The sequence below is a fragment of the Arvicanthis niloticus genome, chromosome 1 (assembly GCF_011762505.2).
Source record: "Arvicanthis niloticus isolate mArvNil1 chromosome 1, mArvNil1.pat.X, whole genome shotgun sequence".
NCBI classification, from domain to species: domain Eukaryota; kingdom Metazoa; phylum Chordata; class Mammalia; order Rodentia; family Muridae; genus Arvicanthis; species Arvicanthis niloticus.
Genome location: NC_047658.1, coordinates 74,115,082 through 74,187,170, shown reverse-complemented (window position 1 = coordinate 74,187,170; position 72,089 = coordinate 74,115,082). Strand labels below are relative to the sequence as shown.

The 72,089-nt window shown below is 39.2% G+C and overlaps 4 protein-coding genes across 6 annotated transcripts; 2 read left to right on the top strand and 2 right to left on the bottom strand.

Annotated features, from left to right (window-relative positions):
• Positions 1–13,451: 13,451 nt before the first annotated feature.
• On the bottom strand, positions 13,452–19,028 carry Or56b4 (olfactory receptor family 56 subfamily B member 4). 3 transcript variants are annotated; one of them, XM_076939852.1, is made up of 4 exons: positions 18,896–19,028; positions 17,498–17,606; positions 14,649–15,621; positions 13,452–14,519 (listed from the first exon to the last, which is right to left on the bottom strand). In XM_076939852.1, exons 3-4 carry the CDS (start codon positions 15,589–15,591, stop codon positions 14,488–14,490), a joined length of 975 nt encoding a protein of 324 aa, XP_076795967.1. In that variant the 5' UTR covers positions 15,592–15,621; positions 17,498–17,606; positions 18,896–19,028; the 3' UTR covers positions 13,452–14,487. The 3 variants fall into 3 exon arrangements, with proteins under 3 accessions (XP_076795967.1, XP_076795968.1, XP_034340924.2); XM_076939853.1 differs by having other exon boundaries at positions 13,452–15,621; XM_034485033.2 differs by lacking the exon at positions 17,498–17,606 and having other exon boundaries at positions 18,896–19,025.
• A 6,851-nt stretch (positions 19,029–25,879) lies between these two features.
• Positions 25,880–30,913, bottom strand: LOC117724374 (olfactory receptor 56B34). The gene is made up of 2 exons (XM_034524132.2): positions 30,766–30,913; positions 25,880–28,221 (listed from the first exon to the last, which is right to left on the bottom strand). Exon 2 carries the CDS (start codon positions 28,189–28,191, stop codon positions 27,229–27,231), a length of 963 nt encoding a protein of 320 aa, XP_034380023.1. The 5' UTR covers positions 28,192–28,221; positions 30,766–30,913; the 3' UTR covers positions 25,880–27,228.
• A 12,840-nt stretch (positions 30,914–43,753) lies between these two features.
• On the top strand, positions 43,754–48,564 carry LOC117705297 (olfactory receptor 52K1-like). Its single transcript, XM_034497827.2, has 2 exons — positions 43,754–43,873; positions 46,359–48,564. The coding sequence occupies exon 2, from the start codon at positions 46,391–46,393 to the stop codon at positions 47,342–47,344; it is 954 nt and encodes a 317-aa protein (XP_034353718.1). The 5' UTR covers positions 43,754–43,873; positions 46,359–46,390; the 3' UTR covers positions 47,345–48,564.
• Positions 48,565–59,884: 11,320 nt separating this feature from the next.
• Positions 59,885–67,255, top strand: LOC117694444 (olfactory receptor 52L1-like). Its single transcript, XM_076916390.1, has 2 exons — positions 59,885–59,988; positions 64,343–67,255. The coding sequence occupies exon 2, from the start codon at positions 64,419–64,421 to the stop codon at positions 65,412–65,414; it is 996 nt and encodes a 331-aa protein (XP_076772505.1). The 5' UTR covers positions 59,885–59,988; positions 64,343–64,418; the 3' UTR covers positions 65,415–67,255.
• Positions 67,256–72,089: the final 4,834 nt, after the last annotated feature.

Here is a 72,089-nt window from a genome sequence, read left to right as displayed (position 1 = left end):
GATAACCCAGTCACCAGAGAAAACACATAGTATGTTCTCACTGATAAGTGGATATTAGGAAAAAAGCTTGGAATACCCACTATGCAACTTGCAGACCATATTAATCTTAAGAAGAAGGAAAACCAAAGTATAGATGTTTCAGTCCTACTTGGAAGGTGGAACAAAATAACCACAGAAAGTAGAGAGTGGGAAGGACTTGGAAGGAAGAGAGGAGGCAGAGGGAAAATGGGGGGGGCAGGATCAGGTATGGGGGGAGCAGGATCAGGTATGGGAGGAGATGGGGGAGATGTACAGAGGGTCTGGAAATTGAGCAGAGGTGTGTAGCAATGGGGGATGTGGAAATGGAATAGCCACCAGAAAGTCCCAGATGCCAGGGAAGCAAGACGCTCCCAGGACCCAGTGAGGATGACATGAGCTGAAATACCCAATAAAGGGGAGAGAGAACCTGTAGCAACCATATTCAGAGGCACAGTCCCTGGTTGAGGGATGGAGCCATCCACCCATCTCAAAAATATCAACACAGAATTGCTCCTGTCTAAAGGAAACACAGGAACAAAGAGTGTAGCAGAGACCGAAGGAAAGGCCATCCAAAGACTGCCCACCTGGGGATCTAGCCCATATGCAGCCACCAAACCCAGACACTATTGTTAATGCCAAGAAGTGCTTGCTGAAAGGAGCCTGCTATAGCTGTCTCCTGAGAGGCTCTGCCAGAGCCTGACCAATACAGATGCGGATACACACAGTTAAACATCAGAATGAGCTTGGGACCTCAGTGAAGGAGTTAGGGGAAAGACTGAAGGAACTGAAGGGGCTTGAGACTTTAGTCATGCACCCCACACTTTCACTTATCTAACACCATTTTATGGAAACATTTACCATAGCATCTCAGTTTTGTTATGGTTCTGTGTGTCTGACTTAGTTTCCTCTGGTCTTTGTGTAGGTTTTGACACCAGTCTTATCTGCATGTTTTGTTGAGTTTCAGTGCTATTTTGTTACCTAGCCCCTTTCCTGATGTCTCAGAGTTATCAAAGCCTCATCTGTCTTCAGCTCACTGTTACCAAATGTCAGTTATTGGAAAACAGGACATTTACTTTAGGTTCATAATCTTGCCTTTACCTGAAATGAGATCTGATATAGCTTCTCATTTCCTCAGGAACTGAGCAGTGTTCTAAGAACAAGACTCTAGTATATAGATTATCAGATTCTTGGCAGTGTCCATACTTGACCAATCTTCTTTCTTATGTAGGCTGTGTTGACCTCTGTCTTTCCAATAACGAATTATCAATCTTATTTTTAAATGAATATATTTTATTTTCTCTTTCTCCTTCCTTCCCTTCTTCTTTCTCTAGTGCCTGTGCTATTGGTCTTTGGTTCAGGAAGTTATCTCCTGAGCCAATGTGTTCAAAAGTGAGGCATACTTCACTTTTCCTTATTAAGTTCAGCATATCTGGCTTTATATTAAAGACTTAGTACACTTGGACTTGAGTTTTGTGCAGGCCAGTAGATACTTTTAGTCTTCTACATGCAGAGATTCAGTTATATCAGCACAATTTGTTGAAGATACTTTCTTTTTTCCATTGTATAATTTTGGCTTCTCTGTCAAAAAAACCAATGGCCACAGACAGGTGTGTGGATTTATATTTGGGTCTTCAATTTGATTCCATTGGTCAATGTGTCTGTTTCATGCCAATACTATATGTTTTTATTATTACACCTCTGTGTACAGTGTGAAATCAGAAATGGGGATACCTCTAGAAGTTCTCCTATTATATAGAATATTTTTAGCTATCTTGTTTTTCTTTTTTTTTTTTTTTACCTGAGAAGTTGTGTGTTGTTATCTTAAGGTATGTAAATAATTCTATTGGAATTTTGATGAGAATTGTGTTGCATGTGTAGACTGATTTTGGTAGGATGGCTAGTTTTACTTTTCTATTCTACTATTTCATGAGAATGGGAGATTGGTCTATCTTCTGATAACGCTTTAATTTCTTTCTTTTTTTTTTATAGACTTGAAGTTTGTGTCATACAAGTCTTTCACTTGCTTGGCTAGAGTTACTCCAAGCTATTTTATTATTTGTGATTTTATGAAGGGTGGTGTTTCTTTTATTTTATTCTAAATTCATTTGCCATTTGTATATAAGAGGGCTTTGATTTTTTTTTCAGTTAATCTTGTATGTAGCCACATTGCTGAAGGTGTTTATCAGCAATAAAAGTTCCAAGGTAGAAATTTTGGGGTCAGTTATGTATATTATTATATGAAAATCAATATTACAGTTCCTTAGAAAAGTGGGAATCAGTGTACCTAAGGACTCAGCTATGCCACTCATAGGTATATACTCAAAGGATGTTCCATCCTACCACAATGGTATTTCCTCAGCCATCTTTTACTGTTGCTTTATTCATAAGAGCCTGAAAACAGCAGAGATAGGTATCCATCAACAGAGAATAGATAAAGAAAATTTACGCAATGGAATATTACTCAGCTGGTAGAAAAAATGACATAATGAAACGTGTAGACAAATGAATGGAACTAGAAAAAAAATCATCCCGAGTGAGGTAAATCTAGACCCAGAGAGATAAACATGATATGTCCTTACTTATAAGTGGATATTGACTGCTGAGTAAAGGATAATCACACTCTACTCCACAGACCTAAAGAGGCTAAGAAGTGCTCTGGGTGGGACATATGGATGTCCCTGGGAAGGGAAATGATATAGATTTTGTCGGTGGACTGGGGAGACAGTGGGTATGAGAACCATATGGATCAGGTGAGGAATAGATGACTGGGATAGGGGGACTCTTAGAGGGTAATGTAGAAACCTACTACAGTGGAACCTTCTTATAACCTATGAGGTTACCCTGGTCGGGCTCCTAGTAAGGGAAGATACAAAGCCTTAACTTGCCATCTTCTGTAACCAGGAAAGACTCTCAGAAGTGAAACTGGGACACCAACTTAGCCACTAAACCTTTGAACCAGAACCAGTTCTGACTGGGACAATGATGGTGCAGAGCCTGTGGGAGTAGCTAACCAATGACTGGCCTCACTTGAGGCCCAAGCCAGGAAAATAACCCTTATTCCCAACACTGTCTGGATGGCCAGGAACTGGAATTTGGGCGCCCCAGAGACCTAAGATAGAACCAAACATGACTGATAAAAAGATAAATGAAATGATTCCTAATGATATTCTGATATATGCCATTGATAAGCCCAATCATCAGAGAGGCTTCCTCCAGTAGCTGATTGGAGCAGATTCAGAGACCTACAGGAAACATTAGCCAGAATGAAGAGAACACTGTGGCAGAAGAGGAAGAAGGAGTAGGAGTCTTAGGGGTCTAGGTCACTTTTGGAACATGGCTCATTGGGGCTCACAGAGACTGAACCTGTAATCATGGAGATTGTGTGGTCTTCCTTGGGTCCTCTCAATACATGCTGTTGTTGTTTAGCTTGGGATTTTCTTGGGACTCCTAACAATGGGATTGGGGTAGCTCTGACTCCTTTGCCTACTTGTGGCACACTTTTTCTCCTACTGGGTTGTCTCACCTAGCCCTGATCTGAGAGTTTGTTACTAGTTTTATTATATTTTGTTATGTCCTGCTTGGTTGATAGCCCTGGGAGGACTACCATTTTCTGAAGAAAACAGAGGGGATGTGAATCTGGGAGACAGGGGTGTTGTGGGGGTTGGGAAACTGGTAAAAGTTGAGGGAGGGTATGTGTGGTTGGGGTGTATTCTATGAGAGACTAAAATAATAAAAAATAATTTCTCCTCTCAGACCAGTGGTTCATCATAGGGACATAGTTACAAAATCAGACAGCAAGTAAAATAAACAAAATAAGTGGGGTGTGTGTGTGTGTGTGTGTGTGTGTGTGTGTGTGTGTAGTATATTTCTCTTCATCTCACCTTCACCTTGACAGCTTTTTGCCATTTAACAAATTAGATATAAAGCTATAATGGTCCAGGCTCTACCACCGGCCTCTACCATACCAAAGCAGAATGGAGTCACTTGCGCTAAGTCTCATAAAATTCACCTGAACTTTACATCATCCCAAATTTTCTCTTATACAATAGGTCCTAGGAAGCTTGAGTCATTACAAAAAAGAAGTTCCTTTAATTTTAACCCTTTAGGGAAAGTAACAGAAACAGCCAATTTACTTTTGCTGTTTCTTTTTCCTTCTCTTTCTCTTTTCCCAATAACCATCTCTGCTCAGTTCAAGGAACTGTATGTTATCTTGTACTGTAAAGTGAGGTGGTGCTCAATGCTAGAATGATAGGTAAAATTCAATTTAACCTGTAAACCAAGTTTATTGTAATTTTTCCTTTTAATGCAGAATCCAGTAAGTATTTCTAGTGAGTACAGTTGCTCTTATGGAAATTTAGTTAGGGTCAAATTGTTTTGTAAAATATTGATAATTTTTGAACATATTTATGTTTAAAATAAGAAGTGATTGAATCATCTATTTTCTATCTGAAAAGTTTTTCCTTCCTTCCTTCCTTCCTTCCTTCCTTCCTTCCTTCCTTCCTTCTTCCCTTCCTGTCTTTCCTGGCATTTCTTAAAACAATGCTTTTTTTCTAGGCCTAGTCCAAAAAGAACGCCCCGCCTTCTGGAGAATGTAGAAGGTCTCCCAAAGACGGGCAGTGGACTAATGAATGCAGATCAATAAGGGACAAACAAGGCAAATATTTGTCAAGAAATATCCCATGGGTCCTCCTGAAGGCCTTAGTATCAAATTCCAATCGGTTATTTTAGGTCAGCAGCAGAGAAACTCTTTCACAGAAAGATTAAACATATCTGCTCTCTATATAGCCATTGATACTCCAGATATCAGTCAGAGCAACTTCAATAGATAAAACAGAAAAGCCAGGAAGGACCAGAAAACAAGCATTCTGGCAAATAGCAATAAATTATTTGAGGCCAAAACTAAAAGTATTTATATTTATATTAAAATTGAAGATTTGGTAGACACAAGCAGATGTAACAATAAATTTGACACCATATTGGCTTCCAGATTGGCCTCTTCAGAAGGTAGATATTCACTTTTTAGGGTTTAGAACTTCATCTTAGGTAAAACAAAGTGTGAGACAGCTTAAGTGTATAGGACCTGAAGGTCAAATGAAAAACCAATGTCATATGTGGCTAATATAGCTATGAATTAATAGGGATGTGATATGTTGCACCAGTGGAGCACACTAATTCATATTCCTTCAGTTGCAGAGATAAATCATAAAATAAAAAAATACTCCTGAGAAAAGTATTGAAAAGTGTTATACAGAACAGTCACAGACTACTTAGGTTGTCCATGATCAGGACAGGAAAAGTGACAGCTGTGAATAATCCCGCACATGGAGACATCTAGGAAGGTTGATTGAGGAAGGAGAAGCCATGCTTCATCATACTGAGAGGCCTTTAAATGCTGCAAAAATGTTTCTACCTCTGTTGTTAGTGATAACTACACAGAGTAAAAATGATGATCCTATATCAACAAAATAGAAACAGAAGTTGCAAAGTTCACAGTCAAGGACACAGACAAGGACCCTTGCTGACCTTGCTGCCTTGAGAAATGCAGACCAGGTTTTATTAGTAATTGCATAACTACTTAAATAGAATGGACACATTTTTTGTGCGCAGTATTATTGAAACATAGAATTTTTAAAGGAAGGTTTTAATTCTATTCACAATATCTCAATTTAGCTCAAAATATCTCAAAATATCTCGAATTTGTTGTTTTCTAAATTAAAAAGTTATAGTGATTTGGAACTGAGGTAATAAATTTGATTGAGCACTGTAGTGGTAACACAGGTCTTTAATCCCAGGACTCAGGAGGAGGTAGAGATAAGCAGATCTCTGAATTAGAGACTATCCTGGTCTACATAATAGAGACAGGGTGGGACCCCTGCAGAGAAGAAAAAGCTGCTTGCAAACAAATGTTTAAAACTTGAAATGATACATCTCTTTTCATTAAAGGTAGTCTGTAGGTTTTTTGCTTAATAATAAATAGTAGTGTCCTTAATGACTTAAAAGACAAATATACATCAATCTTAAATTTATATAAAGAGAAAGGGGAACATTATTGTTACAATCTTTATTAATAATTAACTCTATAGTTCTTAATATGACCTGGCCACCCCCTCCCCAATAACGGAGACTGAATCCTAATGAATTATTTAATGAACTAAGTATAATTACTGGGTGATTATCTCCAGTATTTCTATATGCTAGCCTAGTTAATTTCCAGTTGTGCTCCCCAAGTTACTTGTTGTTTGAGTGTCGCCATGTGGTCTTTTTGTTCAGCAGCCTGTCCTCAGGATGTACTTCTCCTGGCCATATGCAAGTAGTCCATCTCCTCTCCTGGTAGCCTCTTCCTCTTACCATCACCCTTATTTCTTTCCCTTCTTCTGCTCTCCTTCTTCTGTCATTCTTTCTCTCATGATTCCTCACTGTGACTCCCAGCTCCATAATTTTTTATTGGATATTTTATTTATCTACATTTCAGATGCTATCCCTTTTCCCCATTTCCCCTTTCTAGAAACCACCATCCCATCCCCTCTCCTCCTTTGTGCTTTCATACCATTTTAATTACATGCAAGTATAAAGTCAGTTCTAGGTTGAGGAACCAGCAATACAATAGATGCAAATAGTCAAGGAGTATGTAAGACAATAAACATAAATAGTCAAAGAACAAGAAATGCAATAAATAAAGTTCTGTAAACATTCTCATGATCACTGTTTCTAAGGGCTTATCAGGATAACCAAAATAGCTGAGCCTACTTCTCTGTCCTAGCCCAAAGTCATTTTCATGTCTGAAGCCTACTTCCTTGTTCTAGCCTAAGATTTAGATTTCTGCCTGAAATTACTTCCTTGTTCTAGCCTAATATTTAGATTCCTGCCTGAAATTACTTCTTTGTTCTAACATGTCAGATTCTTGCCTGAAGCCCATTTCCTTGCCCTTGGCCAATGTCAGATTCTTGTCAAGCAGCCCCAAAAGCTTTTAGCCTCTCCTCCCTTTTTATTTCATAAACAAGACTGAGCCTGTTTTAGGTTATTCTGACAAGAATGCCTTTCATACGCATCATGGAATATGCATTATCAAAAGCAATGCACTTCTATTTTAGGTTGGTAAGACTCTGTGCAGAATCTTACCCGTCCTTGGCTTGCCAGCCTGTTAAATTTATGTCTGTCTGGGGGTTCATTTTCTGTTTCAAGCCATGTACTTTGGCTGCCAACGTGTTGATATTGTTAAAGACAAGTTTTAACATGATGGGCAGGAATAAAGGTATTCCCAGAACAAAAAGGGTTAGCATGATCAAGATATATATGCCATTCTTGAAGCTTGACCAAAATAGAAATACTGACCTCAGGCCATGGGTAATTTTATCAGCAGTATCTGCAGCATCAACGCTCAGCAGAGCAGCATTCTTTACATTCATAATCTCACTATGCAAAGTTAAAACATCCAGAGAGGTGTTAGAATTATGCCAAATACCCTGCAAGTGTCTTTAAACTTTTTCCTAATTATAATGACTATCATTGTACATGTTAGATGTAACTCAAATCCTATGGTATTTGGCATGACACTCAAGATGGCTCCTTACTCTTAAACTTTCAACCTCCTTTCAATAATTTGAAAAATTAAATAAAGGATAAAGAACATCAATCCATTGTTCCAAATGCCTATCTAAATCCTCTTGTATATTCAACACATTAGTAACAATTTTTTTTTTTTTTTTGCTAAATGATTAACAAAATTAGCTCTCTTAACTTCTTGTGTCATAGCAATTGCAGAAGTGGTGGTACTAGCAATTAATGCAATTAAAGCTTCTATACTAGCAATAATCAAGCCCACTATCCTCTTGCTTCCGCTTAAAGCCTGACTCATTTCTTCCAGTACTTGCAAGCTATTTTTAGAATAGCAAGGTTCTGTGATACTCAGGGCAATAAAATAAAAGCTGGTTGATAGACCCTCATAACAGACATGCCAGGTTTCAACACACTAACACAATTAGAAAGTGTACAATCAATGCAACTTACATTAAATACTGTAGAAGAAACATAAGTATTTTTAACTTGACAATTAAAAGAGCCTTAACACATGTGCTAACATTTGTTTGAAATACAGACCCTGTCCCAACTTTATCTCTTGCTAATGTAACATCATAGAGAACTTTAGCTAACTTCCGCTATGTCTCTGAAAATGTCCAGAACCAACCTTCAAAATGAAGACTGTAATTTCCAATATTGAATTGATTTCTAGACCAGTCAATGATTGAGTCCAAATAACTGGTCACATTAAAAAAAAAAAAATACAAGAGTCATTATAACTTCTCTTTTTGATTCTCTCTTGCACAGGGTCTAAAAACTTGAGGCATGCAGCTTGTCCCACCTGGGATATAGGCAAGCCAAGGTGGGTTGGAAACATATGTCCAATATAGCTTTCCAGTCACCATTGTCAGGGCACTCAGCAAGCTCACAGGTTAGCATCATTCTTTTTCCAGCATCAGCATGTCTCACCAGTCATTCTGGCAGTCACCATGCTTCTTCAGCATCCTGCAGAAAAAACCACAAACATTCCCTCTTCCCCATATTAAATACCTGATTGGGATCATGCCATATTCCAGTAAGTGGATCCTTCCCTTTCACCTATGCATAAGCATGCCTAGTTGTAGGGTGTCATAGACACTCAGCAGAAAGTTCCTTGGCATCCAAATTTTTTTTTTTAATTTTAAATAAAAAGAACATGATTTAAATAAATTTGTGATGTATGGGGATATACCTCCCACTTTTTTATTTTGTGAATATATTGTTTTAAAGTTCCTTGGGCCCCTTCCACAGCCCGTTGTCCTTGAGGATTATAAGGAATCCAAGTAATATGGGTAACCTTAAATTGTTGACAAAAAGTGTCGAATTCTTGACTGCAATAGCCAGTTTCATTATCTGTTTTTTTATTATTATTGGATAATTTTTTATCTACATTTCAGATGTTATCCCTTTTCCTATTTGTACAATTGCATAACTTCATACATGTGCTAATGCTGAAATATTTCTCTATGATACTTTTAAATTTTGTGTTTTCAGAGAAAAGCAAGTATTCCAGATGATGGAGAGATCAAGACAAACTTAACAAGACACTCCTGCAAAAGGGCTGAGACAAACATTTACTGAAAAGGATGCTTGTTGAAAGGCTATGGAGGTTATCACATTGGGTGATGTTTCAAGGCTATGGTGTGCTTGCAGACAGGAGCCTAGCATGGCTATCCTCTGAGAGGCCCAAAAAGCAGCAGACTGAGACAGATACAGATACAACACCTAACCATTAGACTGAAGTTGGGGACCCTTGTGGTTGAATTAGGGAAAGGTTGGAAGAAGTTGAGGGGGAGGGTAACCTGATAGGAAGACCAGAACTCCCAGCTAACCTGGACCCTTGAGATCTCTCAGACACTAAGCTACCAACCAGGCAGCATATGTGAGTTGGTCCAAGGCCGCCCTGTCATGTTTACAGCAGAAGACTGCCTGGTCTGGCCTCAGTGAAAGAAGATATGCTTAACCCTTGAGAGACTGTAGGGCCCAGGGAGTAGAGAGGCCTGGTGTGGGGGTTGGGGAGCATCTTCTTAAAGACAGCAGGGAGGAGAAATGGATGAGGACCTGTGGGAGGGCAGACCAGGAGAGAGGCAAGGATTGGACTGTAAAAAATAAAAGTAATTTAAAAAAACCTTAAAGACTGATACAAGCATGTTGGGTATTGTTAAAACTTGTTAGATTTTCTTGTATGTATTAGCAACCCTTATGATTGTTTTTATTGTAAAAAGTTTTACTGTGTTTTAGAGATGAACTCTTCAAAAAAAAAAATTAAAAACCAAAAGAGGGAGATGTTACATGTTATTTGATTATTGTACAGCATAGGACAGAAAGTTCTCTCATATGCAGAACTAGTCCAAGAGAGATGCCCTGTAGACTATATCCAGGAAAACTGGGTGAATGGGGTCACTCAGTCCTTTGGAGTTACAGCACAGAACCATGTACTCTTGATGATAGACATGGAGTTTGGCCTTGACCTTTTACTTGCTTGGTTTTGGTCTTGTCATGTACCTTCCTTTGAGAATGAGAGTGTTTGTACCATATCATTGCATTTTGGAAGAGTGTAACTTTTTTTTCTGTTTTTTTGGGGGAGGCTTACAGCAAGATTCTGCCTTTCTCTTAAGGGGGACTTGGAACTTTGAGGAATGTTGAAATATTGAGACTTCAGGGACTCATGAAGGTCTGTGCATTTTGCATTAGGAGATAGATATGCGTTTTGCATTATGAAATGGACATGGGTTTTTGGTGGTAAGGCATAAAATGTTATATGTAATATATGAATACTCTTCTGAAAAGGCTTATGTGATGAAGGCATGGTCCCTAGCTCATGGCAATTATTGAGAGGCAATTGGACTATAAAATTACTAACATCACCAACACATTAATCTATTGATAAGTTCATAGGCACTTGAACTCTTAGGAAGTGGTACCTGGTTAAAGGATGTAGGAAACTAGAAGCGTGGACCTGAAGGGTCTTGTCCATAACCCTCTCCTACTCACTCTGTTATTACACATGCCTTTCTACTCTGATACCTCTGCCTAACCACAGACATAAAAGCAATAGAGCCAGCTGAGCAATGATTGGGCATCACTAACATAGTCTTAATATGATTAAAGAACGTTAAATAAACTCACAGGGTCAAGTTTTGCCTTATTCACAGAGGATGCTTATGCCACCTAACTGACTCTTCAAAAAAAAAAAAAAAAAAAAAAGAGGATCCAACTGCCCGAGAGTCAATAGTCTAATTTTGGCTTCCAAATTACTGGCACAGTTATTCTTTTCTCAGAGTCTATCATAAGGTCATGGTATTGTGTCAGAAAATTTACTGTACACACACTGTCCTGAGCTAGAATTTCATCTTTGTTACTCCTTTCTTGGACATTTACATAGGCAGCAAACAAATTTAGTCTATTAAATCTCTGTTCTAGCCAAGCACCACTTTTCTTGCTTCTTTATAGCAAATTATCAGATTCCATAGAACTTTTGTATTTTACTAGAAAAATTCAAGTCCAGTTGAATGTTTTATTTATTTTAATTCTTTGCTTTCTTCTTTATAGAGCTCCAGGGCAAATTAATTCAAGAGCTTGTGAACTGAAAAAATAAGCCCTGTCCAACTGTTCATTTGTATGGAGTGAGTCCTTGCAGAGGATTTCAGAGTTCTACAGTTTACAGTGCTGGAGAATTGCTCCTGGTTTCTTTGTTTTCCTTATGAATCGAAGAATCTGTATCTGGGACCTATGTCCAGATTTTTTCATTTCTATAAGTTATTCTATTTTTGTTATATAAGGTTATGTTTGGCAGATGACATTGTAGAAATTGAATCATTTATTCTTCTCAAAGAATTTAATCTCAAAAAGAGAAAAGTCAGTTTTCACAGGGATGTTTTTCTATTTTAAATGGGAACAATGACCAAAACTTATGTATTTTACTCTTTTCTGAAGGGAAATGGAGTTGCAGTGGATCTGGGTTGTGTGGAGGTAGGAAGGACAGGAAAGAGTTAAGGGAGGGAAGGGTGAGGTAAGGATATATTATTGTACAAGAGAAGGAAAAGATAGAAAAAAACAGGAAAATTCTTCTGGTTTCTCTACATTATAGACTAGCATTGCAGAATATCTTATTATTTTCTTGCCAATGACTGGCATTGGCATCCATGTGGTGGGTAAACTGAGGCAGGCAGCCCTTGGTAGTCAGTGCTTAGAGCAGCTGACTGGGGTGGATTAAGATATGTATAGGATCTGCTGCCAAAGGCAGACAGCGATTAGAGAAATTACTACTCAGCAGATTTTTTTTTTTTTTTCCTGAGGGAGCAAAGCTTAATTTACTGGGGCTGGCATTCTCTGTGGCCAACAGAAACCTATGAACTCAATTCCTTGGTGCTGGCAAAAAAGAGAAGGAAAGAGAGAAAATTCACACACACACACACACACACACACACACACACACACTGATTAGATCAAACAGAAGGAAGATTCCAATAACTTCATACATACAAACATACATGCATACACAATACACTAATACATACTACATACTTGCATATAGACCTTCAGACAGATATATACACATTCATGCATAGAATGATTAGAGAGAAGCTTCTGTAAGTGTGCTCCAAACATTTCACACATACATACACAAATACACATGATGTTGAATGGAGCAAGCTCCAACACACACCCAGGCAGGCTTTACATAATACATACATACATACGTACATACACACACATAGTTAATGGATGAAAGGAATAATGTTCCAACCCTGATTCACACAAACCTTACACATATACATACATATACATGGTTTATGGATGGAAGGAAGAATGCTCCAGCCTTCCATTCACACAAACCTTACACATACACATGGTTGAGGGATGCTCCAACCCTCATACTTTATTCTTTCTTCCATAGCTTATATATACCAGCAAAGTCTTTCAAGCAGTATGAAATTACAATGTGATTACATTTTACTTTTCTTCTAGTGAATGGTTGTGAAAAAACAATGTGTTTTTAATACTATTATAAGAAATAACATTATGTAGTACAAGTTAAGAAAACAAATTATTCCCTCAAACCCATATACCATATAAGCAACTTGTTATAGATTAACAAAGTGAAGGCAAGTAAGGTAGTTTTCCCAGTCAGCTTTTCTTGCTGGTAGGCAGCAATTTGTGGTTACAAAGAAAGAATTGATTATTTTATTATTTATCTTAAAAAATAATCTTGTAAGAATCTTAGAAGAAACGCAGATCTAAACTTTTATATAAAAATTAGTCATATCTAATTTAAATCCTCAAAATGCATATCTACTTATCAGCAATTCTTAATAAATCATAGCAGGAAGTGAAGGTAAAAATGGATATAAGAAATCAATTATTACCAGTCCAGCCTCATTGAGTCATTGAGAGTCACTTCAGCCTGTGCTGCCATTGTTCTTGTTCCCTGACCACAACATGTCCCTAGCTTAACTAATAAGGGGGTATCATTCTTAAGTTTTTTTTTTCCATCAGAGCCAGTAGTAAAGCATCTCAACTTACCTTCACTAACAGTTTTACTTTTCCAAATGTTTTCTAAGGGTGGTGATCATTACTCACAATCTATGTCTCTAAGTTCTTTTTTAGGGTGGTGATTGAATCACTAATCTGCCCCACCAGCAGTGCCTGAGAGTATTCATATTATTCTTAAATTAAGAGGGATGTGAGAGCAGCAAGCAGAGCAGAACTCCATAACAGCATAAAGTTCTCAGGACATATAGTTCTTGGGGCCTAGACTCACCCATGTGGCTGTGGTAACCCACAGGCAGCATTCCATGAGGTCTAAAGCCATTCATTGTTCCTGTTGCATGGCCCTGGGTTGGCATTTTGGATTTTGCTTCCTGTGTTTAGTAATTCACACACACACACACACACACACACACACACACACACACACACACACACACAGAGAGAGAGAGAGAGAGAGAGAGAGAGAGAGAGAGAGAGAGAGAGAGAGAGAGAGAGAGGATAAAACAGAAGGCAGAATCCAATAACTGCATACACACAAACATACATGCATACATACATGCATGCATACATACAGTATGGAGAGTGATAATATCCTTGCTATTTTATTTTACTCTTTGGAAGGGTGTCATGGTTCCAGTGTTTGTCATGTGGTTAAAGATGGCTGCTGCATACTGTTCAAATACTTTCCCCATAGTATCTCTGAGTGCATGTAATTATACCTGAGTCATATGACCTGTATATTCATACTCCTGATCATCTGGACTTGATCTACTTCTGTTCCTCAATCAAGTTGTGGTCATGAATATCTTCTTCTTTTTTCAGATATATTACAAAGATTAATTTATTTTACTATATTGTATATATGAGTGTTCTGTCTGTAAATGCTTCTGGGTACCCGGTACATGCTTGAGGATCCCAGAAGAGAGCATCAGATTCCCTGGGACTGAAATTAAACAGAGCTGTGAACCACTATGTGGGTGCTGGGAATCAAATCCTGGTCCTCTACAAGAGTAACAAGTGCTTTTAACCACTGAGCAATCTCTCTAGCTCCCATCTTCCTCTTCTTGATAGTTGTAGAATGGATTATTCCATTGCTGCCATTCACCTTTACTGCCATGCTCTAAAGGGAATTTTACTAAAAACGAGTCTATAAATGTTAACTTCTTTTACTATCTTAACTTACTATTGAAATCTAAAAATGAGGTGAATGGAGAGGAAGGGTTAAGAACTGAGACTCTGGACACTATCTTAGTTCAAATCTCAGGTTTTAACTTCCAAGTCAACTTTGGGAAAGTTTCCCACTTCATTTTTCCTGTCTGCAGAACTTACAAAGAACAGTCCTTGCATCATAGGCTATCACAAGAAGTGAGAAGACTCATTTATGAAAAGCTTAGAGACATAATTTACATATGGAATGCGCTATTCCAAGTAGATGAACTTGAGTAGAAGCCCTGTAAATGAAGAAAGATCAAATTTTAGCAATGGATTTTTGGGTTAAAGTCTATACTCCCTTTTTCCTGCAATACTACATCCAGTGTTATTTCACATACAGTCAGTTTATTTCCTAGAAACATACTCACCCAGGCCAAACAACTTCCGGAAGCCCACCTTCAGCTCCTGTGTCCTAAGGGCATATACCATGGGGTTAAGGGATGGAGGGATGACAATATGCAACACATTGAGGAGAACAGGGATGAGGGGAACCCTTTTTCCTGCTAGGTGAGTGACAGATAATATAACAATAGCTGTGTAGTAAAACATAATGAGGATGAGGTGGGAACTACAGGTACTGAGGGCCTTAGATATTGCCTCAGTGGAATTTAGCCTCAGCACTGAGCGAATAATCAAAGCATAGGAAGCACAAACCAGAATCATGTCACTTCCAGTCATAAGCCAGGCTAATGCCAGCTGGTAGAACCTGTTAACAGTGATATCATCACAGGCCAGACTAATGACTCCCAAGTTAGAGCAAAGGCAGTGATCTATTTCATTCCTGGAGCAGTACTGTCTCTGGGCAGCTAGTACAGGCACTGGGATGGCTAACAGGCCATTCCTGAGCAGCATAGACAGTGTGGCTTTGATTACAAAAGCTTCAGTGACTATGGAAGGATACTGAAGGGGATAACAAATAGCTACATATCTATCTATTGCCATGCATAGGAAGATGCCTGACTCCATGCCCATAAAAGCATGAATAGCATAGATCTGAGCAAAACACTCAGGGAGGCTGATGGTCTTGGCATCAAACCACAAGATGGCCAGCATCTTGGGCATGCTGGTGGTAGCCAAGCCAATATCTACTATAGCCAAGTTACCAAGAAACTGATACATTGGCTGATGTAGGCTAGCCTCACAGTAGATGGTGATCAAGATAAGGAGATTAGCACCAAGAGCTACAAAGTAAAGCAGAGCCATAGGCAAAGAGATCCAGTGCTGGAACTCATGAATGCCTGGGAATCCCAGCAGAATGAACTCAGACACTTGGAATGTTGAGCTGTTCATTTCATGCGCGGATGTACCCATTTCATGGAGTGTCTTGTTCTCAGCATCTGCCTGTAGATTGAGGGGTAACAGAAAAAATTCATTGTCAGGAAATTGAATGGAGTTGTGTACCAGTGGGGATGAGGAACTAGTGGTAGCCACTAGAGAGTCCCAGGTGCCAGGAAAGCAAGAGGCTCCCAGGACACAATAAAGATGACCTTAGCTAAAATACCTCACAAAGTGGAGAGAGAACCTGTAGAGTCCATATCCAGAGGTTAGGCAAGGCTCCCAGTTGTGGGATGGGGCCACCCACTCATTTTAAAAATATTAACTCATAATTGTTTCTGTATAAAGGAAATGCAGGGATAAAAAGTGTAGCAGAGACTAGAGGAAAGGCCACCCAGAGACTGCCCCACTTAGGGATGCATCTCATCTGCAGACACCAAATCCAGACACTATTGTTGATGCCAAGAAGAGCTTGCTAACAGGAGCCTGGTATAGCTGTACCCTGAGAGGCTCTACCAGAGTCTGACCAATACAGATGAAGATTCTTGCAGCCATCCACCTGACTGAGCACTGGGACTCAATTGAAGAAGTCAGGGGAAGGACTAAAGGAGCTGAAGGTGTTTGCAACCCCATAGGTAGAGCAACAGTATGAACCAACCAGATCACCCAGAGCTCCCAGGGACTAAACCACCAACCTAAGAGTACACATGGCTCCAGCTGCATATGTTGCAGAGGATGGCCTTATCTGGCATCAATGGGAGGGGAGCCCCTTGATCCTGTTTAGGCTCAATGCCCTAGTGTAGGAGAATGCTAGGGCAGTGAAGTTGGAGTTTGTGGGTGGGTAGGGGAGTACCCTCATAGAATCAAGGGGTAGGGGGATGACATAGGGGATTTGCAGAGGGGAAACTGGGAAGGGGGAATAACATTTGAAATGTAAATAAATAAAATAACCAATAAAAAGCACATATAATACAAAAAAATCATTGTCTTCTAGGTTAAGGTAGTGATATAAGTCTCACCAATAATGTTAAAGTCTGTTTAACATGCTGAATTCTCAATAAGAGTTTTAGAAAAAATCCAGATAGGATGAAAAAAGTCAAAAACATTGATTAGTTTGTTATCTTTTTTTCCAATTTCTTTTTGTGTTTTTTAATAGGATGTGAAATATCTACTTAATCATATGTATGTTAAACTTGTATATTGTGTTATTGAAACAAGTAACATGAATAGAATATTATTCTTTCATCAAGACATTTTTATCAGTATTCATTTCTGAATGGCTCTTAATGATTTTTATTCATTTATTTATTTATTTATTTATTTATTTATTTTCTTATTAATTCATTTTTTTGGCTCTTAATTCTTAATGATTGAGTTTTGGGTTTATAGCACAAGTAGTTTACATGGAACTACTTGTGTTTTCTATTAATGAGAGGTATATAACCAAATTTATTTTAAATAATGAGGCATAGGTTTTGTTTTCTCTTCAAATGATTATTATTCTTCTTTTATCATTCAGTGAAGACACATGTAGACACACGTGTGCACACAGATGGACACACAGCATATTTTCATTCTGTGAATATACTGTGTCTATTTCAGATTAATTTTGTATAAATATCAGTAAGTTTAGTAAATATCAAATTTCATTTCTTTCACTTTTCAATTTTAATTTTCATTCATGTACTCATTTTTAGACAAACTTCAGAAATTCTATGTCTACTCATAAAATAGCAGTGTTTTGTTTGCAGTTACATGTGGATGAATTTTGGAAAAGACACTTTTGCATCAAATCTTTCATTGACAAACATGGACCATTTGTTCTTTTATTTACATCTTTTAACATTCACATTAAAAATTTGCATTGGGTGGCTGGTGAGTCATCTCTGTGGGCAAGGGTGCTTGCTGTTCTTCAGGACTGTAATAATTTTTCAGTACTCACTCATGTCAGGAGGCTCACGAAGATCTGTAATTCTAGCTCCAGCGGACTTGACTTCTTATCTGGCCTCTTAGAACACGTCCACACATATGAGTACAAATATATTCTCACACTTGCACATAAGTAATAAAAAAATGAAGCTTTAGAATGTGTGTTATGATGTTCTTATAATTATTAGTATCTTGAGTTCTTTTAAGCAAATATGATTATTTCTCTATATTATAAACTTGAACATGTATTTTCTAGCATACGATTGTCTGTTGAGCTGATCTTTATTCTCATTTTTGTAATTTCCTTTTGTATACATTTACTTTAAAAAAGTGTTGCTGCTTCTAATTTCTATTTATTTGTTTACTTTTTGAGTTAGAGTCTCACATAATCCAAGCTGGACTCAAACTGACTCTGTATCTGGAGATGACTTCAAATGCCTGATCCTCCTGCTTCTTCATTACAAGGGCTGGGTTACAGGGTCTACAATGTGTAAATCACCTTATGCTCCCTTTAAAAGCTCTGTGACTTTCTTCATTTTGTACTGTATCAAATAAACAATTACTGATAGCTAAAAATACCTTATGTTTTTAAATTTTATTTCATTTTTTTCTTTTATATCATCCATTTTTTCTAAAGTAAAATTAATTTCTGCAATTTCTCATTGGTACTGTTTTTAAAATATTTCTTTTTAGAGGAAACAAAAGTTGCATAAAACCAGTATTTTTCCTCTTCCCAAATATTTATATCCTGTTATTCTTGTTTTCTGTTTCAAAGAAGTGGTTACAAGTTCATGGACAGTATATTAGTGTAAAACAATGCCATCATGAGCACGTGTAAATTATGTTGTTAATTTATGTTAATTGGAATTTAGTAGGATTTACATTTAATACAAATTAAAAAATTGTCTTTTTTATTATGTATACTTTATCAAATATAAAACAATAGTATTTGAAATTTATTTTTATTTTTCTTGAGAAACTGGATATAGACTTTACTGTAAGTCACCTTGTCTGTCACTCACTGCTCAGTCTAGACTTGAGCCTTATTTCTCTCTTGCTTCCTGATTACAGTTCCCAGCCCTTATCTAAGTAAAGAGCTGAATAAAAGCAAGTATTGAAGACAATAAAGTCTAAAAACAAAACAAAAAAAAAAAAAAAAAAAGGAAAGAAAGGAAAGAAAAGAAAAAAGAAAAGGAAACAACAACAAGAAGCACCACCACCACCACCACCACCACCACCACCACCACCACCAGTTGTGGAAGCCAGAGATGAGATCTGTAGTCAGAGACTAGGATTGCACTAGATGATAGGGACTCTGTTGCCTCACCTCTCAGAGAGCAGGACTGAATTAGAAGGCAGGGATTCTGTCATTTCCCCTCTGAACTTGCAGGCCCTTCCCTGGCTTACTTACCCCTTCAGGAGGGTGTGAAGAGGCTCCCTGTTACAGAATCCTGCAGCAGCTTCTGCTTTCCATGTTACAGTGACTTGTGTTCAGCCTACCATCCTGAACACATCTCTTATTCCTCACACCTGGAGTCTTGGGGTTTAGTATATAACTCCCCAAGTTGCCTGCTTCTGAGATGATGATTCTTGGGCCCTCCTTACTCCAATCTCAAGAGCCCAGTGCTTCACATTTACCTTGGGAATATGACTCAAGAGATTTTGGCAAGTAACCCTGGTCCTAGGAACAGCCTAAGAGACTCTAACACTCAAGGTTCTTCAGGCATTAACTCACTCCAGTCTCATCAATCACCCCCTAATTGTGGCAAGGTTTTGAATGATATGATCGCTATCTTTAGTCAATATCTCTTCTAAAAGCTACAGTCTATTTTACTTCCTCTTTTGCCCTCTGAGGTCTTTTAAATCTTACCACCCTTCCTCTTGTCTTAACCCATGTATTGTTCTAAATAAAGGCCTCAAAATGCTGAAGACCATTTCCTCTCTTTTATGAAAAAATTTGAACTTTAATTTAGAATAAAGAACAACGAGATTATTTTCCTGACAGATGCATTAATTTGTTTGGGTCAAGGCTGCTCTTTGTGATAATTTTCACCAACCAATCTGTTTTGAAAAGAAGTGAATTTACTCAATGGTGGTTGGTATTGGGGCACTGCACAGCTGACTCAGTGTTTAAGAGCAATGATTGCTTTTCTAAAGGACTTGGGTTTAATTCCCCACAGCCACATGTTGGCTAACCACTGTCTCTAACTCCAGTTGCATGCGATGTTGTTCACAGGCACCAGACATATACCTAAGTGTTGTATAGGCAAACCCATCATAAACAAATGAAAATAAATAGATCTTTAAAATGTCATCAATTTCGTTATGGTATAAGTGGAATTAAGTGACAAGAGTGTAATGTGATGGTCTTAGACATATGCTTGGGTCAAAGGTGATGCTGTGTGAAATGAATGTTTAATGACAGAATAGCAAAATGAACCCAGTAGGTCAGGGTTTATTATAACAAGTGTGTATGACCTAGGGGAGGTTCTTCTTGATGCTCATCGGAATACTGCTAAATTCAGAGGTTTGCTGGAGTCAACAAGTTAATGCTTTAGCCTACTTTCCTGAAGGAGTCTTCTAGGGTTTCTGAGATGAGTAGTCAGAAAGCGGGTCTAGTGATGCTTGATGGGAAGTATAGGTAGACAGATGGAATCCTCTAATCCAAAGTTGATGTGATGATTAGCAGTGACAACGAGAGATGTTCGCTACTGTAGCCATCTGTCCAGACTACAGTGGAGCTAGCTAAAGGGTTATATGGTACCCCAGCAGGTACCAATATTTTCTGGTTAGGATAGGTACATATTCTGGTTTTCAATGAGTATTTATGCCAATAAAAAATGAAAATATCAATAGAGGCCTAGAATGTGTCTCTCTCTCTCTCTCTGTGTGTGTGTGTGTGTGTGTCTGTCTGTCTGTCTCTGTCTCTGTCTCTGTCTCTGTCTCTCTCTCTCTCTCTCTCGCTCTCTCTCTCTCTGTGTGTGTGTGTGTGTGTGTCTGTCTGTCTGTCTCTGTCTCTGTCTCTGTCTCTGTCTCTGTCTCTGTCTCTCTCTCTCTCTCTCTCTCTCTCTCTTTTTCTCGGTGTTTCTGGAGTGATTTTTCTTTACTGAGATAAAGATACAGCTCTGAAATTGTTTTCTTTCTTTTTAATAAAATTTTTTATTTATTTAAATCCCAAATATTACCTCCCTCTTTGTTCCCCCTAGCAAAGTTCTTCCCCTTCACTCCCTCCCTTTACCTCTGAAAAGGCAGCCTCCCCAATCCCCCAGTATCTCCCCACCCTGGGACATCAAGTCTCTTTAGGATTAGGCACATTCTTTCCCACTGAGGCCAGACAAGGCAGTTCTTTTCTGCATATTTTCTGTGGTCTTGACCTGCTTGTTTATGCTTTTGGTAGGTGGCTCAATCTCTGGGAGCTCCCAGGGATCCAGGTTAGTTGATGGTGTTGGTTTTCCTATGGGCTTGCAATTCCCTTCAGTTCCTTCAATTCCTTTTCATAAGTATTGTATAGGGGTTGGTCACCTCCATCCCATGTTTGGGTTTAGTAACTGTATTTGTCTCAGTCAGCTGCTGAATGGAGCCTCTAAGAGGACAGGCATGCCAGGCTCCTGTCTGATCTTGATTTGGTCAGTGACACATGAAGATTTGAAGAGTTCTAAATGCAATATTCATATCACAGAGGGGGTTAATTGTGATCCTATTGTAAAGGGCTTAAAAGTAGTATAATTCTAGGAATTCTTATAGAATTATTAGGAATTAAGAAATCATCTATAGCATTAATACAAAGCAATACATCTTCATTGATCTAAAAAAATCTGCCCAATATTGTGGGTTAATGCCCAGTGATCATTAGATTAATTTTATAAGGACAGGGAAGGCATATCTAATCTTCAAGAATTACTCTGAGATGAGATCTGGCAGCCTTGCGATTCAGAATTATCCATTTCAGCTATGCAAAAATGATGCTATCATTTCTAGGGAAGTTCTTCACAAGCCTTTAGCCTTTCTTAGATGACTCCTGAAAGATACCACCAACTACGACTTATCAAGTTGAAGTAAGACTAAGCAACTCCCTTTTAGGGAAGGTGGCGGAGGAAACTCAGTAGGAGGAAAGGGTCCTTAACATAGTCAAAAGAGTCAGAGACAGCCCCTGCTTCCACTGTTAAGAGACTCAAGCTACATAACTGTAACATGTATGCAGAGGGCCTAAGTCAGTCCCATGTAGGGTCCGTAGGTGGCAGTTCAGTCTCTGTTGATGCCCTATGAACCCCGGTTGGCTGATTCTATGGGTTTTGTTGTGAAGTCCTTAAACCCTATGGCTCCTATAATCTTTCCTTTCTCTTTTCACAGAATTTGCTGAGCTCTACCTGATATTTGACTGTTAGTCTGTTTCCATCAGTTGTGGTTGAAGCTCCTCTGATAACAGTGGGTCTAGGCAACAACCTATGAGTATACCAGAATATAATTAGGATTCATTTTAATCCTAGGTTTTGGGTTATCCTAGCCTCTGGCTCCTGGCTCTCCAGGCAGTGTCAGTGGTGGGCTTCTTCTCATGGCATGGACCTTAAGCTGGACTGGTCAATGGTTGGCTAATTCCACAATTTCTGTGCTACCTCTACCGCGGTCTATCTTTTAGTCAGGACAAAAATTGTAGGCCAGCAATTTTGTGGCAGGGTTGGTGTCCTAATCTTTTCACTGGAAGTCTTGCCTTGTTATAGGAGATGGCCAGTTGAGGCTTTGTATCCCCCATTGCTAGGAGTTTTAGCTAGGTCAGCCTCATAGATTCTTGGGCATTTCCATTGCTCTAGGTTTCTAGCTTGACCCAGAGATGACCCATACCCAATGATTCCAGTTGTCTCTCCCAGTACTCTCTTTTTCAGTCCTCCCCTTGACCTGATCCCTCCTGTTCCCACAGCACCCACCTATCAATCATACCCCATCCTGCATCCACACAAGATGCCTGTTTTATTTCTCCTTCACAGGGAGATCCGTGCTTTCCCTTTGAACTGTCCTTGTTATTTAGCTTTTCTCGATCTGTAGATTGTAACATAGTTATCTTTAACTTTACAGCTAATATCACTAATAAGTGAGTACATGCCATGTTTATTTTTTTGAGTCTGCATTAGCCCTAGTTTGCCTGCAAAATTCATTGTGTCATTGTTTTTAACAGTCAGGGAATACTTTATTGTGTAAATGTACCACATTTTCTTTATCCATTCTTCTGTTGAGGGACATCTAGGTTATTTCCAGTTCCTGGCTTTATTAAACAAAGCTGCTAGGAACATAGTTGAGCAAGTGTCCTTGTGGTATGGTGGAGTGTCCTTTGGGTATATGCTTAATAGTGGTATAGCTGCATCTTGGGATAGATTGATTCCCACTTTTTGAGATACCAACATATTGATTTTCAAAGTAGATGTACAAGTTTGTATTCCTTCCATAAATTAAAGGGTGTTCCCCTTGCTCCACATCCTCACCAGTACGAGATTTCACTTGTGTTTTTGATTTTAACCATTCTGGTAAATTTGCCTTTATCTGTTGGCTAAGGATGTTGAACACTTCGTTAAATGTTTCTCAGTCATTTGAGATTCTGCTCTTGAGACTTCTCTGTTTAGATCAGTGTGCCACTTTTCAAATTGGATTATTTGGTTTGTTGATGTCTAGTTTCTTGAGTTCTTTATATACTTTCAAATTAGCATTACCTTTATATCAGGTGTGGTGTTAGAGAAGAACTTTTCTGATTCTACAGGCTTCTGCTTTGTCTTATTGATGGTGTCCTTTGCCTTAGGGAGCTTTTCAGTTTCAGGAGTTCCTATTTGTTAATTGGATTTTGAAAGCACTAACATCATCAACACTTTAATCTATTTATGAGTTCATAGGCATATGAGCTTTTAGGAAGTGGTGCCTGGTTAACAGATGTAGGTTATTAGGAGCATGGACTTGAAGGGTCTTGTCCATAAACTTCTCCTACTCTCTGTGCTCTCTGAAGGCCATGAAATGACCAACTTTTTTTCACATGCCTTTCTACTCTGATACCTCTGCCTTGCTACAGACATGAAAGTAATAGATCGTCTGAGCAATGATTGGCCATCACTAACATAGTCTTGTATGAATGAAGAACGTTAAATAAACTCACAGGGTCAAGTTTTGCCTTATTCACAAAGGATGCCCATGCCACCTGACTGACTCTTTCAAAGAAAAGAGGATCTAACTGCTTGAGAGTGAGTAGTCTACCTTTTGGCTCCCAAATTACTGGCATAGTTGTTCTTTTCCCGGAGTCTGTCATAATGCTGTGCTATTGTGTCAGAAAGTCTTCTATGGTACACACTCTGTTCTGAGTCATCTTTGTTATCCATACTTGGATATTTAAGCAGAAAACAAACAAATTTCATCCATTAGTTCTCTGTTCTAGCCAAGCATCACTTTCCTGTAGAACTTCTATTGTTCTTTATGATGCCAGTGAAGTATCAGGCTTCATAGGGCTTTTATATTTTACTAGAGAAGTTCAAGTTGAATGTCTTATTTTTAATTCTTTTCTTTATTCTTTGTAGAACTCCATGGCATTTATTCATGAGTTTGTGAACTGAAAAAAATAAACCCTGTCCAACTCTTACTAGTCAGTTGTGTGAAGTTGAGAAGCCAGACTTACTCCATCTTGGGACCAACTTCTATCTTAAAGAAAAAAAAAAAAGCCTGAGAACTTGACCTACAGAGAACTCAAGATACACCCATAAACCAGGAAGGACCCCGCAGCTTGTCCTTGCCCTCAGTTACTCCCTAGGAACTTCCTAGCAACAGTTAATCAAAGATTAGTCTGATCATTTCAAATGTACTTGTAGACTGTTTGTGATTGCACAAGATCTTGCTTCAGAGGACCCACCTGTCAGCTTAGACTAGACACTCAGTTAGATGCTTGCTAGGATAACACCTCCCCCAATACTTCCATTTCCTATAAAACCTCTTCATGCTGAGGGTTTGAGGCTTCTCTGCCCTCCCTTCTCATTCTGCTGTGTCAGGGTTGGGTGTGAGGAGAGCTTAAGCCTGACTTTGTAATAAAAAGTCCCTAATGTGATTACATCAGGAAGGGATCCTTGGTCGTCTTCTGTGGCGCATGAAAACTTTCTGTCACAACAGAGTGAATTTTTGCAGAGGATTTAAAAGTACTTTAGTTATAATTGATGAAGAATTGCTGCTTTTTTTTCCTTCAAGAATGGATGAACCTGTTATCTGGGACCAGATACTATGATTATGTCTAGATATTTATGTTTCTAAAGGCTACTCTTTAAATATCTACCCTGTAATGTTACATTTGGCAGACACTGTAGAAATTGAACCATTTAATAGTCTCAAAAGAAAGAGAAAAGTCAGTTTCTTACAGGAATATTTTTTCTATTTTAAATGTTATCAATTACACGAGTTTCTGTATTTGTCTCTTTTTTGAAGGGAAATGGAGGGGCAGTGGATCTGGGGAGTGTGGAGGTAGGGAGGACTGGAAGGATTTGAGGGGGGAAACTGTGTTCAGGATATATTATATTGTATAAGAGAATACACACAGGCACACACACAGTTTTTCTGGGTTCTCTACACTATAGGCTTGCCTTGGAGAACATCTTATTTTTTGTTGCTGATGACTGGCTTTGCATCTATGTCATGGATAAACTGAAGCAGGCAGCCCTTGGTGGTCAATGCTTAGACCTGATGGCAGGTGTATATTCAGATACCTACAGGAGCTGCTGTGAAAAGCAAACTGCAATTAGAGAAATTACCCAGCAGACTTTTTAAAATGGGGAACAAACTAATTTACTAAGGTTGGTACTCCCTGTGGCCAGCAGAAAACATGTAAACTCTTTTTAAGTCCCAGGGGCTGTCAAGAAAGAGAAAATTCACACACACACACACACACACACACACACACACACACACACACACACACACACACACACACACAGAGAGAATGGCTGCAACAAAAGGCAGAATCTAATAACTCATACACACAAACATACATGCATTGAGACCTAGACATATACATATTCATACATAGAATGTTTAGAGCAAAGCTCTAGCAAGCAGGTACCAAACATTTCATACAAAAATATACATACATACATACACACATACATACATTAATACATACATATATACATACATGATTGGTGGATGGAGCAAGCTTCAACACACACTCAGACAAGCCATACATACATACATACATACATACATACATACATACATACATGCATAATACATATGTACATACCCACACATAGTTGATGGGTGAAAGAACAATGTTCCAACCCTGATTCAAACAAAACTTACACATATACATACATATACATGGTTTATGGATAGAAGGAACAATGCTCCAGCCTTCCACTCACACAAACCTTACACATACAAATAGTTGAGGGATGCTCCAAACCTCATACTTTATTCTGTCTTCCATAGCTTATATATACCAGCAAAATCTTTCAAGTGGTATAAAATTACATATGTAATTTAATACATATATAAATGTGATTACATTTTAGTTTTCTTCTAGTGAATGGTTGTGAAAAACAATGTGTTTTCTAATACTTTTTATATGAAGTAGCATTATGTAGTACAGGTTAAGAAAACAAATTATTCCCCCAAACCCACATACATTTAATGAACTTAGCAATGTTGTAGATTAACAAGTGTAAGTAGGCACTTGATTTTTACAGCCATTTGTTGTTCCTTTTGCATGGCCCTTGGAATTTTTGTTCTTGCATCCTGTGTGTGCCTGGACAGTAATAGTTTCCATGATAAGTTGTTTTACTTTTGGAAGGGTTTAATGGTCCCAGTGTTTGTCATGTGATTAAACATGGCTGTTGCACACTGTTCAAATGCTTTTTCCAATGTATCTCAGAGTGCATGTTATTATACCTGAGTTGCATGATCTGTATATTCATACTCCTGATCGGTTTACTGGACTTCTTCTTCTGCTCCTCAGTCAAGTTGTAGTCAAAATATCTTCCTCTCCTCCTCCTCCTCCTTCTTGTTTTTAGAAATATTACAAAAATTAATTTATTTTATTATATTGTATATATGAGTGTTTTGTCTGTATATGCTTCTGGATACCAAGTGCATGCTCGAGGGTGCCAGAAGAGGGCATCAGATCCCTGGGACTGGAATTAAACACAGCTGTGAACCACTATGTGGGTGCTGGGAATCAAATCCTGGTCCTCTACAAGAGTAACAAGTGCTTTTAACCACTGAGCAATCTCTCTAGCTCCCATCTTCCTGTTCTTGATAGTTGTAGAATGGATTATTCCATTGCTGCCATTCACCTCTACTGCCATGCTGTAAAGGGAATTTTACTAAAAACGAGTCTATAAATGTTAACTTCTTTTACTACCTTAACTTACTATTGAAATCTAAAAATGAGGTGAATGGAGAGGAAGGGTTAAGAACTGAGACTCTGGACACTATCTTAGTTCAAATCTCAGGTTTTAACTTCCAAGTCAACCTTGTGAAAATTTTCTGATTCATTTTCCCTGTCTGCAGAACTTACAAAGAACAGTACTTGCATCATAGGCTACCACAAGAAGTGAGAAGATTCATTTATGAAAAACCTTGAGACATAACTTACATATGGAATGTACTATTCAAAGTAGATGAACTTGAGTGGAATGGGGGGGATATCAAATTTTAAAAATGTGTTTTAGATGAAAGTTTATAGTTGCTTTCTCCTGCAATACTGCCTTTAGAGTTATTTCACACATAGTCAGTTTACTTCCTGGACACATAAACACTCAAGTCAAAAACCTTCCGGAAGCCCACCTTCAGCTCCTGTGTCCTAAGGGCATATACCATGGGGTTAAGGGATGGAGGGATGACAATATGCAACACATTGAGGAGAACAGGGATGAGGGGAACCCTTTTTCCTGCTAGGTGAGTGATAGATAATATAACAATAGCTGTATAGTAAAACATAATGAGGATGAGGTGGGAGCTGCAGGTACTGAGGGCCTTAGATATTGCCTCAGTGGAATTTAGCCTCAGCACTGAGCGAATAATCAAAGCATAGGAAATACAGACCAGAATCATGTCACTTCCAGTCATAAGCCAGGCCAATGCCAGCTGGTAGAACCTGTTAACAGTGATATCATCACAGGCCAGACTAATGACTCCCAAGTTAGAGCAAAGGCAGTGATCTATTTCATTCCTGGAGCAGTACTGTCTCTGGGCAGCTAGTACAGGCACTGGGATGGTTAACAGGCCATTCCTGAGCAGCATAGACAGTGTGGCTTTGATTACAAAAGCTTCAGTGACTATGGAAGGATACTGAAGGGGATAACAAATAGCTACATATCTATCTATTGCCATGCATAGGAAGATGCCTGACTCCATGCACATAAAAGTGTGGATAGCATAGATCTGAGCAAAACACTCAGGGAGGCTGATGGTCTTGGCATCAAACCACAAGATGGCCAGCATCTTGGGCATGCTGGTGGTAGCCAAGCCAATATCTACTGCAGCCAAGATACCAAGAAACTGATACAACGGCTGATGCAGGTTAGGCTCAAGATAGACAGTGATCAAGATAAGGAGATTAGCACCAAGAGCTACAAAGTAAAGCAGAGCCATAGGCAAAGAGATCCAGTGCTGAAACTCATGAATGCTTGGGAATCCCAGCAGAATGAACTCAGACACTAAGAACTCTGAGTTGTTGGTTGCATGCTTAGTACCCATTTCGTGAAGTGTCTTGTTCTCAGCATCTACCTGTAGATTGGGGGGAAATAAAAATTATTCATTGTTTTCTAGGCTTAAGGTAGTGATATAGGTCTGACACATTATATTGTTGTCTTTTGTACATACTGAATTCTCAATAAGACTTTTAGAAAAATTACAGGTAGGAACAAACTCTTAAACATTGATTGGTTTTGCTGTCATTTCCCCAATTTATTTATGGTGGTTTTTTTTTTTTTTTACAGGCTTTGAAATATCTGCTTAGTCATATATATTTAAAAATTCTTTATTGCATTATTCAAACAAGTAACATGTATAGAATCAATGATAAGAAATTTTTTATCAATATTGAGTTTTCAGTCACTATTAATTCTTAATGACTTAGTTTTTGGTTTATAGCATAACTAGTTTACACGGAATTGATTTTTTATTAATGAGAGGTAAGTAACTATATTTATTTTGAGTAATCAAGCAAAGGCTTTGCTTTCTCATCAAATGATTATGATGCCTCTTTTGTCATAACTGGGCACACATAAGCACATATGTGTGTGCACTTGGATACACTTACACACAGCACAATTCTATTTGGGAGTCTACTGTTTATATTTCTGATTATTTTTGCGTGAAGATTAGTAAATTTAATACACATTAAATTTCATTCCTTTCTATGTTCCCTTCAATTTGAATTCACATTCATGCACTCATTTTGTTGATTGACTTCAGAATTTCTACTTAAGTTCATAAAATAATCATATTTTCTTACAAGATCTCAAGATATTAATAAGTATGAGAACATCCCAGCACAATTTTTATGGTAACATATGGATGAATTTTGGAACAAATGAGGCACTTTTGCATCAAGTTTTTTATTCACAAATGGACCATTTCTTCTATTATTTACATCTGACATAGGCCTTATAAATTTGCACTGGGTGGTTGGAGAGACATCTCTGTGGGCAAGAGTGCTTGCTGTTCTTCAGGACTGGAGTTGAGTTCTTTGTACTCACTTACACCAGGGTGTTCACGGAGATCTGTAATTTTAGCTCCAGTGGATTGGACTTTTCTTTTCTGTTCTCTATAACATCCCACACATATGAGCACAAATACACACTCACACTTATACATAAGTAATAATAAAAATAAGGTTTCAGGATGTTGCGCTGTGATGTTCTTATAATTATTAATATCTTGAATTCTTTTAAACAAATATGATTATTTTCATATATTATGAACTTGAACATGTATTTTCTAGCATACGATCATCTGTTGAGCTGATCTTTATTGTTCTCATCTTTGTAATTTCCTTTTGTATACATTAACTTTAACAAGCGTTGCTGCCTCTATTTTCTATTTATTTGTTTACTTTTTGAGTTAGAGTCTCATATAATCCAAGCTGGCCTCAAACTGACTCTGTATCGGAAGATAACTTGAAACTCCTGATCCTCCTGCCTCTTCATCTCAAGGGCTGGGTTACAGGGTCTACCTCGTGTAACTCACCTTGTGCTCCCTTTAAAAGCTCTGTGACTTTCTTCATTTTTTTATTGTATCAAATAAACAATTACTGATAGCTGAAATTACCTTATATTTTTATTTTATTTTTTATCTTATATTGTCTATTTTTCTTTTATTTTTATTTTTTTATTCTTTAATCATTTTTTACAGTCCAGATTTCATCCCCCTCCTGGTCTGCCCCCTGACTGCTCCCCATCCCATACCTCACACCCCCATCCCATGTCTTCATGAAGATGTACCCTCTTCCACCCCACCAGGACTTCCAACTCCCTGGGGCTTCAAGTCTCTGGAAGGTTAGGTGCATCTTCTCACACTGAGGCCAGACCAGGCAGTCCTCTGCTGTATATGTGTCAGGGGCCTCATATCAGCTGGTGTATGCTGCCTGGTGGCTATATCATCCATTTGTCTAAAGTATCATTAATTTCTACAATTTCTCATTGGTACTGTTTTTAAAGTATTTCTTTTCTAGATAAAACAAAAGTTGCATAAAACAGTGATTTTCCTCTTCCCAAATATCTCTTTCCCTTTATTCTTGTTTTCTGTCTCAAAGAAATGGTTACAAGTTCATGGACAGTATATCAGTATAAAACAATGCCATCCTGAGCACATGTAAATCATGTTTTTAATTTATGTTAATTGGAATTCATTAGAATTTACATATATATATATATATTCAAATATAAAACAACAGTATTTGGAATTTATTGTTGTTGTTCTGGGGAAACTGAATATAGACTTTACTGTAAGTCACCTTCTATGTCACTCACTGCCCAGTCTAGACTTGTCTCCTGATTACAGTTCCCAGTTTTTATCTAAGTGAAGAACTGAGAGATATCAAGTTTTGAAGATGATGAATTTTAAAAACAAGAGAAAAGATAAAGAAAGAAATTAAAAGGAAAGAAAAGAAAGGAAAAAAGAAAACCAATTGTGGAAGCCAGAGATGAGGTTTGTAGTCAGAGACTAGGATTGAATTACAGGCTAGGGACTCTGTTGCCTTACCACTCAGAGATCAGGACTCTGTCATTTCCCCCTCTGAACTTGCAGGTCCTTCTCTGGCTTACTTACCCTTTCTGGAGAGTGTGAAGAGGCTCCCTGTTACAGGACCCTGCAGCAGCTTCTGCTTTCCATGCTACAGTACTTGTGTTCATCCTACCATCCTGAACACATCTCTTCTCTTATTCCCCTCACTTAGAGTCTTGGGGTTTAGTATAACTCCCCAAGCTGCCTGCTCCTGAGGTGGTGATTCTTAGGCCCTCCTTACTCTATTCTCAAGAGCCCAGTGCTGCACAGGTTGTCATGGGAATAAGACTGAAGTGCTTTCTGGCAAGTAGTCCTGGTCCCAGGGCAGCTTAACCAACTACTTTTCACTCCAGATTCCTCCAGATTAATACACTCTAATCTCATCAATCTCTCTCCCAGTTATAGGGAGATTGAGAACGCTAAGATCATCATCATTGCTAGTCAACATTTCTTCTACAAAATATACTCTATTTTCTTCTACTTATTTGTATTCTACTGATTTTTAAATCTCACCGTCATTTCTTTTTTTAACCCATGTATTGTTCTTGATAAAGGTCTTTATAAACACTGAAGACTATTTCCTCTCTTTTATGACAATTTTTGAATGTTAATTTAGAATAAAGAACAATGAGATTATTTTCCTGACAGAAGCACCAATCTGCTTTGTTAAAGGATGCTCTTTGTGATAATTTTCACCAACCAATCTATTTTGAAAATAAATGAATTTACTCAATGGTGGTTGGTATTGGGGTGCTAGACAGATGACTCAGTATTTAAAAGTATTGGTTGCTCTTCCAGAGGACTTGGGTTCAATTTCCAAGACCCATGTGGTGGCCCACCACCATCTCTGCTCTAGTTCCAGGAGATATGATGTTCTCCATAGGTACAAGAATTATACTTAAGTGTTGTATAGGCAAAACCTTCATACACAGATGAAAATAAACAGATCTATAAAAGTGTACTCAATTTCTTTATGGTATTAGTGAAGTTATATCACAATAATGTAATGGCATGGAATTATGCAGATGCTTGGGTCAAAGATGATGAATTGGTGATGTTGTGTGAAATGAACATTGAATGACAGAATAACAAAATGAACCCAGTAGGTCGGACTCTATTACAATACATGTGTATGAGCTTGGGGAGGGGGGTCTTATTGATGCTCATTAGAACAAATATTTCTAAATTCAGAAATGAACCAGAATCAACAAGTTAATGTGCTAGCCTACTTCCCTGGAGGAGTCTTCTAGGGTTTCTGAGGTGAGTAGTCAGGAAGCAGGTCTAGTGATGCTTGATGGGAAGTATAGGTAGACAGATGGAATCCTCAGCTGCTTCTCAAACCCAAAATTGATGTGATGATTAGCTGTTATGTAATATGAGATATGTAATACTATTGTAGGCTTCTGTCTAGATTACTGTGGAGCTAGCTAGTAGGTTATATCATACCCCAGCAGGTACTGATATTTCCAGGTTGGGATAGGTGAATGTTCTGGATTTCAATTTGTATTTATGCCAATGAAAAATATTCAAATATCGACAAAGGCCTAGAACAGAATTCATTCTCTCTCTCTCTCTCTCTCTCTTTCTCTCTCTCTCTCTCTCTCTCTCTCTCTCTCTCTCTCTCTCTCTCTCTCTCTCTGAATGAGTGAGTGTTGTTTCTGGAGTGTTCTATTACTGAGGTACATTTCCAGCCCTGAAACTTTTAAATTTGGATCCATTGTTTAAAAATTCTTATACCAAAGACTTATTATATTACTACAGAAGCAATAAGAAAAGTAGTTAGCTATTTTCTGGTGTAATCTAAGCCAGTTACCAAACAGAAAGAGGATGTATTGATTTATTGGAGGCAAGTGGACCTATATGCTGTGTGCCCATAATAGTCTCTTCTGTATCTGTGAGTGATTCCATGTCAAATAGTGAAATTTAATGGCAAGAACACAAATTTAAATGTTGCAATTATGTGATCATAATGGCATTGTTTTACATTGATGTCATAACTGTGAATTATATTAGCAATCAGCTTCATCTTGTGTACAAATTTACCAATTTGCCTTTTCTGTAAAATGCCTGTGGGCCCTTTAAATAGTACTGTCCTTTCAGTTTGTCCCAAGATAAACTTTGTCAGTAGTAAGCATGAAGAGGAATTAGAGGAGAAATATTTATTTTTATATATTTACATTTATAAGAACACACATTCATTTTCCCCACCTTCCTGGTGTACTGGCAAAAAAATATAAAAATGTATTGAAAAAATTACATTTTTAAAAGAAAGACTTTATCTTGTGTGCTACTAAGAAGGCTCACATGCACATATCAGATACAGAAGAGGTTTGTAAGAGCCCTGTAGATTGAAGATATTTTTTTACACTGCTCTGGTATCTCAGGTTTTTGTACAACCAGTGTCAGCATACGACAGCTTGTTACTTTTGTCTTTCCTATCTGCACTCTCGCTGTCTCTCTGACACCATTAGAACCTCCAGTACAATGGTCATTAGGAGTGTTGAGAATGTCAAACAATGAAAAGGAAAATAAACCCCCAAATTTAGCAGAAAGTTTTCAGCCTTTCACTTTCCTGGACCATGTTAGCAACATCTGCTATATACAGGCTCACCTTCATGTGTGTGAAGTGCCCCGCTGCTTCCTGTGTGCTGAATTTGAAGCTTTGTGTCTGTGTCTATTGAATAAGACTATGATATTTTCCTAATGTGTTTTTAATATGCTAAATTATCTTGACATATTTTGAACGATAAATTATCTTGCATCCTTCTTAATAAATGTCCTTATATACTCCTTATATATTATTTTTTTCACTTATTGCTGAATTTTACTTACTAATTAATTTATTGAGAATTTTTTATGTCTATCACATGAAGGATATCGACCTAGGCTTTCTTATTTTTCAATGTGTATTGTATACAATACCTAATGTGTTGTTAGGTTTTTAGTGTCTTCATAACATGGTTTGAGAAGTGTTCCCCTTTAAACTCTCGTTTTCTTTTCCTTCATTGTTAATTATTAGATGCATTTAAAATTAGGCTAATTAATGGTAATTATACAAAGTAAATGTGTTGCATTATGACATTTTCATTGATGTATAAAGTGCACTTCACCCACACTCAGCACTTTACACACCTCTTATCCTCTTCCTCCATAGTCCTGTTCTCCTTTCATGAATTTTCACATTCAGATCTAGTGTCCAAATATGAGAAGACACAACTTTTGTCTATCTGAATTTAGCTTCTTTTGCTTAATATAACAATCTCCAGATCATCCACTTTCTTGCAGATGATATAATTTCATTCTATAAGGCAGATGGCTCACTAACATTCCATTGTGTAGAAAATCACATTTCATTCATTTCATTCATCCATTCATTTATTAATGTGGCCATAGGTTAATCCTGTATCTTGACAGTTTTGAATAGTACCACCACAAACAAATGTGCATGCTGCCTTTCATTTTTTTGGTTTACTCATGAGTGGCACATTGGGAAAATGTAGCATTAGCTTTTATTTTATTTTAAAAATTATGTTGTGTGTATATTTGTGTGCACACATGCACATTCATGTCTGTGAATGTGGGCATGTGCATAATGATCCTATGGAGGCTGGTGGACAGCCTTAGGCGTTGATTCTCTCCTTTCATCGTGTCTGAGACAGTGTGTCCTTGTTTTGTTTTGTTTTTTCCCTATGCCATACAGGCCAGGCAAGCTGGCTTGTGAGCTTCCAGGGTTAACTCTACCTCGAATCTCCTTGTAAAAGCCTGGAAGTTACAGGTGCTCATGCTACACATTCAACTTTCAGTGTGGGTTCTAGGGATTTGAATTTAGTTCCTCACACTTGTTTGTAAGTGTTGGCAGGGACTTGTAGCCACAGAACTGTCTCCTCACCACTAACTCTCATTTTCTATAAGCTTGCATAAAATGATGATCATTTTCTTTTCTATCATTTGACAAATTTTGCCTGTAAAACCTTGATCAATAGTGCTTTTTTTTTTGTCCTACTGTTCTGGATTTTTTTTTTTTTTTTTGGTTTTTTCGAGACAGAGTTTCTCTGTATAGCCTTGGTTGTCCTGGAACTCACTCTGTAGACCAGGCTGGCCTCGAACTCAGAAATCCGCCTGCCTCCCAAGTGCTGGGATTAAAGGCGTGCGCCACCACTGCCCGGCCTGTTCTGGATTTTTATCACTTTTCCTGAATCTAATATAAATTCCTTCATCTTACACAATAGTCATTGGTGTTGGATGGAAGGAGGGAACTAGGTGGGAGAAGGGTTTTAGGAGGAGAACAAGAATGGAGAAAAGGTATAGAGAGAGGGGGTATTGGAGAGGGCTGAAAGTGAGAAGTCAGTCAGTGGGGGTGGGGGGTATCTCTGGGAGTAGCTGGAGACCTGGGACTGGTTATGTTCTGGGAAGTCTGTTAAGGGAGACTGTAGCTGAGACTCCTACCAGAGGAAGATGTAGAGACTGAAATGACCACTTGCCTACAGGAAGGACTTTCAATGGAGGGAGGGTGATATCAACCCACCCACAATACTTTTAACACAAAATTTGTCCTGCCTACAAGATACATAGGGATAAAGTGGGAACAGAGATTGAAGGAATGACCAACCAATGACTGGTCCAACTTGAAACACATCCTATGTAAGAGAGCCAATCCCTGACAGTATTAATGATATTCTGCTATGCTTTTGGACAGGAGCCTAGCATAAATGTCTCCTGAGTGGCTTCATCCAGCAGTAGATAGAAACAGATACAGAGACTCACAGTTGAACATCAGGTGGTGCTCTGGGAGTCTTGTGGAACAGTGGGGGATAGAAAGACCAGCTGTAGATGTCAAGGACACCACAACAAGACCTACAGAGTCAACTAACCTGAGTCCATAGGGGCTCACAGAGACTGAGCCACAACCAAAGAGCATGCAGAGGCTAGACTTAGACTCTGTACACATTTGTAGCAGATGTGCAGCTTGGTCTTCATATGGGTCTACTAACAATTGGAGCAGAGGCTGTCTCTGACTTTGTTGCCTACCACTGGATCCCCTTCCCCTAACTGGACTGCTTAGATGGGCCTCAGTGAGAGAAGATGCATTTAGTCCTCCTGCGGCTGGGTGTCCCAGGTTGGGGTTGTACCAAAGAGGGGCTTCCCCTTTTCTGAGAAGAAGAGGGTGTAATAAGGGGAGGAATTTGTAAGGATGGGACTTGCAGGAGAAGAGAGATGAGGGTTACAAATATAAAGAATATATATATTCACTTCAGTCCAAAATTTATATTCCTTCCTCTTATACCTAGGATACTATGCAGGGAGCCGCTGGCTGACAGCACTGTTATGTGTATGAGTGAGATTGCCCTACATAGATATTTCCATGTCTGTTCCAATGTCTTTCTTGACTCCATATTTACTGTGAAGTGCTCTTTGTGGTAAACTTAAGACATCTTGTAGACTGAGACTATCCTTCCTTTAGAACAGTATTTATCTCTGCAGCTGCAGAAATATGAAAATGAATAGATCCCATACTTTTGGGCTGGCGAGATGGCTCAGTGGTTAAGAGCACCAGCTGCTATTCCAGAGGCCACAAGTTTAATTCCAGCACCCACATGGTAGCTTACAACCATCTGTAACTCCAGTTTCAAGGGATCTTTACACCAATTTCTGGCCTCCATGCCATGCACACATGTGGCATGCAGACATGCATAGAGCAAAACCAGATATACACATACGACAAAAATAAATAATTAAAGCACAAAGAACTCCTTACTTTCTGAGTTTTTGTGCCCCCTTAATGCTAATGAGACATCCTGGCACCTTCTCTAATGTTACCTCATTTGAGAATCCTTGTCTGATCCCTACAGGCATAATTAGACAGTGTCTCTCTAAGGTGTTTCTCTTTCCAAGCTGTGGCCACCCATCCTTACTTGGCACTCACCCTTGCCTACAGTAGGGCTTTGTTCTGCTTTGATATGCAGCTTCTATGTGACCCAGTTTAAAATTTCTATGTTCTGACCCACGATCTTTTAAAACTATTTATTCTTCTCTCATAAATACATCTCACCACAGCCCCTCCCTCCATACCTCCAGCTCCCTCAGCTGTCCCCCCTAGATCCACTGCTCCTTTGTTTCCCTTCAGATAAGAGCAGGCCTCCCAGTGATATCTACTGAACATGGCATAAGATGCAATAAAACTAGGTACAAACCCTCATATCAAGCCTGGACAAAGGCAACCTAGTAGAAGGAAAGGAGTCCCAAGAACAGACAAAAGAATGAGAGTCACCCCCTCTCCCACTGTTTGGAGTCCCACAAACAACCCAAGCTAAACAACCACAGAGTGTATGCAGACTATCCCAGAATCTTAAGAGGAACTCAGACTTAAAAAAACCCTACATCATCAATTCAAGTAAAAAAAACCCTCTTGATTGTGTTTCGGTTATCCTTATTTTGATCTCTTGATGGTTTGTAGAATGTCCAACTGTATCTGAAAGTTTTGAGGGCTTCAGTCATGCAGCCCACGCTCTCACCTACCCAATACCCTTTTATTTACTTATTTATTTTTTATTTATTTATATATTTTATTTATTTATTTATTTATTTATTTATTTATTTATTTATTTATTTATTTGCAGCATCTCAGTGTTTGTTACAGTCCTGTGTTTGTCTGTCGTAGTTCCTCTGGTCTTTGTAGAGCTTTTGGCACTTTTCTTACTTTCATGTTCTGCTGGGTTTTTGTGCTGTTTTGGTTCCTAGTCTGTTTCCTGAAGTCTCAGAGTTGTCATAGCATTGTCTGTCAGTTACCAAGTGTCAATTCTCAGACAACAAGGCATTTTACATTAGGTTCATAACCTTGCACTGAAGAGCTCCAAACTCCGGAGACTCTTCCTCAAGTCTCAGTAAATCATGACCACCCCAAAATCACAAGAAACCATACCTGGATGCAATCAGCAGAGGTTTATTAGGGAAAGAGCTGGCAGCCAGCGGTCTGACCAGGTTCTCACGCTGGAGTCAAGGTCCGACCCCCACAGCCAGTCCTTGGAGGGTCTTAAAGGGAAAAACCACAAACCAGGGGAGTGGGAAGAGGGGTGAGGGGTTGTCAAGGATACAAAATATGAAAACAGTGGAACAATTCAGAGGTACTCACCCTAAATGATTAGTGTCATGTGGAAATCGCCCTGCATTCTTCTCAAAAATGTGGTTTTTACCATGCCATTGTGCCCTATCCTGCCATTTCAGATTACTATCTTTACTTTTTCCGGCTATAGCCCCACCTAGGTGGCAGCATCTTTATCTGTAGACAGGAATGTCTTCCTGCCTTGAGCCTCTCCTACCCATAGGTGGGAGAGGCTTGAGGAAAGTCTGCATTTTTCCTGCTCAGGTCTAAGGCGAAAAATCTACACATATTTCATAAAATGGCCTTTATAATTTTTCACTCTACAGCACTTACCTGAAATGCAATCTGCTATGTGTTCTTATTTCTTCAGGAAATGAGCAGTGTTCTATGAAAATGACTCTAGTAAGTAAATTATCAGATTCTTGGTACCTGAATCTGACCAGTCTTCTGAGATTTCTTTCTGATATGGCCTATGTTGACTCCTATCTTTCTGATAAGGGATTTTCAATATATATATATATATGTGTGTGTGTGTGTGTGTGTGTGTATGTATGTATGTATGTATATATGTGTAGGTAATTATGGCTGGAGAAGCAGGGTTCCTCACACCAGGCTGTGGGTAGTTGGCTGGGAACGCTCTGGGTTCCTCCAGGTGGGAAGTTAGGCATGGCTGCTGTGGCTCCACAGTTCCTCACTGTGTGGCCCCAATGACACGAGAAAGTCCATGGATTTTTACAGGCTTTAATGTCATGGCAGATGGTGGATGGATCTGGATGCATCCCCACAGAAACCCAGGGCAGACCTGAGTTAAATAGGGAGGGAGAGAGGGGGGAGGGGCTGGGGAAGCATGTTTAATTGGCTCCACCCTCTGGCCTTCAGGTACCTCATTAGTATGTAAATCTCTCTAGGGCCTGAGGCCTGTTCCTTGAGATTGTTGGCCATAGACCTCTCTGTGGGAGTGGTTGTTGGAGGGCTGAAGCTAAATGAAAAGAACCGGGGCCTGGGAGCAGAGCTGAACTCTTACCGCCCAGTAAGGTTCCAGGGTTCCAAGCTTGTGCTCGACCAAGCACCCAGCTGCTTCTCACAGCCCACCGCCCCACATATATGTGTGTATATATGTATATTTTCACACAATATATACATTTCTATTCTTCCTTTCTCTCTTTCTTTCTCTTTCTTTCTTTCTTTCTTTCTTTCTTTCTTTCTTTCTTTCTTTCTTCCTTCCTTCCTTCCTTCCTTTTTTTCTTTCTTTTTCTTTTCTTCCTTTCTTCTTTTCTTTTTACAACCCAAGTGCAGTCTCCTCTCCCTACTCTGTTCTCAGCCACTCCCCCCAACCTCCATGCTACCCCCTTCCTGCCCTGCCGAATTCACTCCTCCTCCATTTTTCTTCAGAAAAGTGCAGGTATCCCATGAGTATCAACCAACCATGGCATATCAAGTTGCAGTAAGACTGGAAGTCTTCTCTCATGTTGATGCTGGACAAGGCAACCCAGTAGGAAGAAAGGGTCCCTAAAGCAGGCAAAAGAGTCAGAGACAGCCCCTGCTCCCACTGTTATGAGTCTCATAAGAGGAACAAGCTACATAATTTGTTCCTCTTATACACCTATGGCTTAGGTCAGTCTCACACAGGCTCCCTGATTGTCAATTCAGTCCCTGTGAGCCTCTGTGAGACCTGATTGGTTGATTCTATGGATTTTATTGTGATGTCCTTGAGTTCTCTGGCTTCTACATAGCAGAATATCATTAGGGATCATTTTCTATTCTTAGTCTCTGGGATATCTAGCCTCTGGATCCTGGCCCACCAGGAAGTATCAGGGATGGGTTACCTCTCATGGCATGGGTCTCAAGCTAGACCTATCATTGGTTGGCTACTCCCACAATTTCTGCATTACCTTTTTCCTGCACATCTTGTAGGGCTCACAAATATTGTAGGACAAAGTGTCTGTGCCTGTGTTGACATACCAGTCCCTCTACTGTAACTCTTGCCTGGTTACACAAGATGCCAGTCCAGGTTTCTTATCCTCTATTGTTAAGAGTCTTAGCTAGGGTCACACTTGTGGTGGTTTTATTGCAGAAGATTTCTAGTTCACCCCAGAAATGCCCTTCTCTCCCAGATTCCAGTTGTCTCTCTCAGTACTCTCTTCTTCCATTCTCCCTGCAACCTGATCCCTCCTGTTTCAATATCCCCACCCTCAGCCCTTTCCCATGTCCCATCCACCCATGGTGTCTTATCTATTTCTCCTTCATTGAGAGATTCATGTGCTCCCCCTTGAACCCTTTTTGGGTATGTGGATTATAGCATGGTTATCCTATATTTTATGGCTAATATCTACCTATAAGTGAGTATATATCATGTTTGTCTTTCTGGGCCTGGGTTACCTCACTCAGGATAGTTTTTTCTAGTTCCATCCATTTGCCTGTAAATATCATGATGTCATTATTTTTCACAGTTGAGAAACACTCTATTGTGTAAATGCACATTTCTTTTTTTATTGTTTGATTGAGAGACATTTAGGTTGTTTCCAGTTTCTGGCTATTTTGAATAAAGCTGCTATGAACATAGTTGAACAAGTATCTGTTGGGGGACTATCTGGAACTGCTATTTATTTAAATACTAAATTTTCTACCACAAAATCTGGCTGCCCTAAGAAGAGCAAATTGCCATGCATACCAGCTTTTGTTGTGCAGACCTTGCTTTCCAATTTAAAACTACTGGTTAAATAATAATGTCTACAGCAGATTACTGGTGGGAATAGAGTTAGGAAGGTTTAGTTACCTGGCTGGTGGTTACAGGTAGGAACCATGAGGAGGAGAAAGAAGGAGCATGGAGGAGGAGAAGATGGGGGAGAACAGGAAGTCTATATTAGTTATGATGGATCAGCAGCACATGCCTGAGTGAAATTGCCCACTCTCCCAGTACACCAGATTGCTGGAGCAGAAATAATCCATGAAGATTTAAACAGCAAATATTTGGGGTACACAGCAGGGAAATGACCAGTCCAGCCATTAGAAAAGTAGATGAGGGATTACCTCCTGTCCCCAGTAATTGCTATTTTATCATCTTTGAGCTGAGAATCTTCTTCTCATATTTCTATTATTTTTAGGTTTGCTCTTTTTATCATGTTCCAGATTACTGGGATGTTTTTATATTTGACACTTTCTTTGACTGATCTATCAATTTCTTCAATTGTATTTTCTACTCCTGAGATTCTCTGTCTATATTCTGTTGGTGATGCTTGTGTCTGTACTTGCTGGCTTATCTAACATTTTTATCTTCTGGAGTCCCTCAGTTTGTATTTTCTTTATTTCTTCTATTTTCATTTTTAGGTCTTGAACAGTTTTCTTCATCTCCTTCACATGTTTGATTGTATATTCCTTTTTTCTTTTTTAAAGATTTATTTATTTTAAGTATGTGAGTACATTGTTGCTGTCTTCAGACACACCAGAAAAGGGCATCAGATCCCATTACAGATGGTTGTGAGCCACCATGTGGTTACTGGGAATTGAACTCAGGAACTCTGGAAGAGCAGTCAGTGCCTTTAACCACTGAGCCATCTCTCCAGCTCAATTGTGTGTGTGTGTGTGTGTGTGTGTGTGTGTTAGGGGATTTATTAATTTCCTCTTTAAGAGCATCTATCATCTTCAAAAGATTCAATTTCAGGTAATTTTCTTGTGCTTCAGCTGTGTTAGAATATCCAGGGCTTCCTGTAGTAGGATAGCTGGGCTCTGATGGTACTATAGTGACCTACCTGTTGTTGATTGTGTATTTATGCTGGCCTCTAGTCATCTAGGATTCCTAATACCATTGTGGCCTCCACTAAAGCAGAATTCACCTGCTGGAGTTGTGTGTCAGGAGGAATATGTTGTTGATTGTGTATTTATGGTGGCCTCTAGTCATCTAGGATTCCTAATACCATTGTGGCCTCCACTAAAGCAGAATTCTCCTGCTGGAGTTGTGTGTCAGGAGGGATATGGAGCCTAGGTGAGGGAGTGCTGTTTGGAAACTGTTCAGCTGGCTTTAAGGAGTGTTAGCAGGGGTGGGTGAGGTCTTACCTGGGGTTCCTAGTGCCAGTGTAATTTCTTGAGAAGCATAAGACTCCTGCTGGAGTTGGGAGCTGGATATGGAGCCTAGGGGAAGGGGGCAAGGGATTATCATTCTGAAGAAACAAAAATATGTCTTAATCCTAGCTGTAAATTTATATGCATTCTGGGCATGGTAATGGCTGGCTTTAATCCCAGCACTGTGGAAGTAGAGGCAGGCAGATAGCTATGGATTCAAGGACAGCCTGGTCTACATAGCCAGTTCCAAGTCAGTCAAGACTGCATGAGATTCTGTCTCAAAAAATTGTTTCTATGTATGTCTTACTTAGGGGTTCTATTGCTGTAATAAAATACCATAACCAAAAGCAAGTTGTGGAGGATGAGTTTATTTCACTTACATCTCTCAGTTCACAATCACCAAGGGAAATCAGGACAGGAACATGAGAAATAAGCCAGTAAGCAGCACTCTTTTCCATGGTGTTGCTGCCTGCAGCAACAGCTGAACAGGTTCACCTGCAAGAGAGGCTGAGAATAGGGAAACGGGCGGGAGGAGATGAAGCCAAGACAAAGTTCTCTGATCAAGGCTCGAAGTTTAATAATTTGCTTTCACATATAAAGGGGAAGCCCCACCCTCCAGAGTCTCTTCTCGGTTCAGCCCAGGGGCTGGGCAAGGAGATAGCAGTCCGGAAGGTGTCAAGGCTAGCTCAGCAGGCAGTTTATTCTTCTTAGCTCAGGTAGCAGGCTCCAAGGCGCCAAGGCTGGTAATGCAATGCATCTCCTAGGTCCTACTGTTGCTTGGTCTATTGTGGTAAATGACTTTGCAGGCCTGCTCAGGCCTGGGGGAAGGGCACACCATGGTTTGCTCAACTTGCTTTCTTATAGATTCTAGGACCACCCACTTAGGAATGGCACTGCCCACTGTAGATGGGCCCACTCACATCAATCAAAGTTCACCATAGGCTTTCGTATACATCAATATGGTGAGGACATTTCCTGAATTGAGATTCCCTCTCCCCAGATAACTCTAGCTTGTGTCAAGTTACTATAAAACTAGCCAGCACAATGAGTTTGCTCTCATTTCTTTTTAAGGCTTCAAAGCAAAAAAAAAAAAAAAAAAAAAAAAAAAAAAAAAAAAAAAAAAAATCATTTTCCCTTGTTAGAAAATTCTTCCTGGATTTGGAAAATCTGTGAAGATTGAGGCAAGCCATCATATATCTTTTCCTCTGAAGGCTAAACATACAGTTCTCCAATTCTTTCCTGTCAAATGTAACATCCAAATCTTCCATAGTCCTAGATAACTTCTATCTCCAGTAGGTTGATCTGCCCTATTTATACTAAAGGTGATTTAATGGTTTAGAAGTGAGTAAAGTATAGAAAGGCCAATTAAAAGGCTTGAGTTGTTAGATATGGGGGAACAACACCTACAGCACTTGGCTTAGTCTTGGACCCATCATTGCAACATTAGGCATAGGACCATTGGCATATTCTCTGGCCAAATTCTCCCTTACATCAAAGGCTTATACACATTCATCTACTCTTCTCATGGTTCTTCCTGACCATCTGGGGTTCTCCTTGGTAATGTTCTGTGCTGCTTCCAAGGCTATTTACTCCTTCCCATTGCCCTGTTTTTTTTTTTTTTTTTCTTTAGAATCTTGGACTAGATTGTTCTAGATTATCACTAGGTTAGGTGATCCCAGTATCCATGACAACAATCCTTTCTTTGTCTCTGGATGCAGAATCTTGGGCCCTTCTTGCTAAGACACCCTGGAATATGCCGTTCAAAATATTCCCTACTGGGGCTGTTCTCATGGGACTCAGTAAAAAGAAAAGGTATTGTTAGACTTTTGTTTGAAGAGAAGGTAGAAATATTAATTGGTATCTAGATGGTTGAAAATTCACTTTGGATCCCTACAGACAATATCTCAAAAGCATTCTATTAAATACTCTATGTTGGGGGCCTGACTGGTAGCTTAACCTCTTACCCTTCTGTAGGTCAATCAACGCAGTTCTTTGGTGAGTAATGGCTCAGGGTAGGAAGAGATACTTATAAAGGCTATATCAATATTTTAACTGTCCTATAGTTTGGGTAATCTGATTGTCTATAGTGAAGTGGCATGCTCTTAATGTTTAAAATTTAAAGAACATAAGTAATATTATATACTGTGTTAGAAGCCTAGTTGGACCTCTGTGTGGTGTTTTATGGAATAGACAAGAAACGAGTATTTGAAAATTGCTCAGCAAAGCACACAGTTCAGTCCTGGATTAGGAGACTTTGCTCCTTTTTGATGCCTAGGAGACTAGTCACAGAAAAACATTTATGAAGGCAATCTGGAATTGATATTTCTCTGGTTCTTTAACCCTTTTCCTCTTTTTTCTTACTTCCTTGATTTGACTCCTGAAGTACATGGATAAAATAGTTATATTTTTTGGTCCTAAGGCTACCAGGTGTAGTTATTTCTAACAGTTTCCCGAAACACAGAGGCTTAAGGATGGACTGTTTAAAGGATAACTTGAAGCGGATAATCAGAGTCACACTTCTCTTTAACCTCTATTCCTTTCACCCTGGGAGCGATTAGAAGAGTAGTGTACCACTGGGAAGGGAGAGGGGAGCATGATGGGTGGGAGTGGGTACAGTATTTTTGATCCGGTAACTCCCGTTACTACATCCTGTCTTTAAATCCCCCAAATTTCTTCCTTTTAGCCAGAGTGCTTCTAGCAAATCATTTATTACTTACAGTCCAATTAAAGTGCTATTTTCAACATTTGACTTTTTTTATATTAAATCTCACTCAATTTTCACTATGCCCTTCAAGGGCAGATTTTAATATAAGCATTTCACATGTGAGGAAACCTACTCAGAGGTTTGAAAATGCCTAGGTGCTTTTCTTAATGTGAACATAGCTGACATATCAGAAAAGATGGATTTTGACTCCCAGTGCACTCTATTCTGTAAACTTGGAACTCCAGGTCACTCTGTATCCCCCATGTTCTGGCCTTCCCAACTGTTATTATCACACAGTCTCCTTGGTCGCTCTGGTTGAAAGAAAGGAAAATAATTATATATTTTCCATTATAAGGAGAGGCAAACTCCTTGGCCACTTTAAAACTGATTTCTTGAAGTACATTCCAAGATGACTTCTGTTTCTTTTATCCCTCACTTTTGTCATCATTGGGGCTATAAGATCAATGGCTATCCCTTTCACACCTATCGTGTGATTCACTTTCCTTACACACAAAGCTTTCACAGATCCTGACTATATACACACATACACACATACACACACACACACACACACACACACACATACATACATACATACACACACACACATACATACATACATACACACACACACATACATACATACATACACACACACACACATACATACACACACACACACACACACACACACATATATATACATATATATATATGTATATATATATATATATGTATATATATATATATATACATATATATATATATATATATATATATATGCTAATCTTGGCAGTCAAGTAACATCAGGAAGACTGAGATGCTTTTAAGTGAAAAGTTTTCCCAGATGTTCATATTCCAGAAAATTTCAGGGGTGTGGGGACATTTATGCAGACATGTGTGTGACACTGGTTCACTTATTTCTTCCTAGATTGCTGTGTCTCTAATAACACACAATGATGACATTTATTAGGGAGCATCTTGAGAACACAGATTATGCTGCAAACTGTTGCTGTGGTAACATCAGATAACTTTATACTCCACTCTCAGTAGGTAGCTATGATACATTCTTTGACTTTTATGTTACCTATGTGTCCAAGAGCTTCTGTTTACTCCAGGTCACTGAAATGCTATATGCCAGCACACTCCTACCTTGAGGAGTGAGGGATGTGGCAGGTGAGGCAGACAGTCACTGAGATATTGGGCCGTGAAACAAATGAATAGGAGTAGAATAATACAAGGAACGATCTGATCAGCATTGGAGACTCCAGGGATTGCAGAATATTCTTTAATGTTGGCAGAAAAAAAAAAAATGTGGAAGAGTGAGTAGCCTCTACATGAAGACTTAGTAGGTGTTAGCATTTTTGGCAGTTTTAGGTGGTCAGCAGATTAACATTTGATGACACTAAAGCTGAGTATAATTACATCAAGTACCAGCATTTGGAGTATGAGTTTGGCAGAAAAGATTTTAAACTGATAATAGTTACTTGATATGCATTCACAGCTATATAAATTAGCCCAGAAGACACACGTTGTGGATCTAAGCTTTGAATCTGGTTTCTGAACTTCTCACCAATGTATTCCCCACTCTTACCCTTCTGATCTGAAGATGTTCAGCAATATTGAATAAATTGAGAATTATTTTTGATCCTTTCTTTAGAACTAACTGTGAAGTAAAAGTGATGTGGTGATGGTGTTGATATCAGTATGACTGTATAGCCTGACTTTCTAATAATCTGCATTCATTGGTTATTGTATCTTCGCCTTTCTTTACAGTGGCTCTTTTTTCTTTGTGTGGGATAGCAACCATGATATTTTCCAATAATTCACATCTCCTTCCACATACTTTCTTCTTGACTGGCATCCCAGGACTGACTGCTGCCCATGTTTGGATATCCCTTCCCTTCTGCTTCATGTTTGTTCTGTCACTAACTGGGAATGCAGTTCTGCTTTCTCTCATCTGGATAGAACACAGGCTCCACCAGCCCATGTTTTTATTTCTTGCAATGCTCTCTTTTGTTGACCTGGTCCTTTCACTCTCCACTCTGCCCAAGATGCTGGCTATTTTCTGGTTTGGTGCCACAGCCATCAGCTCCTATGCCTGTCTATCCCAAATGTTTCTTATCCATGCATTCTCTGCCATGGAGTCAGGGGTGCTGGTGGCCATGGCCTTGGACCGCTTTGTGGCTATCTGCAACCCATTACATTATGCAACCATCCTTACCCCTGAAGTTGTCGCCAAGATTGGAGGCCTTGTGGCACTTCGAGGTGTGGGTTTAACCATCTTCTTTCCAAGCCTGGCCTGTCGACTGTCTTACTGTGGTTCACACACAATTGCTTACACTTACTGTGAGCACATGTCAGTGGTGAAGCTGGCCTGTGGGGCCACAACTGTGGACAGTCTCTATGCTTTTGCTGTGGCTATCTTTCTTGGTGTGGGGGATGTGGCCTTTATTGCCTATTCTTATGGACAGATTGTGAAGACAGTGTTGCATTTTCCTTCACCAGAGGCACGTGGTAAAGCTGGAAGTACATGCACAGCCCATGTCTGTGTCATCCTCTTCTTCTATGGACCCGGCTTTCTTTCTGTGGTCATGCAGCGTTTTGGGCCATCCACAGCCTCCGCTGCCAAGGTCATCCTTGCCAATCTCTACTTGCTTTTCCCCCCTGCTTTGGACCCCATTGTATATGGGGTTAAGACCAAGCAGATCAGAGAGTGTCTGTTCACAATTATAGGTTCCAGGAAGATTGAACCCACTTGACTGTCATTTTTGTCAACTGGACCTCAGGGGTCATGATGGCCTTTCTCCATAGATTAGAAGCTCTACTGACCAGGTCATTTGCCTGGTGGGGACAGAAAGCATCCTGGGATATTGTAAGATGGGAAATCTCTTCTGGGGTCTCTGATGTTTGCATTTTGAAACACAAGACTAAGAAAGGTGTGAAATCTCAGTTATTCATTAAACAAGTATCCTTTGGATCTTTTTCTTCAAAGAGTTGATATTTTCTGTTGATGATATAGATACATCAGATAGTTAAGAAATAGAATATTAGCTGGGCATGGAGATACAGGAGGGAAACTGAAGCAGAAGAATCATGCACTTGAGGTCAGCCTACACAAAAGTACACTAGGCTACACAAAAAGTGAACTCTAATAGGGATACATAGCAAGACCATGTCACACACACAAAAGGATTTTTACCCATCTGGCATTTAGTGAGAGCTGTAAATTAGATGCTTACTCTGGACATTTGAGAAAATGAGGCAGCTTTCACCATGTAGCATGTATACTCAGCCTATACATGGGAGCAAAGAGAGCCTTTCTGCTGGTGAAACTCAGGCTTCAGAGAAGTATCAAATTATAGCAATATCTTGAGTTTGAGTTAATAAGAAAACACTTTAGACCAGTGGTTCTCAATCTGTGGATTGCAACCCTCTGAGGGTCAGATGTCCCTTTCACGGTGTGTGTGTGTGTGTGCCACAGCTTTAGGAAGATTGAGAACTAGTGTTTTAGACTCTTCATGCCCCACTTGATTCCAGAATTGCAAATGAAGCCTGTTTATTTTTTCCTCTAATACTATATATTTTTAACTCTTGAGAATAATAATGAACATTCTTTATTTTCTCATTTTTGAGTCCAAAGAGTAGAGACTAAAGCATAAAACTTTATTGTTCACAGTAATTTTTCTTGATTCTCATCCTATTTATTTATTTTCTCTCTTCATTTCTAGTCCTCTCACTTATTTCCGCACAAACTCCTCCCATCCCCACTCACTTTAATGCATTTGCTGTATGTTTAATAACATTACATGTCCTTAAAATACAATACATAGTATTTCCTTTGTGTTATGTATTCTGTATTCGGAAGTGTCCCCCCTTTCTTTAATGAACTGCTTTAGCAATAGCACCCTTTCCATCAGCCATATAAGTATAATATGTGTTTTGGAATAAATGAGTGAATAAATAAATTTTTATAACAACAGTGAGTGTTCAGTGTATTTTATTGAAATAAAATAAACCATTATCCTTATTATACTTCAAATACTAGTGTCTTTCCCATTGCATTTGTCTTCTGGTCTTCTCCATTTCCTCTTCCTCTCCCTAAGATCATTTTCTTTTATATTATTTTGAGTATTTCTCAGAATTTCAGCATGTTACTGAGATGAAGATCTGGGGGACAGTTGGAATAATTTCAAGATTATGCAGGTGGATTCTGTAGGTGGGTGAAGGGTTATCTCCAAGGAAATTAGAGGTCTCTGAGGACTTTGGATTAAGTCTTTTGCACAATCCCCTGAATATGTTGGATTAATGACAAACATTGTTAGTAAAGGCAGATCCTGGGTGCTAAGCTCTTACACTGTGGTTCTTGAGAATTGTTGAGGTTTGATCTTTTGCTAAGTATTGTAATGCTAAATTCTATACCTAAAGGTCTAGGCCTACCAGTGCCTTTTTATGTTTACAAGCTTTTGTTGTGCAAACCATGTTCACTGATTTAAAACTATTTGTTAAATAAAATAGAAAACAGGCAGTTAATGAAGGGATTAGAGATAGGTGGGTTTGAAGTGACCTGTTTGGAGAAGGAGAGACCAGGGGGTGAAGGAGGAAGAAGAGAGAGGAGAGAAGCCTTCCCTCAAGCATCTGTGTGGGGAGAGGAACCATGAGCACACGGCCAGGAGAAACAAGTATATGAGGCACACCACTGGGGAGGTAGCCAGGCCTGCAGTTATAAGAGTAAAATAGGGGTGACCCCACCCCCAGTAATTGGCTGTTGCCAATTTTATATAGAATTGAATAGAATTGCATAAAATTTAGCATTACAATACATAGCAATAGATCAAACCTCAGTAATTCTTATCAGAACTTTAAGTCCCCGGAAAAAGAAATTATAGAAGATATTAGAAGATGGAAAGATCTCCGATGCTCATGGATAGGTAGGATTAACATAATGAAAATGACTATCTAAATAAAAAGCAATGTACAGATCCAATGTAAATCAAAATTCCACACAATTCTTTATAGAACTTGACAGAGCAATTCTCAACTGTTGGAAAAACAAAAACCCAGGATAGCTAAAACAATCCTGCATAATAAAATGTCTCGGAGGTATCACCCTCCCTGACCTCAAGCAGCACTTCAGTGAAATAATAATAAAAACTGCATGGTATTGGTATAGAAACAGATAGGTTGATAAATGGAATCTAGTTGAAGACCCTGAAATAAACCCACACACCTATGGATACTTGAGCTTTGACAAAGAAGGCAAAGCCATACAATAGAAAAAAGAAAGCATCTTCAACAAATAGTTCTAACTAGAAGTCTGCATATTGAAGAATGCAAATAGGTCCATATCTATCACCCTGCACAAAACTGAAGTCCAAGTGGATCAAAGACCTCAACATAAAACAAGATACACTAAATCTAATGGGACAAAAAAGTGGGGAATAGCCTTGAACTCATTGGTACAGGAGACAACTTCCTGAACAGAACACCAATGGCTGAGGTTCTAAGATCAATAATTAATGAAAGGAATCTCATGAAACTGCAAAGCTTAGAAAGGCAAAGAAGTTTGGCAATAGGACAAAATGACATCCTATAGATTGGGAAAAGATCTTCACCAACATTATATCTGATAGAGGGCTAATATCTGAAATATATACAGAACTCAAGAAGTTAGACACCAACAAACCAAATAACCCAATTAAAAATGGGGTACAGAGCTAAACAGAGAATGCTCAACAGAGGAATCTCAAATGTCTAAGAAGCACTTATGTTCAACATCTTTAGGTATCAGGTAAATGCAAATCAAAATGACCTTGAGATTCCACCTTACACCAATCAGAATGGCTACGATAAAAAACTCAAGTGATAGCACATGCTGGCAAAGATGTGGAACAAGGGGAACACTCTTCCATTGCTAGAGGGAGTGCAAACTTGTACCACAACTTTGTAATTTAATTTGGTGGTTTCTCAGAAAATTGAGAATAATTCTACCTCAAGACCAAGCTATAGCACTCCTTGGCATATACCCAAAAGATGACACATTATATGACAGTGATACTTGCTCAACTGTGTTCATAGTAGCTTTATTTGTAATAGCCAGACAGTGGAAATAGTCTACATGTCCCTCAACTGAAGAATGGATAAAAGAAAATCGGTACATGTATACAATGGAATACTCTTCAGCTATGAAAAACAAAGACATTATGAATTTTATAGGCAAATGGATGGAACTTGAGACCATCATCCTGAGTGAGGTAACCCAGACCCAAAAGGACATGCATGGTATGTACTTACTTATAATTGGATATTAGCTTCTAGTCTCCATCTGTGCCCCAGAGCTAAGGTTGTTCCAAACCTTCTGTACACAAATCTTGCCATGAGCAAACTGGTCTCCCGGGAGCACTTTCACTCTTAAGCCAACAGATGAGATCACCACTTTCGTACCAATAACTGTTCAAAGAGGGACCTGTCAGGAGCTCACAGGGCATAGGAATAGCAGAGAAGTTGGGGACAGAATCCTTCCAGCCTCCATCTGTGCCCCAGATCTAAGGCTTTCCCACAGCCCTCCATATCCAAATTCAGATATAGCCAGAGGGTGAGAGGCAATCACAAGAATTTAAGCAACAGAAATCAAGGCTACTTGGCATCATCAGAACCCAGTTCTCCCACCACAGCAAGTCCTGGATACCCTAGCACGTTGGAAAAGCAAGATTCTGATAAAAAATTATATCTCATGATGATGACAGAGGATTTTAAGAAAGACATAAATAATTCCCTTAAAGAAATACAGGAGAACACAGGTAAACAAGTAGAAGTCCTTAAATAGGAAACACGAAAAAAATCCCTTAAAGAATTACAGGAAAACACAACCAAACAGGTGAAGAAATTGGAAAAAAAAAAAACCATCAGGATCTAAAAATGGAAACAAAAACAATAAAGAAATCACAAAGGGAGACAATACTGGAGACAGAAAACTTAGGAAAGAGATCAGGAGTCATAGATGCAAGCATCACCAACAGAATGCAAGAGATAGAAGAAAGAATCTCAGGTGCAGAAGATACTATAAAAAACATTGACACAACAATCAAATAAAATGCAAAATGCAAAAATCCCCTAACCCAAAACATCTAGGAAATGCAGGACACAATGAGAAGACCAAACCTAAGAATAATATGTATAGAAGAGAGTGAAGATTTCAAACTTAAAGGGCCAGTAAATATCTTCAACAATATTATAGGAGAAAACTTCCCTAACTTAAAGAAAGAGATGCCAATGAACATACAGGAAGCCTACAGAACTCCAAATAGATTGTACCAGAAAAGAAATTCCTCTCAGCACATAATAATCAAAACACCAAATGCACAAAACAAGGAAAGGATATTAAAGGCAGTAAGGGAAAAAGGTCAAGTAACATATAAAGTCAGACCTATCAGAATTACACCAGACTTCTCAACATAGACTATGAAAGCTAGAAGATCCTGGGCAGATGTTGTAAGGCCCTAAGAGAACACAAATGCCAGCCAAGGCTCCTATATCCAGCAAAACTCTCAATTACCATAGATGAAGAAACCAAGATATTCCATGACAAAACCAAATTTATACAATATCTTTTCACAATTCCAGCTCTACAAAGGATAATAGAAGAAAAACTACAATACAAGGAGAAAAATGAACCCTAGAAAAAGCAAGAAAATAATCTTCTTTCAACAAACCCAAAAGAAGATACCCATACAAACATAATTCCACCTCTAACAACAAAAATAACAGGAAGCAACAATCACTTTTCCTTAATATCTCTTAACATCAATAAGCTCAATTACCCAATAAAATGATATAGACTAACAGACTTGATATGTAAAGAGAACCCTGAAATTTTCTGCATACAGTAAACACACCTCAGTGAAAAAGACAGACACTACCTCAGAGTAAAAGGCTGGAAAAAAATTTCCAAACAAATAGTCCCATGAAACAAGCTGCTAGTAGCCATTCTAATATCAAATAAAATCAACTTTCTACCAAAAAATAAGGAAGGACACTTCATACTCATCAAACGAAAAATCTACCAAGATGAGCACTTAATTCTGAACATCTATGCTCCAAATGCAAGGGCACCCACATACATAAAAGAAACTTTACTAAAGTTCAAAGCACACACTGCATTTCACACAATAATAGAGGGAGACTTCAACACCCCACTCTCAGCAATGGAAAGATCCTGGAAACAGAAGTTAAATAGAGACACAGCAAAACAAGTTATGAACCAAATGGATTTAACAGATATCTATGAAACATTTCATCCTAAAACAAAAGAATATACCTTCATCTCAGCACTTCATGGTACCTTCTCCAAAATAGACCATATAATTGGTCACAAAACAGGCCTCAACAGATACAAGAAGATTGAAATAATTCAAAGCATTCTATCAGATCACCACAGACTAAGGCTGGTCTTCAATAACAACAAAAACAACAGAAATCCCACATCTACATGAAAGATGAACAACACTCTACTCAATGATAACTTGGTCAAGGAAGAAATAAAGAAAGAAATTAAAGACTTTTTAGAACATAATGATAATGAAGGCACAAAATACCCAAATTTATGGGACACAATGAAAGCAGTGCTAAGAGGAAAACTCATAGCTTTGAGTACCTTCAAAAAAGACAAGAGAGAGCATACACTAGCAGCTTGACAGCATATCTGACAGCTCTAAAACAAAAAGAAGCAAATACACCCAAGAGGAGTAGATGGCAGGAAATAATCAAATGCAGGACTGAAATCAACCAAATAGAAACAACGAGAAGTATACAAAGAATCAACAAAACCAAGAGCTGGTTCTTTGAGAAAATCAACAAGATAGATATACCTATAGCCAGACTAACCAGAGGGCACACAGACAATATCCACATTAACAAAATCAGAAATGCAAAGGAGACATAACAACTGAAACTGAGGAAATTAAAAAAATCATCAGATCATACCACAAAAGCCTATATTCAAAATGACTGGAAAATCTGGATGAAATGAACAATTTTCTAGACAGATACCAAAGTTTGGTACCAGGTACCAAAGTTAAATCAGCAGCAGCTAAACCATCTAAACAGTCCCATTACCCTTAAAGAAAAAGCAGCAGTCATTAAAAGTCTCCCAACCAGTAAAAGCTACAGACCAGATGGGTTTAGTGTAGAATTCTACCAGACCTTCAAAGAAGACCTAATACCAGTACTCTTCAACCTATTTCACAAAATAGAAACAGAAGGAACACTACCCAATTTGTTTTATGAAGCCACAGTCAAGGTGGTACCTAAATCACACAAAGATTCAACTTATGAATATCAATGCAAAAATATTCAATAAAATTCTTGCAAACCAAATCCAAGAACATATCAAAACAATCATCCACCATGGTCAAGTAGGCTTTATCCCAGGAATTCAGGGATGGTTCAATATTAGGAGATCAATCAATGTAATCCACTATATAAACAAAGTCATAAAGAAACCCACAAGATCATCTCACTAGATGCTGAGAAAGCATTTGACAAAATTCAACACTGTTTACGGTAAAAGTCTTGGAAAGAACAGGAATTCAAGGACAATACCTAAACATAGTAAAAGCAATATACAGCAAACTAGTAGCTAACATCAAACTAAATGAAGAGAACTTGAAGCAATCCCACTAAAATCAGGGAATAGAGAATGCTGCCCACTCTCTCTCTACTTATTCAATATAGTACTTGAAGTCCTAGCCAGAGCAATTACACAACAAGAGGAGGTCAAAGGGATACAAATTGTACAGGAAGAAGTAAAAAATATCACTATTTGGAGATGATATGACAGTATACTTAAGTGACCCCAAGAATTCCACCAGAGAACTCCCAAACCTAATAAGCAATTTATGCAAAGTGGCTGGATATAAAATTAACTCAAACAAATCAGCAGCCTTCCTTTACTCAAAGGATAAACACCTGAAAAAGAAATTAGAAAAATGACACCCTTCACGATAGTCACAAATAATATAATATAAAATAACTTTGTGTGAAATTAACCAAGCAAGTGAAAGATCTGTAGGACAAGAACTTCAAGTCTCTGAAGAAAGAAATCAAAGAAGACCTCAGAAGATGGAAAGATCTCCCATGCTCATGAATTGGCAGGATTAATATAGTAAAAATGGCCATCTTGCAGAAAGCAATCTACAGATTAAATTAGATCCCATTAAAAGTCCAATTCAATTCTTCATAGAGTTATAAAGATCAATTTTCAAATTCATTTGGAATAAGAAAAAAGTCAGGATAGTAAAAACTGTTCTCAACAATAGAAGAACTTCTGGAGGAATCACCATCTCTGACCTCAAGCTGTATTACAGAACAATAGTGATTAGAAATTGCATGGTATTCTTATAGTGACACACCAGTAGACCAATAGGATAGAATTGAAGACCCATAAATGAACCTACACACCTACGGTTACTTGATCTTTAACGAAGGAGCTAAAGCAGTCTAGTGGAAAAAAGACAGCATTTTCAACAAATGGTGCTGGTTCAACTGGAGGTCAGCATATAGAAAAATGCCAATTGATCCATTCTTATCTCCTTGTACAAAGTTCAAGTCCAAGTGGATCAAGGACCTCCACATAAAACCAGATATGCTGAAATAGAAGAGAAAGTGAGGAAGAACCTCAAATACATGGGCACAGTGAAAATTTCCTGAACAGAAGACCAATGGCTTATGCTCTAAGATCAAGAATTGACAAATCAGACCTCGTAAAATTGCAAAGCTTCTGTAAGGCAAAGAACACTGTTAATGGGACAAAATGGCAGCCAACAGATTGGGAAAAGATCTTTACCAATCCTATATCTGATAGAGGGCTAATATCCAATATATACAAAGAACTCAAAAAGTTAGACTCCAGAGAACCAAATAACTCTATTAAAAATGGGGTACAGAGCTAAACAAAGAATTCTCCACTGAGGAATATTGAAGGACTGAGAAGTACCTAAAGAAATGTTCAACATTCTTAGTCATCAGGGAAATGCAAATCAAAATGACCCTGAGATTCCATTTCATACCAGTCAGAATGGCTAAGATCAGAAACTCAGGTGACAACAGATGCTGGTGAGGATGTGAAGAAAAAGTAACACTCCTCTATTGCTGGTAGGATTGCAAGCTGGTACAACCACTCTGAAAATCAATCTGGTGGTTTCTCAGAAAATTGGATATAGTATTATCTGAGGACCCAGCTATTCCACTCCTGGGCATATACCCAAAAGATGCTCCAACATATAACAAGGACACATACTCCACTATGTTCATAGCAGCTTTATTTTAAATAGCCAGAGGCTGGAAAGAACTTTAGAATGTGGTGCATTTACACAATGGAGTACTACTCAGCTATTAAGAACAATGAGTTCATAAAATTCTTAGGCAAACTGGAAAATATCATTCTGAGTGAGGTAACCCAGTTGGTTACCTCACATGGTATGCATTCACTGATAAGTGGATGTTAGCCCAAAAGCTTGGAATACCCAAGATGCAATTCACAAACCATATGAAGCTCAAGAAGGAAGATTAAAATGTGGATGCTTCAGTTCTTCTTAGAAGGAAGAGCAAGCACTCATGGGAGGTAGAGGGTGGGAAGGACTTGGGAGGAAGAGAGGAGGGGGAGGGTGGAAAGGGGGGCAGGATCTGGTATGAGAGGAGATGAGGATGATACACAGAGGGTCAGGAATTTGAACAGAGGTGTGTAGCAATGAGAGACGGGGAACTGGCGGTAGGCACCAGCAAGTCTCAGATGCCAGAAAAGCAAGAGGCTCCCAGGACCCAACAGGGATGAGATTAGCTAAAATATCCAACATAGGGGTGGGAGAACCTGTGGAGACCATATCCAGAGGTTAAGCAAGGCCCTGGTTGGGGGGGGGGATGGGACTACCCACTCATCTCCAAATTCTTAACTCAGGAGGGCTCCTGTCTAAAAGAAATAAGGGGACAGAGTATGGAGCAGAGACTGAAGGAAAGGCCATCCAGGTACTGCTCCACTTGGGGATCCATCTCATATACAAACACCAAACACAGAGACACTGTTGCAGATGCCAAGAAGTGCATGGTGACAGGAGCCTAATATGGTTGTCTCCTGAGAGGCTTTGCTAGAGTCTGACAAATACAGATGTGGATACTCGTAGTCAACCATTGGACTGAGCATGGGGTCCTCAAGGGAGTAGTTAAAGAAAGGATTGAAGGAGGTGAAGTGGTTTGTAACCCAAAGAACAACAATATCAACCAACCGGACCCCTACCCCACTGTAGCCAGGCATCAGTAGGGTGATAAGAACACCAACCCACTCATAAAACTTTTGACTCAAAACTTATTCTGTCTATAAGAAATGCAATGACACAGAACAGAGACCAAGGGACTGGCCAAGCAATAACCAGCCCAACTTGAGACCCATCCCATGGGCAAGCACCAATCTCTGACACTATTAATGATACTCTTGATATGCTTGCAGACAGAAACCTAGAAGACAGGAATTGTCTTCTGAGAGGGTCCACCTAGCAGCTGACAGAAACACATGCAGAGACCCACAGCCAAACATTGGACAGACCTCAGGGACTCTTATGGAAGAGATAGGGGAAGGATTGATGGCCTTGAAATGGAATAGGAACATCACAGGAAGAACAACAGAGTCAACTAACCTGAACCCTTGGGGCTCTCAGAGACTGAACCACCAACCAAAGTACATACACAGGTTAGACCTAGGTCCCCCGCACATATGTAGCAATATATGCTTGTTCTTCATATGGATTCCCTAATAACTGGACATTTGCTATCCCTAAAGCTGTTCCATGTCTGTGGAACACAATCACCTAACTGGGCTGCCTTGTCTGTCTTCAGTGGGAGAGGATGCTTCTAGCCCTGCAGAGACTTGATGTGCCAAGGTGGGAGAAAACCCAGCAGGACCTCCACTCTATCAGAAAAGAAAGATAGGGAGTCACAGGGGGATGGACTGTGTGAGGTGGAGGTGGGACAGTGAGGTTGGTGGTTATATAACGGAATTTGGAGGGAGGAAAGGAAAGGGAGAAACGTTGTAATAATGCTATCATCTCCAAAATAAAGAATAGAAAGAAAAATACCAGATTCTCTTCATGGCCCACACACATTCACTTTTAATGTGGTATTTCTTGAGTCCAGTATACTAGGAAGGCCTCCCATAATATATTATTAAATACTTCGACTTTAATCTATATAACATTTATGATTGTGGCAGAAATTTCCTGCCCAATGTATTTGCAGTGAGATCCCTGTCATTGGACAGGGAAGAGGGAGGAAGAGCTAAGAGTTGGGAGGAGAGAGGAATGAGAGAGAGGAGGAGGAAAGAGGAGAGAAGGAGAGGAGATGGCAGCAGACATACGTGTCTCTAGCAGTCTTAAGTAGTTATTCATATCAAAAAGTTAGGTAATTGGGCTAACAATTTTAATTGTGTGGGCATCTTGTGTATTATTTGCTGATATATAAATCCATTGGTTTATCTTAAGCTTTAGGGTTTTGACTTACTGGGTTACTGGAAGGTGGATCCACCAACAAACAGGTAGTTATGGCTGTGAAGGAGCTAGCAGCTCCAGGGACAAGTGAACCAGAGCTGGAAGCACAGCAACTGGTCACTATAGGGGCAAGTTAGAGAGAGCAGCTCAGAGGAACCTCTCTACTTGACAAGCTCTCCAGCAGGGCCAGAACTCCTGAGGCAAATGGGTTTAGAGCATGAACATGGCGGCCAGGCCAGGAGCTAGCCGGATGCGCCATTTTCCTAATATCTCCCGCTATATAAGATCATTATCAATACTTCCATTACAATGTACTTAATAAATAATAAACCCACAGTTCACAAGGACTGTTGTGTCATACTTAGCATAGTGCATGGAGTTGGTAGATTAAACAGTACGCTTCAGGTGGTATGACACCCAAGAAGCCTATCATTAAAATTAAGATGTTTTAAGTCAAAAATAGACTTCATACACCTGTTGAATATCCAAGCTTAGCAGCATAGTGTACCATAGATATTACTTTTTTTTTACCTTTATGACTACGTAGCTACATGGAAAGCAGAGCTCAATGACACTGTGCGGCATTGGAAGAGAACACTATCATACATCATTAGGTTGGAAAACATCAAAATTCAAAATTCTATGGCTTGGACTGAATGCGTAGCAGTTTTGTGTCACTGTAAAGCTGGAGATTCGGAAGTTGAAAACAATGCGAAAACTCTTTATCTGATGAATTTTGTAGCTTCCTACAATGTGTGAGTGAAACCGTTGTTGACTAGAGGAGGGAAGTGTGAGCTGAAGCATTGCTGTCAGGGAAAAGGTTAACATTGGGTACGTGATGGGCAACTGTTTAGTATTTTTTAAAATTTAAATGAAGTGGGCTCTACCTTTACATTCATATGGCACCAGTCATATGAATATTTTTGCCCCATAAGAAAGTGACTCAGTTATGAGCTTCCAGCAGCTAATACTTCTAGCATCTGTAATCAGAGCACCCATTAAAGATAAAACGTTCACTTGGGCCTAAGCCTAATTTTCGAGAATGAGCAATTTGAGGTTTGTGGCTCACAGAGCATGCATTGGGCCTCTGCTTTATCCACTAAATGTACATATGTCTGTCTGTCTATATGTATGGACATACATACATATATATGTAGGTATATGTGTATGTATCTAAGTATGCATGTGCACTTGTGAAAACAATGAAGCAGGAGGCTAGGCCAGACATAGGGGAGAGAGAGGAGAGAGAGAGAGAGAGAGAGAAAGAGAGAGAGAGAGAGAGAGAGAGAGAGAGAGAGAGAGAGAGAGAGAGAGAGAGAGAGAAACACATTAGCCTGACCACAACAAGGGGCTTTTAAGCTGAGAAAAGAACCCAAGTAACTAAGCTTGTTTTCCCTCAATCCCCTGATGCAATCAGCAGGAGTTAAATTGTCAGAAGGTATCAGCTTTTGGCCCCAGAGAAAGAGTTAAATTGCTAGCCTTCAGTAGCTTTTAGCCCCAAAATAGCAAGAAAAAGTTAAAATGCCAGAAGCCAATAGCTCTTGGCCCCAATCACCAAAGCCATACTTCTCCCCTCTGCCTGCCTCAGTTTACTCTGCATGTCAAGGTGTCATCACTAGCCTTGTCTCCCTGCCCATCCATCCATTCTTCGGGGATGTTCACTCACCCCATGTGTCTCTCCAGTCTGAAGACTAACTTAGGCATTGAGCAGATGTGCTGCGGGTCCTCAGGGACTTATCAACTGGTATTAACAGCCTTTCCTAGAGCCTGTCCACAGTCATGGTTGCTCCTTTGAGGAGACCTCAAGAAGGAATTTTCATAAATTTCACAGCCAGCAACAAGATGAATCACAGGACTTGGGCTGTGGAAATGAGGTCAGATTTGGAATTCAGTGTTGGGGGAAGCCTGCTGAGAGCTGATTTTTTTTTTTTTTTAAAGCCCTTGGAAAGAATTATTTCTCAGCTTGGTTAATGGACTGCAACTCTGTAAATACAACTTCTTTAGCATATCTTGGTATTTTCTCTCTCTCTCTCTCTCTCTCTCTCTCTCTCTCTCTCTCTCTCTCTCTCTCTGTGTGTGTGTGTGTGTGTTATGTGGTATATGTACATGATTTTGTGGATATATATGCATGTGTGTGCATGGATGCTCCAGTATGAGGAAGCCAGATAGCAGGTGTTTTTCTCAGTCTCTCTCAACCATGTTTTTTTGAGAACTGGTTTCTCTTTGACCCTGAGCTCACTGACTCAGGCTGGTCAGCGAGATAGCTCATCTGCTGCCTCTGCCCCACAGTGGCTGCACTGCAGACATTTATTTGAGCTTTCTCTCCAGCCCAGCACTCTTAGAAGTTTTATATAATGCTCCCCGGAGTCAGAAGGTTTGTTCTTTACAGGTCTGGCCTGAGCACTGACAAGAAGAATTAAGCACATTGACACAGAGATCACAGAGGACACATTGCTACAAGCTGTTAGTTCACAGACACCTAGTGATCTCATTGAACCTCCCAGTCAGCCGGAGACTCTCCCAGGCCTTCCTGGATGGTCTCAAATTTCTCATCCTCACAGCACACTAGCCCAGGAGGATGCTACTAATAGTGTGACAACTTCAGAAGCATTAGCTTCACAGGCCATGAGTGATGTGTTTAATTTTCTCTTTAACATTCAGAAACTGCTATGCAGTTCTTGTGAGCAGTCTCCCTGTATTCACTCCAAAGCTAGAGCAGAATGTCACTGTGGAGGCTGGAAGGCTGCGTGTTAGCTCTGTGGCTTGGGGTTAGAGGAAGGTTTTGTAGAAGCTTCCTGAGTCTGATAACACTCTCCATTTCTAAGAACTTTCCTTGCTGCTGAATCTATCTTCCTCATAGTTGACCCAAAGCTCCAAATTTAAAGAGCACATCCTTGAGGACAGCCCAGACACAAAAAAGACAGTTCTGCTTGCCAAATTAGGTTCTCTGAGATGTGTTCATTGGAGCCATGACTCTGTGTGCTTTGTGTCTTCCTCTTATATCAGGGCATTATCACAGACCCACTAGTCCTGCACCTCTGGCTGTGTTCTTGTCTTTCCCTTTCCTGAACTTTCATGGAATTCAGGTCACTATTGAGATTAGGAGAGTCAGGTCACAACCAAGAGAGGAGTCTTCCTGCCTACTACAGGTAGCCAAAGAAGTGTCTTCTAGTGATTACAAAACCCCTTCTTTTCTGTGCACATCTAGAACTCTAACTTGTGTTTTACAGCTGAGATTCAACAAAGCCCCCTCACCCATGAAGCACCCAGAGTGTCATGTCAGGTAGGGAACATCAAGGTTCAGTGGCCACCCCTCAGTAGACATTCTTCTGTTTATTATGATGTCCTTGTCCTGAAGTCCAGCCTCTGCTTCATCAAGTCCCTACAATTTCAGGTCCTTTAAGACCCTTTTTGTTCTTACTTATTTATTTTGTAATTTAAACAGTTGAGTATGTGTTTCCTTACCTAGTCATAGGCAGGATGAATTAGATTCCAGGTATGCTACATCATGCTCTGGGAAGTCTCCCCTAAGTAAGACATCATCCTCACTCTTCAGGAATTGAGTGGTCTTATAGTGCAAGGCAATCAGTGCAGTGACTCAGCTGTGAAAGGATTATAATTGAGAAGAAAAGGAGACATGTCAGACTGCCCTACAAAACTCAAGAATCACTTGACAAAAAAGCGATGGCTTGGGCTGGATCTGCAAGGTTGTGAGGGAATTACAGCCCAGTAATTCTGCCTTCTACTTCCTGGTCAAAGAGTTAAATGCATTTCTCTTTTCAGATTCCTGGAGACAAATGCTTTTCTGGTTTTTGGCTTTTCTGGTTTTTTGGCTTTTCTGGTTTTTGTAAGGCTCACAGAGGACCACTTGGTAATACAGAAGGCTCCAGGCTTTTACTCTGGGTACACAAGCCACAGAGCACAGAGGCAGCTGATGCCAAGGAACAGCATCATTACCCCTCAGCCCCCTGATATTGCTCCTGTAAAAGCTATGGACACACTTCCCAAATGCACAGTGGTAATTTTGCTTTTCTGCTGAAAAATGAAGAAGCAGGCTTGCATTGGAAGAGGATAGCGAAGAAAGAGAATAAACTTTCTCTTTGTGTAGAATTCTAAGTACTGGTGGGTGAATTGCTGTACTTGGATAGGTTACCATGGAACACTCATCAGAACTATCATTGTTTTTTTAAGCTTAGAGGGGAAAAAAAGAAAAGGCTGAGGGATGTCTGTTGACCAGGCATTTAGGATTTTGTGGTAATTATGGGCAGAGTTTGGAGGCAGTATTATAGTTGTCACTGATTTATTCTAAATAATTCAAAATGATCTATAGATGTAGGATCACCCAGAACTGAGTCACGTCTGACTCTTCATGTGTGTATGTTTGAGTCCCAGCATAGATTAATACGATTTCAGAGTTTATTATTATCTTAAGACATGTATCTTAAGTCAAGAATGTATCATCTAAATTTCTGTTTTAATGATTCAGGGGTGAACCAAATGAAGCAGATTAAACAGAGCACCTGTTTCATTTACTTGTTTCTTTTATTAACATACTTGGAGGCAACAGCAATGAATTCTTACAAGGAAAAAGGGGACAGAACATTTGAAACCTAGAGGAAACATTTGTGGATGGAAATAAAAAATAAAATAAAAATGTGGGACTTTATTCTTTAATAATTTATATTAGTAATAATGAAAGCCATATACTGTAAAATAATGTCAGTCTAGACTTTGAATGTACACTTTGATTAATATTTATAGCAAAGTATATAGCTGATTTTCTTTATTTTACTGTCAGATGAGAAATCAAGGCTTAGACATTTTAAGTAGCCTGCTAAAGTTTTATTACTAGAATACAAAGTAGAAATAGCTTAAATTCAATTAAGTTTGGTGTTATACACTGCGAAGGGCTGGTTTGTGGTTACTGAGTTTAATGAGATCTGACTTTGTCTTTTGAAATAAAACACTATGACAATGAAAGGGATTTTATGATGTTGACATATCAGAAAGTTATAGATAAACAAAGGCAGATCTTAAAATATAGGCAATATTATCAGGGTTGGCAAATCACTGTGAATCCTTCTGAAGGAGGAGAGGACAGTAGACTTCAAATTTTGACAAATGAAAAAGACCAATTTAGATAAGAGAGGAAGAAAAAAGAAGTATAGAAGCCATGAATAATAGGTCTGTGTAGTCATAAAATTATAGTAGCAACAAAAGGGGACAGCAAAACATATGTGTAACTGGGATCACACAACTGCTGGGAAAGCAATGCTGTAAGACAACTTGGGTACTCTGTGTGTGTGTGCATGTGTGTGTGTGTGCATATATATGAGAGGTAAATTTTAGGGAGAGTTTGTGATTTAATGGTTGAAAGTAAAATTTTAAAAACTTCATAACAAAGATACAGAGTATTACAGTTAGAGGTTTCTCCAACCTGAATTTTTCTGTTATGTCTGGAAAAGCCCAGGTAAGAGAAAGTTGGATTGTGAACACAGGCAGTTCTGGGAGCTGAGAAAAATAACAGCTGTGAGATGTTAAAGGAAAAAGTCAATGGGGAGAGTTGAAAAGATAAAAGGCATCAGTTGTAAAAACTAGTAAAGATAGTTTTCAATTTGGATACATAGATAAGGGTTTATTCACACAAATATTGATATAACAGACAAATGTAGGATGTCTGGGAAGGCTGGGTAAGCCACCAGCTTTGAATGTTGAGTGTGTGGGCTCAGGGATGCAAACACAGGAATGGAGTTGTGCTTCTCAGAGATAGTTTTGCACTAAAGATTCACTTGGAATGAAATGATGCATATTAACTAGTTAAAACCATGGAATGATAACTCACATAGGAAACAGGAAGAGGAGATCCTGAAACCCTGGAACTGACTGACGTGTAATGAGGGGGAGAAGATGTGGGATGTAGACTACCCAGGAATAACTACTGGGTGCTATGTCCCGAGGCTGCAGGAGATGAGTGTCAAGGTGACAGATGACTTAGCCTTCAGCATGACTTACACAGTCAGCATTGTGATTTCAAGTTGACAGGTTTGAAATGAGCCATTGAGTGGCAGAGATAGCATCGCTCTCAAGACAGCTGTGTTCAGTGTTTACTCTTATCCCTCATGACAGCTAAACTCAGCCTTGTTCAGATGTGTGGAAGACTCATCTGTAAACATTTGTATCCAGAAGGATTTTCTTTCTTAAATTTAACTTTATTCCCTTGTATTGCAGGTTAAGTCACCTTGTTCTTCTGATGAACTTGGTAGCTGTATCTGTACTGGCTTAGTGTATCAAGAATGGAGAAGTCATGACTCTGGTGTCTTTGCACTCTTCTTTCTCTGTGCTGTTGTTCACGGCTCTTAGCAATTCCAGCTGGAGGCAACCCCAGCCCCCTTTTTTCCTAGTAGGTGTTCCAGGCTTGGAGGAAATTCAGCACTGGATAGCATTGCCCCTGGGTCTCCTTTACCTCTTTGCTCTAGTGGGCAATGTGACTATTATCTTTATTATCTGGACTGACTCATCCTTGCACCAGCCTATGTACTTCTTCTTGGCCATGCTTGCTGCTATTGACCTGGTCCTGGCCTCCTCCACTGCGCCCAAAACCCTCACAGTTCTCCTGGCTCATGCCCATGAGATTGGGTACATTGTCTGCCTGACTCAGATGTTTTTCATTCATGCCTTCTCTTCTATGGAGTCAGGCATACTTGTGGCCATGGCTCTGGATCGCTATGTCGCCATCTGCCACCCTCTGCGGCATTCCACCATCCTGCATCCAGGGATTATAGGACGCATTGGGATGGTGGTGCTGGTGCGGGGATTGGTCCTCCTCATTCCATTCCCCATCCTATTGCAGAATGTTGTCTTCTGCAGAGCCACTGTTATAAGCCATGCCTATTGTGAACATATGGCTGTGGTAAAACTTGCCTGTTCTGAAACCACAGTGAATCGAGCTTATGGGCTGTTGGTGGCACTTCTGGTGGTTGGGGTAGATGTTCTGGCCATTGGCATTTCCTATGCCCTCATCCTCCAGGCAGTGCTGAAGGTGCCAGGGGGTGAAGCCAGACTTAAGGCCTTCAGCACATGTGGGTCTCATGTTTGTGTTATTCTCATCTTCTATGTCCCTGGAATGTTCTCCTTTCTCACTCACCGCTTTGGCCACCATGTTCCCCATCATGTCCATGTTCTGCTGGCCACTCTCTATCTCCTTGTGCCACCTGCCCTCAATCCTCTTGTTTATGGAGTGAAGACTCGGCAGATCCGCCAGCGAGTACTCAGGGTGTTATACGCAAAAACATCAACTTGAGCACATCCTAATCACTGGCTACAGAAGACTCCACTAAGAGCTCATGGCTGGTATAGAGTGTAGGAGCAGAAGTGATTTCACAGTGAGAATTTCTACTCCTATTTGTCTGTGCAGAGAATACCCATAGTTATATGGCTCAGCATACTACTGAGATATATCTGGGTATCTGTGTTTATGGTTATTTCTCCTTCATCTTATTCTTTTCAAGTCCAACAACTCTCCACTGCTGTCAGGGGGATAGGATTTTTTTTTTTTTTACCTTAATCCAATAACTGATCACATAACACTGTGTGGAATGAGACTGGCAAATCTGTGCCTGACTTCGGGCTAGTTCATAGTGACTTCAAAATCTCTAAGCCAATGCAGTGGATGCAGTAGATGCATATCACTTGCTCATGGTGTCTCTTAAAGAAAGCAAAATGGTCACTTGCTGAATTACCACCTTCCATTATAATGTAGATGTTACTTATTTATTTAAAACAAACATAAATGAATTAGGTATTATATGTAACTTATTCTTGGAGAGACATTATAGAAAAAATTATATTTCTATGTAGTGATTTCCTTTTTAAAAGGTTCATGTTTTAAATTTTATTCATATTTTTGCTTAGCACAAATAGCAGACAAGACAAAGTATTAACTACATCTGCTTTATAAGTATTAATTTAATAAAAGCAATTATAAATTTTTTGCTAACAAAGGTAGCAAATTGTACTAGGCTCTGATGCACAGCTTCAGTAAATGTAGAAGCAATGTTGTTATTTAAAATGAGTTTCTCCTTTGGAAATGGTAAATATATTGTGGCTTCAATACTTCATCTATTTCTAGAGATAGGAACCAGGTCAAAACTCACAGAAGGATTGCCACACTTGGAGTTGAACAACCATCTAAGATTCTTTGTGCTTTAAACTTATATGGTACTTTGGTTTGCTCCATTGAGCTATGATGCTAAGGTGCTGAAGGAATGCTGTTGTGGGAATTTATTTCAGAAGTGGTCAAGAGGGCAGCCAGTGCTTCTGATCACTTCATCTTTGTACGGTTTACTACTGTAGAGTACCTTTCTTTCAGAGAGACTGAACATTGTCCAGTGTGACTGGCATATGTGGTGGGGTAGTGAGGATGGATGTGAAGAACACTTCTTCAGGAAGAATTATGTTTTTATTAGCAGGCATATCTAGAACTTCAACTCTTTTAAGTTGTCCTAGGGAAATGCAGGCTATGGCATAGTATACCCATTGGGAGGAAAATCTTTTTTGATCTTAGAGCCATTTTGTTTTGGGAACCTATAAAAGGAAGAGTACTCTCCTAATTACTATCACATGGTGGATCTGGGAATGTGGATATGGGCATAAGCTCTGCAAAGGCTTTCTTTGACGACATGATGGTTGGAGATGACAGAGCAACAATACAGAAGAGCCTGTATCCCTGATACAGTCTAGATCATAGGCTGTGAAGAATCTAAAATAGAAATAAACTTGTGTTTGGATTAAGCCACATGAATTTGGGAAATATGTGTTGCAGCATAATAGCCTGTAGCTTAAAAGTATGTATTGGATCCGGTGAGATGGTTCAGTGAGTAAAGAGATTGCAACACAAACATGAATATCTAAAATTAATGTAAAGCTATGCATGGTGGCATGTCTAATTCCAATGCTCGCCTGAACTTAACTTAACTTAGCTGAATACAGGTCCTCAGACTGTGCAGCAAGAACTCACTGAACCGTCTTCTCTCCTGTTTGAAAAATCTCCTGAAGCTGAAGCCAGGACCACACAGTTAAGCAGTCTTTAATAACTGACTCTGGTGATCAGATTTCAAAACTATTAAATTAAAGCCATTTGAAATATACAGAACACTGATGCTTTTTTTCAAACTAAATACCATCATCTTTGCTCTGTGAAACATCTCTTTAATAGAAAACTGAAAATATCAAATAAATGTATTTATTATATAGCATTGCAGTCTAACAAAGAATCAGTGAATGGTGGTGCTGAGGAACAACTGGGTTTACCTAAAGAAAACAATTTAAAGGGATTTCTTTGAATATTGAGTAGAAACTAATTATCTGTTTAATGTGTATTGAGAGGGAGAGACAGAAGTTAGGAGGGAGGGAGGGAGAGAGAGAGAAAGAGAGAGAACATGTGAGTGCTACATTTCAAGCTTCCTATGGCTGCATGTGATTGATCTGGAGTCCTAGTTATTTGGTTGCTTTTGCTTAACTCTGTGAGAAATGTTCATAGTTACATGGTGTTGGACATGAGGCACACATTAGATCTGGTTACATAACTGTTTATCTGGACAAAAGTTTGCTAGCCCCTCTCTTAACAATTCCATTTTAGTTGGGCAGTGGTAGCACACTCCTTTGGTTCCAGCAATCAGAAGTCAGAGGCAGGTAGATTTCTAAGTTCCAGGACAGCCTGGTCTACAGAGTGAGTTCCAGGACAACCAGAAAAACTCTGTCTCCAAATAATAATAATAATAATAATGATAATGATAATAATAATAATAATAATACTTATATTTTAATAATTTCCATTTTAATCTGAAGGTCCTGTTCAGTGATCTCTAACTCTATTTCTAGTTTCTAGACCTCACTGTTCTTTCCTGTATGTTTTCTTCAAATTCCTTGGATACATTTTGCAGTTCTCAAATCACTCTGACGTTGGGTTCCTTACAGCTATATTTCTTTTCATTGTGATGTGTAGCCTTCCTCAGATTTGAAGCTGTGGCTGTGACTCAGGTGTCTCTGGAGTGATGGGCAGAATGGAGTTCAGGTGACTGCACACTCAAGTGTGTGTGTGTGGCAGGGGTTGGTGTGTGACACAAGTTAGATGGCGATGCCCATGTAAGCAGAAGAAGGTCAGTGTGTCGAGGTGTGGCATCTCTAAATTTACATTCTCACCTAAAAACAGCGGGAAGACTAGGTCAGCATCCTACAGAGATGTTTGCATGTCTGTGTTTCCTGTGGCACTATTCAAAATAGCCAAGATATAGAACTTGCTTAACATCCCATTACCAAATAAACAGAATAAATTCATCGTGTACATTAGAGATTTATTCATCCATAGTGAAATTGTGTAGGGAAATTGTTGAAATTATAGATGGTTGTGTTAAGTGAAGCCATACTTGGAAAGACAAATACTGCGTATTTTCTTTATCTGTGGAATATAGACTGTAAAATTATCCTTGCCAGACACGAACATAGGAGGGGAGATTTGAGAGGAAAAGAAGGTCAGAGGAAGGAGGAGGACAAAAGAGCAAAGTGGGAGAAGATGATCAGAATACATGACACACAGAAAAGAAAGTTTCGTAGTGAACACCATCATTCTATGTCACAAATATATGCTATAATAAAAAATAACTGTAAAAACTAAAAACATATGTAACATAACAGTTCTCAAGCCACTGGATATGAGGCTGAGTGAAAGGCACCAAGCCCAGCAAGTCCTGTTTACAGGAGTCCCGTTTTCCAGCTCGCTCTGCTCCTTGTCTAGTTCAGACTCTCTGGCTATTATTTATTGACTCTCTTGAAAATAACCCAACCTTTTTTATCTTTCCTATACTGTAGTTAGTTAAAAACCCCACAGTTTGCTTATCAATAAATAAAAACATGTTGTGAGATTTTAATCTACTTGAAAAAAAATCACCATGAATAAACACATATTTCATGTAAAATTTATCATCATAAATTTCAGCCTGAAATTTAGTACCACATGGAATACTGTGTGAAATCATGGCAGTAAAGGGTCCTTATGCAGTACCACATTGCCCAAATAATAAAACAAGCTTCCCTGTAATCTTTTTCCTTCCCTTCTATCTCTGTTTAGGAGTCAGCCTTTTGTACCAGGTCTCTATTATTTCTATTTTACTTTAAAACCATTCTCTCCTGCACTTACAATTTAGTTGTTTCATAAATAGAGTTCTTAATTCTTCAGCTCATTACCCTCTAAGTCTGCTTCCCAAGTCATCGGGGTCTAGGAAGAGGTGAGATTTAAGAACTCCTTAGCTGGGCAGTGGTGGTGCACACCTTTAATCTCAGCACTTGGGAGGCAGAGACAGGTGGATTTCTGAGTTCGAGGCCAGCCTGGCCTAGAGAGTAAGTTAGTTCCAGGACAGCCAGGACTACACAGAGAAACCCTGTCTCGAAAAGCCAAAAAACAAACAAACAAACAAACAAACAAACAACCCCCCCCTTTTTTTTCACCAATGTCCTGGCTGTTTTACTCCAACAGGCTAAACAAAGAGGGTAAGACATACAGAATGAAGCATGGAGAGCAACCAGCAGACAGAGTGGGCAAGGATCTTTGACTCACTGGCTTCTACTAAACAGAAAGTCAAGGATGTGAGAGCTGTGGGGAACTGTGGATAAGTGGGCATGTGTGGAGGCACCTCCTGTGTGGTCTGCTTTTATACAAGGATTCCATTTCCTGCTGTGGATGAGGCACTAGGCAAGTTGTGCCTCCTTTTGCCTAGTTGGTAGGTAGAAGAGGCCTGCAGTGGGGTTGTGGTGTGGGATGGAATAAAGCCACAAATACTGGGTTTAGTTTGTTGCTGGACAGTGGGTATAGGAGGTTAGAGAAAGCTCTGACAATCTGGTTCACAGCCCACCTCTCCTTGTTTCAAAAGTTTCAGGTAGAAGTCCCCATGGAAAAGTTCTCTAGTGAATTCAAGATTAGTTTTTCTGTAATTTCTCTCTGGTCATTTTTTTTTCACCCAATGTAGTCATTCACACTCTTTCAAGTTAACAGTGATACTCTTATTTTCTACAGAATGCACACCTATAATTTGCAGAAAAAAACCCATTTTGTTGGGTGTGGTGATTTATGACCATAATCCCAACATTTGGGAGGTTGAGGCAGGAGAAGCAAGAGTTCAAAGTAGGACTAGCATTTATGCTGAAACCTTGTCTTCAAAACCAACAAAATCCAGCCAACCCCCATCAAACAAGCAAGCAAACAAACAAAACCAATAAAACAAAAATTCCAAAACAAAAAGCCACAACAGAAACAATAACAAAACCCAGCCAAACAGACAGACAGCCCTCCATCCCACCCTAGAGATCACATCCTGAAGGCTATGTGTCAGCTTGACAAGGAATACATTAACGTGTGGTACTCTGCGTTGGATGGGACGCTTTGGATAGAACAAGCTGAGAAAGATCTGATTATGTGGTTCTTCAATGAATTCTTTCCTGATATATCCTAGATGCTATTTACATGCCAACTAATACAGCCAACCCAGTTTTAGAAGTTTGCAATTGCTTTTTACTATGTGAAACACAACAGTAACTTCAGAGTTTGCCTCCTTCTTCCAGTTTTTTTTTAAACTTCTACACTCCAATGTTAAATACCACAGAAATGGGCTTTAACAAAGGTGAAGCCCAAGTGATGCCACTGGGCATCATTTAGTTTCCCCATAAGTTACCTGTCTCAGTGAAGATGGTTGAAAAAACAAGCCAGACACTTAGAACAGGCCCAGAAGCGAATTCACATACAGGTAGAGATGACAGGGAATGCAGATGAAGACCAGACTTGCTTGTTTCGAGGGTCCTACACTATGATAATGTTCTCCTAGCAGAAGCCTTTGAATAATCTGTTGAGTAGATAAAATGAAGTAGAATTTCAAGTTGGTGAGATATAAATATTTTGTAAATATCTTCTGAAAGAATCTATTTCTATCTATCTATCTACCTATCTACATATCATCTATCTATTTATCCATCTATTATCTATCTATCTATCTATCATCTATCTATCATTTATCTATTATCTATCATCTACCTATTATCTATCTATCTATCTATCTAATCTATCTATCTATCTATCCATCCGTCTATCTATCTATCATGGTGTGTGTGTGTGTGTACACACATCACAGGTATATGGATTATAGTGGAAGCCAGAAGAGGGAGTGGGATCTGTAGTTAAAGCCAGGTGTGAACTCCAGTCTTCAGAAAGGGCAGAAAATGCATTTAATCTCTGAACCATCTTCCCAGGCCACATATTTTGTCAGTTAACAGGAAATCTATGAAAGGTCTTTTTGCTAATACAGACTGGTTATGACAGCAAAGTTTGGTATGTTAAGGTTGTACAGTCAACAGGAGTAGACAATAGCATTATTGAAGGAAGAAGTCTCTTCATTATTGTCAAGGCAACAGTGCCTTCGTGTGGCTATGAACTGGAATAACAGTACAGGAACTAATTCCAGTTCTCCACTGTTATTTCGTGTTTGAAAGAGGACTGACAACTCTGTTCTCAGCAGTCACTGAGGGCTTTCTAAAACCTATGGGTGAACCAGGTGCTTCATGAAGATTCTGTACTTCCTGCCTATAGAGCATATAGGGCTTTTAGTAGTTAATTTAATAGATCAAAGACAATAAAACACACACTTTTTCCCCCTCTGGTGACATTTAAGTCAATATTAAACCAATCATATTAGTCAAGCCTTTATTAATAAATTTTTGGTATTTAACAATCTATTACTATTTATATTGTATTTATATATAAATGAAATATATAATAAGTCTATTTATTCATTTAACTATAGAAGCAGGGTTTTACTATGAAACCTGGAATTAACTATATAGTTCAGGTTGTTCTTAAAATTGGTATCCTCATGCTTCCCAAGTTCTAGACCTAAGAGCATATGCCACCATACGTAACTATAACAACATCAAT

Coding starts and splice junctions, on each gene's coding strand:
- LOC117724374 (XM_034524132.2), bottom strand. CDS start 28,191: ATGGGTACTAAGCATGCAACCAACAACTCAGAGTTCTTAGTGTCTGAG.
- LOC117694444 (XM_076916390.1), top strand. CDS start 64,419: ATGACTCTGGTGTCTTTGCACTCTTCTTTCTCTGTGCTGTTGTTCACG.
- LOC117705297 (XM_034497827.2), top strand. CDS start 46,391: ATGATATTTTCCAATAATTCACATCTCCTTCCACATACTTTCTTCTTG.
- Or56b4 (XM_076939852.1), bottom strand. CDS start 15,591: ATGGGTACATCCGCGCATGAAATGAACAGCTCAACATTCCAAGTGTCT. Junction 14,520..14,648: donor CCGGAAGTTGTTTGGCCTGG/GTGAGTATGTTT, acceptor CTTCATTTACAG/GGCTTCTACTCAAGTTCATC.